This window comes from Phyllobates terribilis, unplaced genomic scaffold, assembly GCF_046119375.1.
Source record: "Phyllobates terribilis strain yellow unplaced genomic scaffold, ASM4611937v1 Scaffold_2__4_contigs__length_985480577, whole genome shotgun sequence".
NCBI lineage: Eukaryota > Metazoa > Chordata > Amphibia > Anura > Dendrobatidae > Phyllobates > Phyllobates terribilis.
The window spans coordinates 211,244,639-211,308,870 of NW_027362762.1; the positions used below are offsets into that span (position 1 = coordinate 211,244,639).

Genomic DNA, 64,232 nt, shown 5'->3' on the forward strand with positions numbered 1-64,232 from the left:
GGAGTAGCACCTGGTCCCTCTGCTCGGTTCCTCCCTGGTTCACGGAGTCGACTGAGCCGCCGTGTGACCTTGTTCGGACCGAGTTGATACTTAGTTACGCCCCTCCAGGCACTCCTCGGTTCATGGTACAGTGGGATCACTAATCATGCTCACGCCAGTCAGTCCGGGCGTGTGCGTAACAGTTTGCTCAGGCCATGGTTCCCATTGAGCCTCACGGCCCTTCACTCTCAGAGACATTTGAATCCTTGTCTGGCGAATACGTGCACCAAGGAAAAATTTCTTCTCAAGCTGAGGTCAAGGCGATTTACGCACCTGCCCAAATGGAGCTATCAGCACTCGTTCCTGCGGATCCACCACGGTATTATGGGGACCCAAAACAAAGCCATGCATTTGTGGAGGAATGCATGCTACATTTCAAATTTTATGCTCACTATTTTCCCACTGATCTGGTTAAAGTAGCATTTCTGATTTCCTACCTAGCGGGTAATGCCTTGAAATGGATCACCCCCCTATGGGAAGCATGGGAGCCTATTGTCTTGGACCTGCAGGCCTTCCTGGTGGCCTTTCTAATGGTCTTTGATGACCCTAATCCTGAAGCTTCTGCTAATATCTTGGAACAGCCCCGATGGGTACTGTGTGTAGGTAGCCTACCAGTTCTCCAGCCTGAAGAGACTGCTGCCCACACAGAATGCACACAGGATGACAATGTTCCACAGAATACTTCTCTTCCCAACCTCAAGAGGCAGTCCAGACGTGCAAGGCGTAGAGGTAAACCGTCACGCCAGGTTCTGTCCTCCCAAAGACCTACTGTTCCCCAGCCTGTAGAGGCAGCTATCCGCACAGAATCCATGAAGGATGACTATGTTCGTCAGGCAAAGCAGAGGCCAGAACTCAGTCACAAAATCGGATTGCGGTCCCGCTGTGGTTGTTTGGGACCCCCTGACGGTCTTTGTCTAGCGAAGGTTGGAGAATCTCAAGACATTAGGCCTGTAGGAGAGGCTGCCCTTGGCGTTAGTGTTTCCTCTCCACAGATGACCATGACTGTCTCCGTGGTAAGTGAAGGCCTCGGATTAACCGGAAGTTTCTGGCTTAAAGCCTTGAAGACTCAGTGTCTGATTCCCGCCCGACAACTCCAGAAGCCGGTTTGGGCATTGTCAGCGGAAGGATGAGCCCTACTCAGAAACAGTCAAAATATATCTGTACAAATTAAGCTCCAGATTGGAGCATTACACCTGAAGAAGTTCACATTTCAGGTGCTGTCTGGTTTACCCACAGGTCGTCCAGAGCCGAGAGATCTAGTGCCTGCTCAGGTCTGGAGATCCTGCATGGTGTTTCCTGGGGGACTGCTGAGGTGCAAGGGGTGTTCAGTCCCCATATCTTCAGGACAGTCAGCAGTTTCTCCTTCTTCTTCACCAGATTCGCTAGTCGCTGACTCGCTGTGTGCTGAAGTCTCCGAAGGAAGGGAAGCGGAGGCATTGTCCCCACACAGTCTCGACGATTGTACCAATGATCTGGCTTTAGGTACCGCCCCGCCTCGCAGACGTGTCATCTCAGAAACCAGACTGAAGCTGGTCCCTAAGCGAGGATCCTCCATCTCTAACAAATCTGGCAATAAGTCCATCAAGGCGGTGGCTACTTCCAATTCTCGGCACCCCTCCAACCAGGCGGAGGACCTCCAGTTGCCTCCTGAATCCTCCGGGGTGCTATCTGATAACAAATGGAGAGAGACTTTTCTGCACCCTGTACCTGGTACTTCGCCCACTTCATCCAGTAAGCTTGGCAAAGTGTACGTCAAGGCGGTGGTTACCCCCGAGTCTCTGCACCCCTCCAACCAGGCGGAGGACTTCCAGTTGTCTCCTGAATCCTCCGGGGTGCTACCTGATAACAAATGGAGAGAGACTTTTCTGCACCCTGTACCTGGTACTTCGCCCACTTCATCCAGTAAGCTTGGAAAGTGTACGTCAAAGCAGTGGATAACCCCGAGTCTCTGCACCCCTCCAACCTGGTGGAGGACCTCCAGTTGTCCCGTGAATCCTTTGGGGTACTACCCGATATTAACAAATGGAGAGAGACTTTCCTGTGTCCGGTTCCTGGTACTTCACCCACTTCATCTGTTGCTGAGGATGGCTCAATGGGAGGAAGCAGCCTAGTCACCAAGATGGTGAGACCAGTTGCGTTCCCTCTAGTGGACAGAAGAGGTAATCTTCTTGAAGAGAAGGATCGTCCTCCAAATTCTCTGTAGGAAATCCTTGCAGGCCTGAAGAAGATGGGGTGTAAAGGGGGGGTACTGTAACATCTCTGGCGGCGTGATTGCATGGCTTACCATCTCCCACCATGCAAGACCGCAATCTTACCTATCAGGCCAGGCTGCACACTTTGCTCCAGTACCTGCTGTTTGTATGTCTCTTGTCTGCTGGCTTAGGGCGGCGGCGCTGTTGCTTCCTGATTCTTAAAGCTACAGTGTGCGCAGTCCTAATGCGTCCCCAGCCTATTGCTGTGAGTCACTGGATACTTAAACCCCCTCCACCCAGTAGGAGGTGCCTGAGCAACACTTTCATTCAGTGTGTGCTGTGCAACTGAGTTGCCAGGTCCTGTCCTGTATCTAGTCTGTTTCTGCCACCCTGGGGGCTGTATACCCAGGCCTTTTACCTGTACCTGTGACTTCTAGTCAGCTTCCGCCACCCTGGGGGCTGAGTTCCCAGGCTCGTTCCTGTATCTTGTTCCTGGTTCAGATCCTGTCTGAACAGTGTCCTAGTCCGTTACCTGTTTGTCTCTATGTCTGTACCTTCCCCTTTTCCTGCAGTATCTGAACCTGCACCTAACTCCAACTCGTTGTCTCTGTACTTCTGTTTGTGAGTTTTGTGTCCACTCGCTACTTCATTGCAAGTACCTTGTGTGTATGTGGTTCTGCTCATTCTGTTTCCCTGCCTCCGTATCTAACTCCTGTGTTACAGCTATCTTCTTGTGTTTTCCAGTCTGTACCATGTGAACAGAGCCCTGTACTGTCTACCGCATCTGCGGGTTTTGCTCTGCTCTGCTTGTCTACCGTATTTGAGGGTTTTGCTCTGCTTTGCTTGTCTACCGCATCTGCGGGTTTTGCTCTGCTCTGCTTGTCTACCGCATCTACGGGTTTTGCTCTGCTCTGCTTGTCTACCGCATCTACGGGTTTTGCTCTGCTCTGCTTGTCTACTGCATCTGCGGGTTTTGCTCTGCTCTGCTTGTTTACCGCATCTGCAGGTTTTGCTCTGCTTGTCTACCGCATCTGCGAGTTTTTCTCTGCTCTGCTTGTCTACCGCATCTGCGGGTTTGGCTCTGCTTTGCTTGTCTACCGCATCTGCGGGTTTTGCTCTGCTCTGCTAGTCTACCGCATCTGCGGGTTTTGCTCTGCTCTGCTAGTCTACCGCACCTGCGGCTCTGTTCCTGTGTCCCAGTCTGTACTGGTCCCTATCCTGCCTGCGTTCCTACCTGCCAGTACCAGCCTGTCTGCATGCCAGCCGTGCCTGCCAGTGCCCACCTGTCTGCATGCCAGCCTTGCCTGTCAGCGCCCACCTGTCTGCATATTAGCCGTGCCTGCCAATACCCACATGTCTGCATACCAGCCGTGCCTGCCAGTATCCACCGGTCTGTATGCCAGCCTAACCTGCCTGATCTTGCATTCCCCGGTGTGGGTCAACAGCTGTGACCGGGGTCTGACCTGGAGAAGCCCCTGGTCCCTCGGCTCGGTTCCTCCCTGGTTCACGGAGTCGACTGAGTCGCAGTGTGACCTTGGTCGGACCGAGTTGATACTTAGTTACGCCCCTCCAGGCACTCCTCGGTTCATGGCACAGTGGGATCACTAATCATGCTCACGCCAGTCAGTCCGGGCGTGTGCGTAACAATGCTTAACAAAAAAGTGTGAAACAACTGAATATATGTCTCATATTCTAGGTTCTTCAAAGTAGCCACCTTTTGCTTTGATGACTGCTTTGCACACTCTTGGCATTCTCTTGATGAGCTTCAAGTGGTAGTCACCGGAAATGGTCTTCCAACAATCTTGAAGGAGTTCCCAGAAGGCATACTGAACCAGCATGGCTACCACAGCATCTTGCAGCGGCATGCTATTCCATCCGGTTTGCGTTTAGTTGGACCATCATTTATTTTTCAACAGGACAATGACCCCAAACACACCTCCAGGCTGTGTAAGGGCTATTTGACCAAGAGGGAGAGTGATGGGGTGCTACGCCAGATGACCTGGCCTCCACAGTCACCAGACATGAACCCAATCGAGATGGTTTGGGGTGAGCTGGACCGCAGAGTGAAGGCAAAAGGACCAACAAGTGCTAAGCATCTCTGGGAACTCCTTCAAGATTTTTGGAAGACCATTTCCGGTGGCTACGTCTTGAAGCTCATCTAGAGAATGCCAAGAGTGTGCAAAGCAGTCATCAAAGCAAAAAGTGGCTACTTTGAAGAACCTAGAATATAAGACATATTTTCAGTGGTTTCACACTTTTTTGTTAAGTATATAATTCCACGTGTTAATTCATAGTTTTGATGCCTTCAGTGTGAATGTACAATTTTCATAGTCATGAAAATACAGAAAAATCTTTAAATGAGAAGGTGTGTCCAAACTTTTGGTCTGTACTGTATCTATATATATATCTCATGTACACGCTAGAGGCAGAGCTGTGAGTATAACATGTACACGCTAGAGGCAGAGCTGTGTGTATAACATGTACACGCTAGAGGAAGAGCTGTGTGTATAACATGTACACGCTAGAGGCAGAGCTGTGAGTATAACATGTACACGCTAGAGGCAGAGCTGTGTGTATAACATGTACACGCTAGAGGCAGAGCTGTGTGTATAACATGTACACGCTAGAGGCAGAGCTGTGAGTATAACATGTACACGCTAGAGGCAGAGCTGTGTGTATAACATGTACACGCTAGAGGCAGAGCTGTGTGTATAACATGTACACGCTAGAGGCAGAACTGTGTGTATAACATGTACACGCTGTAGGCAGAGCTGTGAGTATAACATGTACACGCTAGAGGCAGAGCTGTGAGTATAACATGTACACGCTAGAGGCAGAGCTGTGTGTATAACATGTACACGCTAGAGGCAGAGCTGTGTGTATAACATGTACACGCTAGAGGCAGAGCTGTGTGCATAACATGTACACGCTAGAGGCAGAGCTGTGTGTATAACATGTACACGCTAGAGGCAGAGCTGTGTGTATAACATGTACACGCTAGAGGCAGAGCTGTGTGTATGACATGTACACGCTAGAGGCAGAGCTGTGTGTATAACATGTACACGCTAGAGGCAGAGCTGTGTGTATGACATGTACACGCTAGAGGCAGAGCTGTGTGTATAACATGTACACGCTAGAGGCAGAACTGTGTGTATGACATGTACACGCTAGAGGCAGAGCTGTGAGTATAACATGTACACGCTAGAGGCAGAGCTGTGAGTATAACATGTACACGCTAGAGGCAGAGCTGTGTGTATAACATGTACACGCTAGAGGCAGAGCTGTGAGTATAAAATGTACACGCTAGAGGCAGAGCTGTGTGTATGACATGTACACTCTAGAGGCAGAGCTGTGTGTATAACATGTACACGCTAGAGGCAGAGCTGTGTGTATGACATGTACACGCTAGAGGCAGAGCTGTGTGTATGACATGTACACGCTAGAGGCAGAGCTGTGTGTATGACATGTACACGCTAGAGGCAGAGCTGTGAGTATAACATGTACACGCTAGAGGCAGAGCTGTGAGTATAACATGTACACGCTAGAGGCAGAGCTGTGTGTATAACATGTACACGCTAGAGGCAGAGCTGTGAGTATAAAATGTACACGCTAGAGGCAGAGCTGTGTGTATGACATGTACACTCTAGAGGCAGAGCTGTGTGTATAACATGTACACGCTAGAGGCAGAGCTGTGTGTATGACATGTACACGCTAGAGGCAGAGCTGTGTGTATGACATGTACACGCTAGAGGCAGAGCTGTGTGTATAACATGTACACGCTAGAGGCAGAGCTGTGTGTATGACATGTACACGCTAGAGGCAGAGCTGTGTGTATGACATGTACACGCTAGAGGCAGAGCTGTGTGTATGACATGTACACGCTAGAGGCAGAGCTGTGTGTATGACATGTACACGCTAGAGGCAGAGCTGTGTGTATGACATGTACACGCTAGAGGCAGAGCTGTGTGTATAACATGCACACGCTAGAGGCAGAGCTGTGAGTATGACATGTACACGCTAGAGGCAGAGCTGTGTGTATGACATGTACACTCTAGAGGCAGAGCTGTGTGTATAACATGTACACGCTAGAGGCAGAGCTGTGAGTATAACATGTACACGCTAGAGGCAGAGCTGTGTGTATAACACGTACACGCTAGAGGCAGAGCTGTGTGTATAACATGTACACGCTAGAGGCAGAGCTGTGTGTATAACATGTACACGCTAGAGGCAGAGCTGTGTGTATAACATGTACACGCTAGAGGCAGAGCTGTGTGTATAACATGTACACGATAGAGGCAGAGCTGTGTGTATAACATGTACACGTTAGAGGCAGAGCTGTGTGTATAACATGTACACGCTAGAGGCAGAGCTGTGAGTATAACATGTACACGCTAGAGGCAGAGCTGTGTGTATGACATGTACACGCTAGAGGCAGAGCTGTGAGTATAACATGTACACGCTAGAGGCAGAGCTGTGTGTATAACATGTACACGCTAGAGGCAGAGCTGTGAGTATAACATGTACACGCTAGAGGCAGAGCTGTGTGTATAACATGTACACGCTAGAGGCAGAGCTGTGAGTATAACATGTACACGCTAGAGGCAGAGCTGTGAGTATAACATGTACACGCTAGAGGCAGAGCTGTGTGTATAACATGTACACGCTAGAGGCAGAGCTGTGAGTATAACATGTACACGCTAGAGGCAGGGCTGTGTGTATAACATGTACACGCTAGAGGCAGGGCTGTGAGTATAACATGTACACGCTAGAGGCAGAGCTGTGTGTATAACATGTACACGCTAGAGGCAGAGCTGTGTGTATAACATGTACACGCTAGAGGCAGAGCTGTGTGTATAACATGTACACGCTAGAGGCAGAGCTGTGAGTATAACATGTACACGCTAGAGGCAGAGCTGTGTGTATAACATGTACACGCTAGAGGCAGAGCTGTGTGTATAACATGTACACGCTAGAGGCAGAGCTGTGTGTATAACATGTACACGCTAGAGGCAGAGCTGTGTGTATAACATGTACACGCTAGAGGCAGAGCTGTGTGTATAACATGTACACGCTAGAGGCAGAGCTGTGTGTATGACATGTACACGCTAGAGGCAGAGCTGTGTGTATAACATGTACACGCTAGAGGCAGAGCTGTGAGTATAACATGTACACGCTAGAGGCAGAGCTGTGAGTATAACATGTACACGCTAGAGGCAGAGCTTTGAGTATAACATGTACACGCTAGAGGCAGAGCTGTGTGTATAACATGTACACGCTAGAGGCAGAGCTGTGAGTATAACATGTACACGCTAGAGGCAGAGCTGTGAGTATAACATGTACACGCTAGAGGCAGAGCTGTGTGTATAACATGTACACGCTAGAGGCAGAGCTGTGTGTATGACATGTACACGCTAGAGGCAGAGCTGTGTGTATAACATGTACACGCTAGAGGCAGAGCTGTGTGTATAACATGTACACGCTAGAGGCAGAGCTGTGAGTATGACATGTACACGCTAGAGGCAGAGCTGTGTGTATGACATGTACACGCTAGAGGCAGAGCTGTGTGTATGACATGTACACGCTAGAGGCAGAGCTGTGTGTATGACATGTACACGCTAGAGGCAGAGCTGTGTGTATGACATGTACACGCTAGAGGCAGAGCTGTGTGTATAACATGTACACGCTAGAGGCAGAGCTGTGTGTATAACATGTACACGCCAGAGGCAGAGCTGTGTGTATGACATGTACACGCCAGAGGCAGAGCTGTGTGTATGACATGTACACGCTAGAGGCAGAGCTGTGTGTATAACATGTACACGCTAGAGGCAGAGCTGTGTGTATGACATGTACACGCTAGAGGCAGAGCTGTGTGTATAACATGTACACGCTAGAGGCAGAGCTGTGAGTATAACATGTACACGCTAGAGGCAGAGCTGTGAGTATAACATGTACACGCTAGAGGCAGAGCTGTGTGTATAACATGTACACGCTAGAGGCAGAGCTGTGTGTATAACATGTACACGCTAGAGGCAGAGCTGTGAGTATAACATGTACACGCTAGAGGCAGAGCTGTGTGTATAACATGTACACGCTAGAGGCAGAGCTGTGAGTATAACATGTACACGCTAGAGGCAGAGCTGTGTGTATAACATGTACACGCTAGAGGCAGAGCTGTGTGTATGACATGTACACGCTAGAGGCAGAGCTGTGAGTATAACATGTACACGCTAGAGGCAGAGCTGTGTGTATAACATGTACACGCTAGAGGCAGAGCTGTGTGTATAACATGTACACGCTAGAGGCAGAGCTGTGTGTATAACATGTACACGCTAGAGGCAGAGCTGTGTGTATGACATGTACACGCTAGAGGCAGAGCTGTGTGTATGACATGTACACGCTAGAGGCAGAGCTGTGTGTATAACATGTACACGCTAGAGGCAGAGCTGTGAGTATAACATGTACACGCTAGAGGCAGAGCTGTGTGTATGACATGTACACGCTAGAGGCAGAGCTGTGTGTATAACATGTACACGCTAGAGGCAGAGCTGTGAGTATAACATGTACACGCTAGAGGCAGAGCTGTGTGTATAACATGTACACGCTAGAGGCAGAGCTGTGTGTATAACATGTACACGCTAGAGGCAGAGCTGTGTGTATAACATGTACACGCTAGAGGCAGAGCTGTGTGTATTACATGTACACGCTAGAGGCAGAGCTGTGTGTATAACATGTACACGCTAGAGGCAGAGCTGTGTGTATAACATGTACACGCTAGAGGCAGAGCTGTGTGTATGACATGTACACGCTAGAGGCAGAGCTGTGAGTATAACATGTACACGCTAGAGGCAGAGCTGTGTGTATAACATGTACACGCTAGAGGCAGAGCTGTGAGTATAACATGTACACGCTAGAGGCAGAGCTGTGTGTATAACATGTACACGCTAGAGGCAGAGCTGTGTGTATGACATGTACACGCTAGAGGCAGAGCTGTGAGTATAACATGTACACGCTAGAGGCAGAGCTGTGTGTATAACATGTACACGCTAGAGGCAGAGCTGTGAGTATAACATGTACACGCGAGAGGCAGAGCTGTGTGTATAACATGTACACGCTAGAGGCAGAGCTGTGTGTATGACATGTACACGCTAGAGGCAGAGCTGTGTGTATGACATGTACACGCTAGAGGCAGAGCTGTGAGTATAACATGTACACGCTAGAGGCAGAGCTGTGTGTATGACATGTACACGCTAGAGGCAGATCTGTGTGTATAACATGTACACGCTAGAGGCAGAGCTGTGTGTATGACATGTACACGCTAGAGGCAGAGCTGTGTGTATAACATGTACACGCTAGAGGCAGAGCTGTGAGTATAACATGTACACGCTAGAGGCAGAGCTGTGAGTATAACATGTACACGCTAGAGGCAGAGCTGTGTGTATAACATGTACACGCTAGAGGCCGAGCTGTGTGTATAACATGTACACGCTAGAGGCAGAGCTGTGAGTATAACATGTACACGCTAGTGGCAGAGCTGTGAGTATAACATGTACACGCTAGAGGCAGAGCTGTGTGTATAACATGTACACGCTAGAGGCAGAGCTGTGTGTATGACATGTACACGCTAGAGGCAGAGCTGTGAGTATAACATGTACACGCTAGAGGCAGAGCTGTGTGTATAACATGTACACGCTAGAGGCAGAGCTGTGTGTATAACATGTACACGCTAGAGGCAGAGCTGTGTGTATGACATGTACACGCTAGAGGCAGAGCTGTGTGTATGACATGTACACGCTATAGGCAGAGCTGTGTGTATGACATGTACACGCTAGAGGCAGAGCTGTGTGTATAACATGTACACGCTAGAGGCAGAGCTGTGAGTATAACATGTACACGCTAGAGGCAGAGCTGTGTGTATGACATGTACACGCTAGAGGCAGAGCTGTGTGTATAACATGTACACGCTAGAGGCAGAGCTGTGAGTATAACATGTACACGCTAGAGGCAGAGCTGTGTGTATAACATGTACACGCTAGAGGCAGAGCTGTGTGTATAACATGTACACGCTAGAGGCAGAGCTGTGTGTAAAACATGTACACGCTAGAGGCAGAGCTGTGTGTATAACATGTACACGCTAGAGGCAGAGCTGTGTGTATAACATGTACACGCTAGAGGCAGAGCTGTGTGTATGACATGTACACGCTAGAGGCAGAGCTGTGTGTATAACATGTACACGCTAGAGGCAGAGCTGTGTGTATGACATGTACACGCTAGAGGCAGAGCTGTGTGTATAACATGTACACGCTAGAGGCAGAGCTGTGTGTATGACATGTACACGCTAGAGGCAGAGCTGTGTGTATAACATGTACACGCTAGAGGCAGATCTGTGTGTATAACATGTACACGCTAGAGGCAGAGCTGTGTGTATGACATGTACACGCTAGAGGCAGAGCTGTGAGTATAACATGTACACGCTAGAGGCAGAGCTGTGTGTATGACATGTACACGCTAGAGGCAGAGCTGTGTGTATAACATGTACACGCTAGAGGCAGAGCTGTGAGTATAACATGTACACGCTAGAGGCAGAGCTGTGTGTATAACATGTACACGCTAGAGGCAGAGCTGTGTGTATAACATGTACACGCTAGAGGCAGAGCTGTGTGTATAACATGTACACGCTAGAGGCAGAGCTGTGAGTATAACATGTACACGCTAGAGGCAGATCTGTGTGTATGACATGTACACGCTAGAGGCAGAGCTGTGTGTATGACATGTACACGCTAGAGGCAGAGCTGTGAGTATAACATGTACACGCTAGAGGCAGAGCTGTGTGTATAACATGTACACGCTAGAGGCAGAGCTGTGTGTATAACATGTACACGCTAGAGGCAGAGCTGTGTGTATAACATGTACACGCTAGAGGCAGAGCTGTGTGTATAACATGTACACGCTAGAGGCAGAGCTGTGTGTATAACATGTACACGCTAGAGGCAGAGCTGTGTGTATAACATGTACACGCTAGAGGCAGAGCTGTGTGTATAACATGTACACGCTAGAGGCAGAGCTGTGTGTATAACATGTACACGCTAGAGGCAGAGCTGTGTGTATGACATGTACACGCTAGAGGCAGAGCTGTGTGTATAACATGTACACGCTAGAGGCAGAGCTGTGTGTATGACATGTACACGCTAGAGGCAGAGCTGTGTGTATAACATGTACACGCTAGAGGCAGATCTGTGTGTATAACATGTACACGCTAGAGGCAGAGCTGTGTGTATGACATGTACACGCTAGAAGCAGAGCTGTGAGTATAACATGTACACGCTAGAGGCAGAGCTGTGTGTATGACATGTACACGCTATAGGCAGAGCTGTGTGTATGACATATACACGCTAGAGGCAGAGCTGTGTGTATAACATGTACACGCTAGAGGCAGAGCTGTGAGTATAACATGTACACGCTAGAGGCAGAGCTGTGTGTATGACATGTACACGCTAGAGGCAGAGCTGTGTGTATAACATGTACACGCTAGAGGCAGAGCTGTGAGTATAACATGTACACGCTAGAGGCAGAGCTGTGTGTATAACATGTACACGCTAGAGGCAGAGCTGTGTGTATAACATGTACACGCTAGAGGCAGAGCTGTGTGTATGACATGTACACGCTAGAGGCAGAGCTGTGTGTATAACATGTACACGCTAGAGGCAGAGCTGTGTGTATGACATGTACACGCTAGAGGCAGAGCTGTGTGTATGACATGTACACGCTAGAGGCAGAGCTGTGTGTATGACATGTACACGCTAGAGGCAGAGCTGTGTGTATGACATGTACACGCTAGAGGCAGAGCTGTGTGTATGACATGTACACGCTAGAGGCAGAGCTGTGAGTATAACATGTACACGCTAGAGGCAGAGCTGTGTGTATAACATGTACACGCTAGAGGCAGAGCTGTGAGTATAACATGTACACGCTAGAGGCAGAGCTGTGTGTATAACATGTACACGCTAGAGGCAGAGCTGTGTGTATAACATGTACACGCTAGAGGCAGAGCTGTGTGTATGACATGTACACGCTAGAGGCAGAGCTGTGTGTATAACATGTACACGCTAGAGGCAGAGCTGTGTGTATGACATGTACACGCTAGAGGCAGAGCTGTGTGTATAACATGTACACGCTAGAGGCAGATCTGTGTGTATAACATGTACACGCTAGAGGCAGAGCTGTGTGTATGACATGTACACGCTAGAGGCAGAGCTGTGAGTATAACATGTACACGCTAGAGGCAGAGCTGTGTGTATGACATGTACACGCTAGAGGCAGAGCTGTGTGTATAACATGTACACGCTAGAGGCAGAGCTGTGAGTATAACATGTACACGCTAGAGGCAGAGCTGTGTGTATAACATGTACACGCTAGAGGCAGAGCTGTGTGTATAACATGTACACGCTAGAGGCAGAGCTGTGTGTATAACATGTACACGCTAGAGGCAGAGCTGTGAGTATAACATGTACACGCTAGAGGCAGAGCTGTGTGTATGACATGTACACGCTAGAGGCAGAGCTGTGTGTATGACATGTACACGCTAGAGGCAGAGCTGTGAGTATAACATGTACACGCTAGAGGCAGAGCTGTGTGTATAACATGTACACGCTAGAGGCAGAGCTGTGTGTATAACATGTACACGCTAGAGGCAGAGCTGTGTGTATAACATGTACACGCTAGAGGCAGAGCTGTGTGTATAACATGTACACGCTAGAGGCAGAGCTGTGTGTATAACATGTACACGCTAGAGGCAGAGCTGTGTGTATAACATGTACACGCTAGAGGCAGAGCTGTGTGTATAACATGTACACGCTAGAGGCAGAGCTGTGTGTATAACATGTACACGCTAGAGGCAGAGCTGTGTGTATGACATGTACACGCTAGAGGCAGAGCTGTGTGTATAACATGTACACGCTAGAGGCAGAGCTGTGTGTATGACATGTACACGCTAGAGGCAGAGCTGTGTGTATAACATGTACACGCTAGAGGCAGATCTGTGTGTATAACATGTACACGCTAGAGGCAGAGCTGTGTGTATGACATGTACACGCTAGAAGCAGAGCTGTGAGTATAACATGTACACGCTAGAGGCAGAGCTGTGTGTATGACATGTACACGCTATAGGCAGAGCTGTGTGTATGACATGTACACGCTAGAGGCAGAGCTGTGTGTATAACATGTACACGCTAGAGGCAGAGCTGTGAGTATAACATGTACACGCTAGAGGCAGAGCTGTGTGTATGACATGTACACGCTAGAGGCAGAGCTGTGAGTATAACATGTACACGCTAGAGGCAGAGCTGTGTGTATGACATGTACACGCTAGAGGCAGAGCTGTGTGTATAACATGTACACGCTAGAGGCAGAGCTGTGAGTATAACATGTACACGCTAGAGGCAGAGCTGTGTGTATAACATGTACACGCTAGAGGCAGATCTGTGTGTATAACATGTACACGCTAGAGGCAGAGCTGTGTGTATAACATGTACACGCTAGAGGCAGAGCTGTGTGTATAACATGTACACGCTAGAGGCAGAGCTGTGTGTATGACATGTACACGCTATAGGCAGAGCTGTGTGTATGACATGTACACGCTAGAGGCAGAGCTGTGTGTATAACATGTACACGCTAGAGGCAGAGCTGTGAGTATAACATGTACACGCTATAGGCAGAGCTGTGTGTATGACATGTACACGCTAGAGGCAGAGCTGTGAGTATAACATGTACACGCTAGAGGCAGAGCTGTGAGTATAACATGTACACGCTAGAGGCAGAGCTGTGTGTATGACATGTACACGCTAGAGGCAGAGCTGTGTGTATAACATGTACACGCTAGAGGCAGAGCTGTGAGTATAACATGTACACGCTAGAGGCAGAGCTGTGTGTATAACATGTACACGCTAGAGGCAGAGCTGTGTGTATAACATGTACACGCTAGAGGCAGAGCTGTGTGTATGACATGTACACGCTAGAGGCAGAGCTGTGTGTATAACATGTACACGCTAGAGGCAGAGCTGTGTGTATGACATGTACACGCTAGAGGCAGAGCTGTGTGTATGACATGTACACGCTAGAGGCAGAGCTGTGTGTATGACATGTACACGCTAGAGGCAGAGCTGTGTGTATGACATGTACACGCTAGAGGCAGAGCTGTGAGTATAACATGTACACGCTAGAGGCAGAGCTGTGTGTATAACATGTACACGCTAGAGGCAGAGCTGTGAGTATAACATGTACACGCTAGAGGCAGAGCTGTGTGTATAACATGTACACGCTAGAGGCAGAGCTGTGTGTATAACATGTACACGCTAGAGGCAGAGCTGTGAGTATAACATGTACACGCTAGAGGCAGAGCTGTGAGTATAACATGTACACGCTAGAGGCAGAGCTGTGTGTATGACATGTACACGCTAGAGGCAGAGCTGTGTGTATAACATGTACACGCTAGAGGCAGAGCTGTGTGTATAACATGTACACGCTAGAGGCAGAGCTGTGAGTATAACATGTACACGCTAGAGGCAGAGCTGTGTGTATAACATGTACACGCTAGAGGCAGAGCTGTGTGTATAACATGTACACGCTAGAGGCAGAGCTGTGTGTATGACATGTACACGCTAGAGGCAGAGCTGTGTGTATGACATGTACACGCTAGAGGCAGAGCTGTGTGTATGACATGTACACGCTAGAGGCAGAGCTGTGTGTATAACATGTACACGCTAGAGGCAGAGCTGTGAGTATAACATGTACACACTAGAGGCACCAATACATACACAGCTCTGCCTTTGCAGACCGCACACTCAGAGTCGGAGCTATTCAAGTTCTCTACAGCTAATATTTCTCAGGATGACGCCCAGCTCCTGACTCCTCCCCCACTCGTGACTGGTCACGTGGTCCTGACATCATGAAAGGTCCTTTCGCTCATTAGGATCTGCTGTGAGAAGTTCCTCTGCAGGTGGGTGGCGGGTAGAGGATGTGTGTAGTGAGGACGGCTCGGTTATAACGCTACAACGGCAGCGGTTTATGTGACTGCAGATGCCCAGTGTAGTGTGAGGGGCGCTGAGGTGGTAGCACTACAAGTCTCAGACCACACAGCTGCCATGTGCCCTCTCCAGCCCGGATCTATAGATAGCCTCTCTCCGTTCACAGGCAGCAGTGCAGGGCTGGTGGCAGGGGGCTGTCCTCCTCTCCTCACACTGTGCACAGCTGTGAGGCAGTTTGTAGCTTTGATTCTTTTTATTGATCACGTTTAGCGCTGTCAGTCCAAGAGGTTAATAATCCGGAATAGTTAAATTAAAGGAGCGGTACTCGGGAGAATATCTACTGTATATGTGCAGCGTTATGGGGTAACTAAAGGAAAAGTGTGAACTAGCCGTCCTGCCGCGGAGTCTGTCCGTGGGCTCCAGCCACAGCTTCCCCACACTGATCAGAGGTGACGGATCTCCTGTAAATCTCTGGCCCTCTCATAGTTTGTCTATTCATTGTGTATAAAATCCATGTATGTATGTTCACACAGTGGCTTGAAAAAGTATTCGCCCCCTTGGCATTTTTCGTGTTTTGCTACCTTTTGTAAAGCACATGCCTTCAACTGTGAGCATTTGATTTTTCTTTGTATTGTGAAGCAAACAACAAATAGGTCAAAATAACTGAAAACTTCAGTGTGCATAACTATTCACTCCTCTAAAGTCAGTACTTTGTAGAGCCTCCTTTTGTGGCTATTACAGCTGCAAGTCGCTTTCGATAAGTCTGAGCTTTCCACATCTTGCCACTGGGATTTTTGCCCATTCCTCAAGGGAAACTGCTCCAGCTCCTTGAAGTTAGATTGCTGTTCACCAGAGGAAACAATCTTCACGTCTGACCACAGATTCTCAATTGGATTAAGGTCTGGGCTTTGACTAGGCCACTCCAAACATCTACACATTTCCCCTTAAACCACTGGAGTGTTGCTTTAACAATATGCTTTGGGTCATTGTCTTGTTGGAAGGTGAACCTCCATCCCATTCTCAAATCACTGACAGACTGAATCAGGTTTTGCTCAAGAATATCCCTGTATTTCGCACCATCCATCTTCCCCTCAACTCGAACCATTTTCCCTGCCGCCGGGAATCATCCCCACAGCATGATGCTGCCACCACCATGTTTCACTGTGGGGATGGTGTTCTTGGAGTGATGAGCTGTGTTGGTTTGGTGCCAGACCTAGCATTTATTACCTTGGCAAAATACCTTGGCCAAAAAGTTCCATTTTGGTCTCATCTGACAACAGCACCTTCCGCCATACATTTGGGGAGTATCCCACATGTCTATTGGCAAACTCAAAATCAGCCTTACAACTTTTGTGTAAGTAAAGGCTTTTTTCTGCCCACTCTTATAAAGGCCACCTATGGAGTGTGTGGGTTATTGTGGTCATATGGACAGATACATCAGTCTCTGCATGGGAACTCTGCAGCTCCTTCAGGGTTACCTTTGGTCTCAGTGCTGCCTCTTCGCCCTGGCTGAGAGTTTTGGTCGGCGGCCCTCTCTTGCAGGTTTGTTGTGGTACCATGTTCTTTCCATTTGATAATGGATTTGATGGTGCTCTGGGGGATCATCAGAGATTGGGATTTTTTTTTTTTTTTTTTTTTTTATATAACCTAACCCTGACATGTACTTCTCAACAACTTTGTCCTTGACTTGTTTGGAGATCTCCTTGGTCTTCATGGTGTTGTTTTGGTTAGCGGTGCCTCTTGCTTAATGGTGTTGCAGCCTCTGTGGCCTTTCAGGAAAGGTGTGTGTATACTGACAGGCCATGTGACACTTAGATTGCACACAGGTGCTGCACTTCTTCTCACTAAGCATGTGACCTATGAAGGGAATTTCTTGCACCAGAATTTTTTAGGGGCTTCATAGCAAATGGGGTGAATACATATGCACATACCAATTTTTAGCTATTTGATGCCTATATTTCTCACTTCACTAACTTAAAATTATTTAGCGCTGATGCATCACACACAAATCTGACTACAAAAGTATTTAAACATCGGTTGTAATGTAACAAAGTAGGTAAAAAAAAAAAAAGAGGCCAAGGGGGTGAATACTTTCGTAAGCCACTGTATATGTAGTGTGAGTGAATTAATATACTCCCGTACCGCTGCTCTCTTTGGGATCCAGCGCTGTTCTTCTCCTTCCCCCAGTGACATCACCGTTCTGCAGACTCTCCGGCTCACTCTATTTGTGAACTGGAAGTTTCCTTTATGAGGTAAGTATATGGGGCCTGGGTCTGATGCTCCATAGACTTGCATTGTAAAAGCCACTTCTGGATCAGGCAGAGCTCAGTGTGACCTGGAGAGTCTGCAGAGCGGTGACGTCGCTGAGAAGAGGAGAAGAACGACGCTGGACACCGAAAAGAGCAGCGGTACAGGAGTATATTAATGCTCACACTACATGTGTATATATACACATATAAAATGAATAAAGAACTTAATTATTGTGCACCTTAAGAAGGGCCCACAAGTTCTCAATAGGGTTTAGGTCAGGTGAGGATGGGGCCATGTCATTATTCTTTAACCTTTTAAGGCCTTTACTGGCAGCCACGCAGTTGAGGCTTCTATGTATGTGATGGAGAATTGTCTGCATAAATATCATGGTTTTCTTGAAAGATGCAGACTTGTTCCTGTAACACTGCATGGAGAAAGTGTCTTCTAAAGACTAGCAGTAGACTTGGCAATTGATTTGAGTCCATCTTGAACTCCAAGTTCACAGTAACTCCTTTCTTTAATAATACCAGCACACAGCAGTACCCACCTCCACCCTGCAAGCATCTGAGTTGCTGTGCCGGTTACTTATCCAGCCATGGGCCCATCAGTCTGGTCCATCAAGAGTCACTCTCATCTCATCAGTCCATAAAACCTTTGAAAAATCTGTCTTCAGATATTTCTTGGCCCAATCTTGACATTTCAACTTTTGTGTCTTGACCTTACCTCGGCCATGTCTCTGAGCACTGAACACCTTATCCTTATGGGCTCTCTAGGGAAGTTGCAGCTCTGGAATATGACAGCACTGGAGGATAATGATTTTTCAGAGTCAGTTAAATGTCTTTTTTGGCCCATTTTGCCTAAGGAAAACAAGCTGTCTAATAATTGTGCACACATTGATAAAGGGAGTTGTATCCTTAAGCCGCACACTCTTTCATTACACAAATACACCTCACCTGATCTGACTCAATAATACAGCTCAGAGTTGGAAAATCTGCATACAAATTATATGGTCAAAATACTCACTTGCCTAATTTTGTACACAGTGTAGCTTCATGATGCCTAATGTCGTCGCCCCCTCCGATCTCTTACTGATGACCTATGGATAGGTCATCAATATACTGTGAGTGTACAACCCCTTTACTATCAGAGCCCTAAATATATTCAGACCCTCTATTTTGAAGGTGTTACCTACTACTGGACAACTACTTTTGAATTGCCCCCAAGGTGCATCATAAAAGAAGAGAAATATACTTTCCTCTGTGACCAGCACCAATAGTAACATAGTTTGTAAAGCCGAATAAAGACTTGCGTCCATCAAGTTCGACCTGTTAGTTCTGTAATTGCTAAAGTTGATCCAGAGGAGGGCAAAAACCCCAAATGATTTAGCCAATCTTCACCTGAGGAAAAATTCCCTCCCGACTTTGAAACCAGCAGTCAGAATAAATCCCTGTATCAACCTACTGTTTTATTTTTAAGTATATGCAGAAATCTGCCTGGTATCTAGAAATGCATCCAGTCCCCGCTTGAACTGGTGTAGTGAATCCGACATTACCGTCTCCTCACTCAGTGAATTCCATATTCTCACTGCTCTTACCGTAAAGAACCCCTTCCTATGCTGGTGCTGAAACCTTTTCTCTTCCAGTCTTTAGTGAATGCCCTCTTGTTACCGTAATATCCCTCCTTTTGAACAAATCCCGGGCAAGCTCTCTATACTGTCCCCTAACATATTTGTACACATTTATTATGTCCCCCCTCAACCTTCTCTTTTCCAGGCTGAATAGTCCTAGTTTTGCCAACCTCTCTGGGTATTGCAGTCCCTCCATTCCCTTTATTAATTTTGTTGCCCTCCTTTGTACCTTTTCAAGCTCATTTATATCCTTTCTATATATTGGGGCCCATAACTGAGCACAGTATTCCAAGTGTGGTCTGACCAGTGCTTTGTACAGTGGAAGAACAATGTTCTCATCCTTTGCAGCTATACCTCTTCTGATACATCCCATTACCCTGTTTGCCCTTACAGCAGCGGCCTGACTTTGGGCACTCCAATTTAGTTTGCTATCAATCAAGATGCCCAAGTCTTTCTCCATCTCTGAATTCCCCAATGATTTCCCATTCAGTGAGTACTGGTGATTTCCATTTTTTCCTTCCCATATGTATGACCTTACATTTCTTCTCGTTAAACCTCATTTGCCATTTAATACTCCACCTACCCAGCTTATCCAAATCCCTCTGTAGGTCTGCACTGTCCTCTTTTGTATTAATTGTTTTACATAACTTTGTGTCATCTGCAAATATTGATATTTTACTATTTATCCCGTTGACTGTCGTTAATAAAGATATTAAATGACATTGGGCCTAGTACAGACCCCTGTGGTACCCCACTAGTGACGCTTACCCATTCTGAGTATATTCCATTTATAACCACCCTCTGCCTTCTATCCCTTAGCCAGTTTGCTACCCACTTGCAAACATTTTCCCCCAGCCCCATCATTCTCATTTTGTATACCAACCTATTATGTGGCACGCTATCGAACGCTTTTGAGAAGTCGAGATACACGACATCCACTGGTTCCCCCTGATCTACTCGAGAGCTAACCTCCTCGTAGAAGTCAATCAGGTTTGTTTGGCAGGAGCGATTCCTCATGAATCCATGTTGGTTCGGGATTAAAAGATTATTAGCATCAAGATGCTCCGTAATTGCCTCTTTAATGAAGCTTTCAAAAATTTTGCCCACAACAGACGTCAGACTCACCGGCCGATAGTTTCCGGCGTCACTTTTCGCTCCCTTTTTGAATATTGGCACTACATTCGCCTGTCGCCAATCAAGTGGTACAGACCCAGTCTCAACAGAGTCCTTAAATATAAGATATAACGGTCTGTCTATCACATTACTTAGTTCCCTTAGTACCCGTGGGTGTATGCCATCAGGTCCTGGTGATTTGTTTATTTTAATGTTACTGAGGCGTTTCTGTACCCCAGCTTGGGTTAGATTAGTCATACTTAGTGAAGGATTAAGCTTGTCACTTCTCATTTCTCCTGTTAGTTCTATTTCCTTTGTGAAAGTTGTCGAAAAAAAATGATTTAATAGATTAGCTTTATCCTCATCTTTCTCTATGATTTTGCCTTCCTCACTTTTTATCGGTCCAATATTATCCGATTTAATCCTTTTACTATTTATATACGTAAAGAACAGTTTGGGATTTGATCTACTTTCCCTAGCAATACGTTTCTCTGTTTCCTCCTTTGCTATTTTTATTTGTTTTTTGCAGGTTCTCGTTTTTTCCTTGTAACACATTAGTGCCTCCTTACTGTTTTCCTGTTTTAATCTCTTGAATGCCTCTTTTTTGCTATTTAACGCCCCTTTTACGTTCTTGTTCAACCATATTGGTTTCCTCTTATTTCTGGCCCTTTTATTCCCATACGGTATATACCTCTCGCACTGAGTATTCAGAATTCTTTTGAAGGTTTCCCATTTACTATTCGTATTCCATTGATTAAGTACTTTGTCCCAGTCAATAAGTTGAAGGTTTTCTATCAGCTGATCAAACTTCGCCCTCCTAAAGTTTAATGTTTTTGTTGTTCCCTTATTGATAACCCTACTGAAGGGCATTTTGAAGTCGATTAATATTATGCTCCGATCTTGGCACCATGTCTGCTGTCAGTCATCTGATTTACACAATGTTAGGTGGCCTCTGCAACCAATCAGCGACCACTAATTGGCTGCAGCCTTCACAGTTTTGTTTGGGTAGAAGATCAGTGTTTCTTCTGCTCAGACAAAACTGTGAAGGTTGCAGCCATTGTTTTTGTTGGGTGACCTGCAGAGGACACTGCACTGAGATCGGAGTCAGCAAAAGTTTTTTATTCTACTATGCACCCTGGAGCAATTCAGAAGGGATTTTCCACTGGATATTCCCTTTAATATTATAATGCAGACCAGACCCATACATTTTTTTCAGACCCAATGTATAATCATCTCCCAATCCCCCAATGCTCCTCTCCTAGCACTGCCCTGGTTCCCGGCTGGTCTCTGTGGTTCTTTCTCCAGTGGTGACCGTCTGTGTATATGATTTATTTACAATGTGTTTCTGTTTTGTAGTTGTACATATATTCTTCATCACATCAGATCATAGGACATTTCCAATACTACAGGTTGGATGTTCTTTTCTGATAAATGAACAATCTTATCAAAATCCAAATTCAGATGTCCGTGCTTTTCAGTCTTTAGGCTGTATTCACACATCTGTGTGTCAGTCTGTGATTTATGGGTTGGTTGCAGGTCTCCTGACCTAAGCTCAACAGCTTCAGAGGCATGTCAAGTTCTGGTTCAGGACTGTGACACATGGATGTGTGAATCTGGACCTGTACAGACCGCAATGTTTATTCTCACCCAAACGAAAAGTTGAATAGGTGGCTATGAGGCTATTAGTTCAGGTCATGGAACCCGTGGTTGATCTGTGCCTTACAGTCCACATATAGACCATGAAAGTTGTCATCTGAATTCAGCCTTTAGTTTCTTAAACTTTTAATCCTTTGATTTAGAAAATTATTTTAAACCTTGGTTTTTGCATCCCACAGAATGGCTTTAAAGCAGATTTCCAGCAACAAGTGCTCAGAGGGCTTCCAAAAGGTGTTTGAGCATGACAGGTGAGTAAGACCCATAGCCGCTATACTACTGTCCCTGACCTCATCTCGAAATGCTGGTCACACTGTTTTTGTATGTGTCTACATATAACCCCAATTCATTGGGTCACTGTGTAAAATGTAAAGAAAACAAGAATGCCATGACATGGAAACCTCTGATAGCCCTATTTTATTCACAGCAGAACATAGATCACAGATCAGATGGTGGACGTTACACACATTTTTCATTTCAGTTGAAAAAAATAAGTTATTTAAAAATTGATGACTGCATTAAACACATGCATAGTTCAGTCATGCAAATCACTGTATGGGCTCAGGAATACTTCCAGAAATCACTGTGAACACAATTCACTGCACAATCCACAAATGCAAGAAGACTTCATAAAACAATGCAATCCAGAAAACCTGCCACCTTCTCTGGGGGCGAAGCTCATTTAAAACGGACAAAATGGAAAACTGTTCTGTAGTAAAGGATCAAAATGTGAAATTCTTTGTGGAAACCACAGATGCTATGTCCTGCAGACTAAAGTGGAGGACCATCCAGCTTGTTATCAGCACATGGTTCAGAAGCCCATCTCTGATGGTGTGGGGATGCATTAGTGCCTTTGGCATGAGCAGGTTACTCGTCTTGAAAGACACTATCAAAAGCATTATACAGAGGTTTTAGAACAGCATATGCTCCCATCCAGACAAGGTCTACTTCAGGTTAGGACTTGCATATTTCAGAAAGACAATGGTAAACCACATACTGCATCAATCACAACAGCATGGCTTCACAGAATAAGAGCTCAGGTGATGAACTGGCCGCTGCAGTCCTGACCAATAGAAAACATTTGGCACATTATGAAACAAAAAATCTGGCAAAGACCCCAGACTGTTGAGCAGCCAGAATCCTACATCTGACAACATTCCTCTCCCAGTACTCCAGCAGTTGTCTCCTAACTTTCCATATGTTTATAGACTATTAAAAAAAAAAAAAAGAGATGCTACACAATGGTGGACATGGCCTTGTCTCATCTTTTTCAAATGTGTTGCTGCCATCAATTTCTTATTGAGTTATTATTTTTTAAATGAAATGGAAGCATGTAACTTTTACCTTCTGATCTGTGAACTATGCTCTGCTGGGAATAAAGTATGACTAACTATTTTCCCAATCATTGCATTCTTGTTTTCTTTATATTTTAAACTGTGTCCCAACTCTTTTGGAATTTGGGTTCTGTATGTGTATACATACTGTTAGATGCCTATTAATACTGTATGTTGGTTGTGGCTTACTATCCCATTCTTTCATTAAAAATTGAGGCGATAAATAATCTGGAGTTTATTACAAATTATGAAGTTGCATTTGGTAACTGTTCATGGAAACTCACATTTTAGAGAGATAATAGTGGGCAAATCAATGATTTATGACATAGCTGGCTGCATGTTGCTCGTCTTACTATGAGCAGCCTATGTGGCCTAAATGTGCTACCATGACCTGCAGCGTCTCTGGACTTGTCTCCCATCGAGCACATATGGGACATCATTGGCTGGAAACTGCAGAGAGCTGCCAGTAGCGCATCTTGATGAATTACATGCCCAAGTGCATTCAGTGTGGCAGAAAATTCCTCTGACAACCATTAATGACCGCATTGATAGCATGACAAGGCGTGTAAGTGCAGATATTTCTGTGTGTGGTGCTCATACTCAATACTGAATAAATCGAGATATTTTGAAAATGTTTCCATTTTATTTTCATCTCTATCCATCCCGTGATTTCCATAATTCCATGACTTTTCCTTCTTGGGGTTACCATTTCAGTGTTGTCAATATATATGATATACAATAAAATACTATAATATGTATAGAAATGGACAGAGAGATTACTAATATAAAGTCCTGTCATAATGGCAGCAATGGCAGTGACTTAAAGGGGTTGTTTAGTGATGCCCACTTCTTCATGGGGGGGTGAGCAGTAATTGTGATGTCCCATCCTGACACATCTGTTTGGAACGATTGCTTGTTCGGCAGATATGGTACAAGTGCCCCGTTCACTAGAGTAGGACACAGTATCATCTGAACCACCCACCTACTGATGTGGAAGTGAGTGGAGCCCCTTATTCAGGCAATCTAGAGGTGATGGGAGATAAGCAGCCTCAGCTAGTGGACTTGTAGAGACAGCAGGTGGCGCAACCTTTAGAAAAGGAGATGGTGACTGTGCAGCAGCTGTGGATGAAGGACAGGGCTCCAGCGTTAAAGGGAAGCCTGTTCATGAGACTCTAAGAGCACTGTGCATTTTCTATTTTCCCTGGAGATGCACTTTAATGGAGGTGTGCTGTGCTTTATTTTCTGCCTGATATATTTCTGCTTCACACTGGCCGGGCAGCTGACAAGACATCCGCCTGACAGTCAACAAATATCGTCCGTGTGCCCTTTTCTAATCAATAGGACACGTGCACAATACCTGCTCAACGTTGGACGGTTGCTTAGGTAACTGTTTTGCCTGGTCTGCAGCTGCATCTCTCCATGTTGGACTGGGCAGAACAGAGGCGCTGCCAGTCCCTCTGTGATCTGCGGCTATGCCCCACCTGTACACAGTAACTGGTCACTGGCTGCTGACCCAGACATTGCTAGTGGGTCAGTCCTGAGCACAGAGCGTGGCTGCTTTTCACTGTGCTGCTGTCTTTCTGTGCAATAATACATGGTTATTTTAATAGCTTTTTAGCAATTGTCGAGATTTCTTCTGTTGCATGATAACAAAACCTCTCTTCCGTTCACATTCTGTTATTTTCACATATTCAGGGCTAATACCTGTATTTATAACTGAAAGCAGTAAAATAAATGGCCGGCTAACAACCAAGGATTGCTATTATATGTAAGTGTCGGCTGGTGCCTGTCAGGCTACTGAATATGTTTTCTTGGTTGCATTTATACTTAGCTGTGAATCCCTTTTTTTATGCTCTTTAGGTTTGAATAGATAAGTACTGGTAAAGTCGTGTATATTATTTGTAGAGCAATATGTTGTGAACATCAGCAGTGGATAATCGGGAGTCACTCCACTTCACCATTGATGGCCCACACAGGAGTGCGCAGATATGTCATTACGGCCTTTTTACCCCTCATTTGCTTTACATAAGGGTACTAACAGAAGTTCAGCGCTTGTGACATAATAGGGCACCCAAGCATTCGCATACCAGCCTTTCCTTTTAATTCAAGCCCATTTTCCCATAGAATAAATATCTATGTAGACAGAAGTGCAGAATCTTTCACTCAATACATCTCGGGACATGGGTCTGGTTCCCAAACCAGGCAAACACTTTAATTCTTGGAGATGGCATTGGTCCATAATAGTTGTATGATGACAAACTGTCAGCAGGAACAATATCAGCCTTCTTCCCAGATCTTAGTAATGTAGCCTTGGCTTTAGTCATAGCTGAGAGGCAGCTTGTGAGCAGGATATCTGCCACCATACAGGTACTAGTCTTAGCTGAGAGGAAGCTCGTGAGCAGGATATCTACCACCATACAGGTACTAGTGATAGCTGAGAGGAAGCTCGTGAGCAGGATATCTGCCACCACCATACAGGTACTAGTCATAGCTGAGAGGCAGTTCGTGAGCAGGATATCTACCACCATACAGGTACTAGTCATAGCTGAGAGGAAGCTCGTGAGCAGGATATCTACCACCATACAGGTACTAGTCATAGCTGAGAGGAAGCTCGTGAGCAGGATATCTGCCACCACCATACAGGTACTAGTCATAGCTGAGAGGCAGCTCGTGAGCAGGATATCTACCACCATACAGGTACTAGTCATAGCTGAGAGGCCGCTCGTGAGCAGGATATCTACCACCATACAGGTACTAGTCATAGCTGAGAGGAAGCTCGTGAGCAGGATATCTGCCACCACCATACAGGTACTAGTCATAGCTGAGAGGCAGCTCGTGAGCAGGATATCTACCACCATACAGATACTAGTCATAGCTGAGAGGCCGCTCGTGAGCAGGATATCTACCACCATACAGGTACTAGTCATAGCTGAGAGGAAGCTCGTGAGCAGGATATCTGCCACCACCATACAGGTACTAGTCATAGCTGAGAGGCAGCTCGTGAGCAGGATATCAGCCACCATACAGGTACTAGCTGACTAGTTGGGTTATATATCAGTAAAATTCTGATAGTTTGGAACTCCAAGATGCAAAAATCTAAGAAATTATTTCATATTCACACAATTTTGCATCAAAGGGATATTTCCATCTCAGACCTTTCATCTTCATATCAATTTCTGTAAGGTGTGGATCTCGCCTCTGGGATCCACAGCTTTGTTGTGAATAGGGGTCTGTTTTGCTGTCTAACTGGACATGTAACATGTTACACAGATTTAGGTGCATATTCTACTTATCCATGTAAATGCTCTTTCTACAACCCCATTCACAGGCATCAGTGCAGATATTTTGTGCCACCACAGAAAAATTGTGCTGCAAAGATAAATCTGTTGTTACATCCTGATAAAAATGTGAGGATTATCCCTATTAAGTGACATTGGAGCTAATCCTCATTCAGATCCATGGCAGTGCAAACTGCAAATCTGTGCACGTCCGCTGTAGAAATCTAAAAGTCAGCCTTGGATTTCTGCTAGGGAAAGTACACATTGGATACTAATCCCCCATGTGAACATTCCCTACCATGGTCACCATAACTGCTTGTCTTAAAGAGGACATGTCTAGAGTTTTATTTTTTTGTGGCTGGATTCTGATGTCAGCAATATGTTTTATACATATTTTTTTCACATAATAGATGTAGCATGGCTTGCTGAAGTAATATTTATTTATTTCTACTTTTCTTTATATATACTATGTTGCATGAGCAGAAAATACAATTGTCATTAACATATTGCTTCAAATGACGGACTGCTTTATACATTTTTACAGTGCAGAACTGAAGTGCAAGATGAAACTTGGAATCTATCTTCCTCCTAAAGCTGAGAGTGGCAAGTGCCCAGTGCTGTACTGGTTATCAGGTGTGTAGCTTTACACACTGGCGTTGCATTTTTTTTACAACCTGGTGACTACATACAGATATCAATTCAGAGAACTGATCTAGTAGAGTTGAGCAAGAAGATTCCTATCCTGATACAGCAGGCAGATTTGTAGTCCGTGGCTGCTGTTTCATACCATTGTGATCCTCCTACTACCTTCTGCATTCCCAATGCCTTTTCTGGTCAGTACGCCCGGTACGTTGTGACGCATGCATGGCGTTGCCGAGACCTGCTAATCCGAGGAGGCGCAAAGGATTCTGCAGGTAATAGGAGGTTTGCATTGCTTCTGTCCATCATGGAATACGAACGTGGCCACTAGACCAGGGTCCTGTAAGTCTTTTTGCTCTATTCTATGGTCTAGCCATAAAAAGTTAATACTAGTTGCTATTTAATAGTTATTCTAATCTCTTCCTTTCGTGGCCCGAGGCGGAAATAACTGCTTCTAGATCCTGGCCACCAAAGGCAGGTTACGAAAATGCTAGCTGTTCTATTCTCTTTGTGTAAAGGTCCATTTACATGGACTGACCGGTGACATGATACAACCGCCGATCAGTAAACTTTTACCGATCAGTGGACGTTTGCATGTCAGACCAATGTAAATGATGCGCACTGAGCGATCTTCTCTATATCACTCAGTGCGCATAGGCTTAAACTGTTCTCAGCAGTTCGAGTCCTGTTTACACAGGATGATGCAGTGATGAGAACGATTATCTTGTTGTGCTGTACTTAAGATCATTTCACCTAACGAACAAGCATTTTGCTCATCAGTGACCGGCAGCCTGCTTACACAAGATAATTGAAAAATGAGTTTTTAACAATGCTCGTTCATGATAATAATTTCCCTTACCTCTCAAAATGAGTGGGAGTTACGGAAAGTGTAGCACGGCAAGCTATGCTGTGATCAGAACTCTGCCAACAGCTTAGATCGCTTTTCAATGCTGTTTCCGCATATCCCATTTATTTTTATGGGAATTATGAAAACCGCACAGTGCAGCTGCGCTCAGCTCTTATCGTAACCCCACCCAGGTCGTAGAAACAATTATTACCATTTCAGATGAGAAAATTAGAGATGCTAATAGCCTTGGTACGAGTACAGTCAAACCTGGTGCAGTCTGTTTATTAAAAGGCACTGATTTTAATCAGTGTTTTGGATCAGATTTTCATCAGTGTTTTGTGTCAGTTTTTACCATCAGTGTTTAATGAGTGGTTTTCTTGTATGCAAAAACAAAATGGCAAAACTTCTACCCATTAGGCTCTGTGCCCACAATCAGGCTATAGCAGCACTTTGGACCTAGCGTCCGATCATGGGGAGTTACCGCATCCAACACATTCTATTTGGGAAATTTCTGCTCCGCAGCAGAAATTGACATGCTGGGCGCAATCGGTGAGTTTACGCGGTGTCAAATAGAAGCACAGTGGGCATGGGATTTCTATAGATCATGCTTCTACTGTACAACGCAGCGTTCAAAACGCTGCCATTACAGATCGTGGGCACGCAGCCTTACAAGGTTAAAAACTGACAGCACACAGATTGCACAGACCCATAGACTTGTATGGGTGATTTTCATCGGTCAAAACCTGGTCCGCAAAAAAATGTGAGCAACTCAATAAATAATCGGTTTGTGTTCTATCCATGAAAAAACGCAGAACATATATGGGAAAAATTGGCGACGGACTGAAGACTTAAAGAAGTTGTGCACTACTTTAAACTAAACACCTCCCCACCAATGTATTCCCCCGGGGCCCCTAAGACTTTTTGTAAATACCTTCCGTTGCGGATAATGCCTGTGAGCGGCGCTATCGGTGACAAGTGAGGCGTGACTCAGCGTTGGGGTCCACGCAGTGACTGCTGGGTTGTGGGCGGTGTACACCCCCCGTCACACCCAGCATCCATCGCGCGTTTTCCCAATGAATGGGGAGAGGCAGAGCGCGCGGTGGATGCTGGGTGTGATGCGGGGGTAACCCCGCCCACAACCTGGCATCCACCGTGGAACCAGGAAGAAAGACTCCCGGCTGCTGCCAGCACTTGACGTGATGTCAGAGCCTGCTGCAGGCGGGGGGTCATGTGATGCCTGTGAGCAGCCAGTGATAGCGCCGCTCACAGGCATTATCAACAGCAGAAAGTATTTACAAAAAGTCTTGGGGGCCTTGGGGGATACATTGGGGGGGGGGGGTAGTCTAAAGTAGTGCACAACTTCGTTAATTCTGGAGTTTTTAATTTTTTCTTTTTCTCATTAAGCCATTTACCGATCAAAAGAATTTATTATATTTTGCTAGATTGGACTTTTACAAACATCGTATCTACCCCAAAATGGTAAAAATATCAGTTAAGGGCACAAAAAATAAGCCATCAATCAGCCCCAGAGCTTGAAGAATGAAAACGTTATGGGTCTCGGATAATGGCAACATAAGCAAAAAATTTTTTTTTTTACAAATTTCGGAATTTTTTTTCACCACTTAAATTAAAAAATCAAAACAAAAAAAAAAATATACATGTTTAATATCTGCATACTCGCACTGACCTGGAAAATCATATTGCTAGGTCTGTTTTACAATATAGTGAACATGGGAAATAAAAAATCCAAAAAACAGCTGTGGAATTGTACTTTTTTTTGCAATTTCAACATACTTGGAGTCCCCCCCCACATACACACACCATTTTTCTAGTGCACCATATGGTAAAATTAATGGTGTCATTCAAAAGTACAAGACGTCCCACAATGAAAAAGCCCTCTTTTGGCCATTGGGACTGAAATATAAGAGTTATGGGTCTTGGAATAAGGGGTGGAAAAAAAACAAAAGCACATGGTCATGAAGGGGTTATTCATATTCAAATGGTATCAATAAAATTTACAGCTTCTAATTCAGATGTCAATGTTGCACAAACATGTTGTATCCGGTTTTTTTTCACTGATAGATTATAAAGGGTACGTGTTTTATGGTACTGTTCACATGTCTTGGTGTTTTCACGGACCTTGTGTCCAAGTAAAATACAAGGAGAGATGTCTGTTTTTTTTGGTCTGGTAACATGGAAGAAAAGTGCCAGTACAAGTCTATGGGTCCATGAAAAACACGCACAGCATATGGATGGCATCAGTGTACAGTCCGTGTGCTATCCTTGTTTAACATTGCAAAGTATAGGAGCAGCTGTCTTTTATTTCTCTTATCTATTCGTGAAAATCACTGATGGAAAATTGGATCCATGGACCGTACATTGATGACAACGGAACCATTTTCTCATGGATATGTCAATAGGGCCTTAGCGCATAGAAAGAAAAACCACACACTGATCCAGTGACTAAAAAAATAAGTTATGGGGTTCCGAAAATTATGTAACAAAAAATTAAAAATAAATTGCTTGTGTCAAGTTAAAAAAAAATGTAATCTCTAAAATACACTGCTCAAAAAAATAAAGGGTGCACTTAAACAACAGAATATAACTCCAAGTAAATCAAACTTCTGTGAAATCAAACTGTCCACTTAGGAAGCAACACTGATTGACAATCAGTTTCTCCTGCTGTTGTGCAAATGGAATAGACAATAGATGGAAATTATTGGCAATTATCAAGACACCCTCAATAAAGGAGTGGTTCTGCAGGTGGGGACCACAGACCACATCTCAGTACCAATGCTTTCTGGCTGATGTTTTGGTCACTTTTGAATGTTGGTTGTGCTTTCACACTCGTGGTAGCATGAGACGGACTCTACAACCCACAAAAGTTGCTCAGATATTGCAGCTCATCCTGGGTGGCACATCAATGCGAGCTGTGGCAAGAAAGTTTGCTGTGTCTGTCAGCGTAGTGTCCAGAGGCTGGAGGCGCTACCAGGAGACAGGCCAGTACACCAGGAGACATGGAGGGGGCCGTAGGAGGGCAACAACGTAGCAGCAGGACCGCTACCTCCACCTTTATGCAAGGAGGAATAGGAGGAGTACTGCCAGAGCCCTGCAAAATGACCTCCAGCAGGCCCAAATGTGCATGTGTCTGCACAAACTGTTAGAAACCGACTCCATGAGGGTAGTATGAGGGCCCGATGTCCACAGATGGGGGTTGTGCTCACAGCCAAACACCGTGCAGGATGCTTGGCATTTGCCACAGAACTCCTGGATTGGCAAAGTCGCCACTGGCGCCCTGTGCTCTTCACAGATGAAAGCTGGTTCACACTGAGCTCATGTGACACACGTGACAGTGTCTGCAGACGCCGTGGAGAGCGATCTGCCTGCAACATTCTTCAGCATGACCGGTTTGGCAGTGGGTCAGTAATGGTGTGGGGTGGCATTTCTTTGGAGGGCCGCACAGCCCTCCATGTGCTCGCCAGAGGTAGCCTGACTGCCATTAGGTACCGAGATGAGATCCTCAGACCCCTTGTGAGACCATATGCTGGTGCGGTTGGTCCTGGGTTCCTCCTAATGCAGGACAAGGCCAGACCTCATGTGGCTGGAGTGTGTCAGCAGTTCCTGCAAGATTAAGGCATTGAAGCTATGGACTGGCCAGCCCGTTCCCCAGACCTGAATCTGATTGAGCACGTCTGGGACATCATGTCTCGCTCCATCCACCAACGTCACGTTGCACCACAGACTGTCCAGGAGTTGGCGGATGCTTTAGTCCAGGTCTGGGAGGAGATGCCACAGGAGACCATCCGCAACCTCATCAGGAGCATGCCCAGGCGTTGTAGGGAGGTCATACAGGCACGTGGAGGCCACACACAATACTGAGACTCATTTTGACTTGTTTTAAGGACATTACATCAAAGTTGGATCCGCCTGTAGTGTGGTTTTTACACTTTAATTTTGGGGGGTGACTGCAAATCCAGGCCTCTATTGGTTAATAAATTTGATTTCCTTTGATGATTTTTGTGTGATTTTGTTGTCAGCACATTCAACTTTGTACAGAACAAAGTATTCAATGAGTATTTCATTCATTCAGATCTAGGATGTGTTATTTGAGTGTTCCCTTTATTTTTTTGAGCAGTGTATATAATGTTTATTAAAAAAAAAGTTTGGAATTGCCATAATTGATCTGACCAGGAGATTCATGGTCATTTTTATGGAATGAATTCTACAAAAATGACGGAATTGCATTTTTTTTCTTTGCCGTTTCACCCCACAATTTTTTGTTTATTTTTTTCCGTACATTATATAGTAAAATGAATGGTCTTATTCAAAGCTACAACTGGTCCAAAAAATAAGCCCTCGTATTACTAGATCAATAGAATAATTAAAAAAACAACAACATGGCTCTTGAAAGAACAGGAGGAAAAAGACAAAAGCACACAAAAAAATCTTATTAATTTTGAAAGGATAAAAGGTTCCCCTGGATTTGACATCTAATGGCCCAGCTTATTTTCATAAGTATTTTTTAAGGTTGTTTTTGAAAAGACCACTCAAGCCTATTTTTTTTTCTTTATTGTGAATGGAGAGGAGCACTGTAACCTCTGATCTGGTTACATGCTATAAAGTTGCTGTGTCGGGATGTGTGAGGAGTTTACCTCTGAGATGTATAGAAGTTTACTGGGTTGTTTGTCTGGGTAATTATTGATTTGGTTAATATAGAACAGAATAAAAGCTGACTGTAAGAATATGACTGCCTCTGGGAAGTAACTGAACGGATCTGTTTTTTTATTTTTGCAGGACTGACATGCACAGAACAAAACTTTATCACCAAGGCTGCCTACCACCAGGCTGCCTCTGAGCTGGGGATCATTGTAGTAGCGCCCGACACCAGTCCTCGTAAGTGTTCTCATTTGGTTTGCTGCATGTAAAACCTTGTACAAACAGGATTCTGGTGGTTAGGACAATTTGAGCTATAAACGTTTTATGAAGGTCTGAGCAATGTGACACTCCTTATCTTTGATTTTCTATTTAAAAGTCTCTTACTTTAAGGCTATGTTCACACTAGGCATTTATTCAGCGGGTTTTTTCTCTGCTGCAAAACCTGCTCTCTTGGCAGAAAAGTGGCATCAATTTTTTTTTTTTTTTGGTGCGTTTTTCAGGATCCCAAAGTTCACCTTTGCTTCCACCACAGAGGCATGAACACAGGTCACCAATGCAAGATATATATGAAACCATATTAACCAGAATTACAAATGTAACAGTGGGAGAGGTGAATTGTTCAGGGATAGTTTACCTAAGACACTGGCAGAAAATTGAGTTTGTAGGACACTGTTTACTTTCACACTTTAACAATGCCTGAGCAATTCAATGGCAAACCAAATTTCACACCTTGGTTGGCCACAGGTATTGTTCAATCTTACACCTTGGTCAGCCAATGTTTACTTTGTACACTTCACTAATTTAATTAAAATGTACTAATCCGAACTCCTCTCTGGTGACCAAGACACAGTGGTAAACTTGGGAAAATCACAAGGAAAAAATGGGTTTCATATACGGCTGAATTTCCTTTTTTTCACTAAAAACGCCGCAAAACCTGATACCTCCACTTTTTGCAGGGTTTTTTGCACTACCCATTGCTTTCAATGGGTAAAAAAAAACCTGAAAGTGACCTGCTCTATTGTGCAAAAAAACATGCAAAGCACAAAATACTGAGGACAAAAAAACCAAGCTATGAGCATGAGATTTCTAAAATCTCAGACTTTGCTGGTACTGTACAACACAGATGAAAATTTGCATAAAATAATGCCTAATGTGAGCATAGCCTTATAATTTTTTGCCCCAGGGTGGGGTACTTAACCCTCCGTCACATACAATATCGGTTCTAACGAGTTCACATACAATGTGACTGTCTGGCGCAGGCTAGAAAAATACCTAGAATATCTAATGTTTGCAATTTCAGTGCTCTAAAAGTGATCAGTGACCTTCATAGGGATGTAATAAAAGAGACTACACATAATCAGGTGCAAAAAAAACCCATTTACTTAACATAAAACTAATAACTCTGAAATACAAACATTTCAAAACTCCCCCAAATAGTCCCAAGTTCGACTCTGTCAAAAAACTCTACAAAGAAAATTTATGGAAACAAACTTAATTTTAAGGTACCTTAAGTACTATTAAACACATATTCAGAATTAGATCCTGAAGTTTCCCCAGAAAAATTACACTTGCAGAGCAAAGAGCAAGAATTACACATCATTTTTGCATGTGTCAGGCAGATTGCATTATGACATTTGTGACATTCATAATTAGAAAGCCTTCTGATTCCGCTTTCCGTGGTGCAGGTGGTGCATCTGCTTCTTTTGGGAGGTGGTGCAGGTGGTGAATTTTCACTATCATCTTCTGGGCGGAATCTTTTGAGCTGAACTTGAAGGCGAGAGGGGATACCGATTGTTTTCGTACTTCTCCTGCGTAGCTCTCCAAGCACTAGTTCATGGGCTAATTTTTTCAGATAGAATCGTCTACGGAGTGGTTCAAGCTTGTTTTCAAGGTAAATGACTTGTGAATTTATACCACCAAAATTCAACATAGCAAAAAATATGACCATTGGCCAGCGTTTGGTGTTTCTGCTGACGTTGAAAGTTGAGCACATCTGATCAGCTGTATGAACACCCCCTTTGGTTGCATTATAAAATGTAATTATCTCCGGGTTTTTTTGTGCCTCAGTCCCAGGATCGATGGCATCATCATCATTAAGTGTTGATAGAAGAAGTACAACTTTTTTTGCTTGTGGTACATAGGAAACCAAAACCTTTCCATTATGGAATGCAAACATACTGCTGTACTGTTGTCTCCCTTTCACACTTACAAACTGTGTAGGCAATTCTTTATTATTTTTTCTTACAGTTCCGACATATGAAAGCTTCTGCATTTTCAGATAATCAATCAGATCACAATTTGAAAACCAATTGTCAGCTGTTATATTGCGACCCGATCCAAATAAGGGCTCAGCCAGTCTTTTTACAACATCACTGGGTTTGTTGCTGACACAGTAAAGACCTTCTGGTTGTTTTCCTGCATAAATTTCCAGGTTGTAAGTGTAGGTCTTACTGGCATCAACAAGGGCATACATTTTTATTCCATATTTGTTAGGCTTTGATGGAATATATTGACGAAAGGCACATTTACCACGAAAACCAGGGAGCATTTCGTCAATAGTGAGATTCTCCCCAGGGCAATAGCTTTTTTTTACAGTTTTCATCAAATTTTTGGAATATATCACGAATTGGAGCAAGTCGGTCATGTGTTTTACGTTCGGTTCGGGTAGTTCTGTCGTCAAACCGAAGGCAACGAATTAGAGGCTTGAATCTGTTTATGGACATAACAAGGCCAAATTTTTCAACTCCATCCCCATCTTTACTCCAAAGTTCCTCCAAACTTTGTCTATTTGCCCTATAAGCTCCTGCAATGTATAATAATCCAAAAAAAGCACGCAGTTCTATTTCATCTGTGGCCTTGATGGTTCTGTTGCAGATGAACTTGTCCTTTATAATGTCTATATATTGGTTGGTATATGTGACAATAGAGTCCAGAATGTCATCTGTGAATAAACTATTCCAGCATTCAACTGCAGTTTTTGCATTACTTGCAGTTCCTATAACTGCAGGAAGGTGAGTAATAATGTTTTGAGGTTACCTACGTTTTTTCTGGAGTGGCTTCTTGTTCCATTGGTTTTTTTTTATCTTTTCCCATATAATAAGATTCTACATCTTCATCCTCATCACTGTCACCATCTTGCTCTGTTTCAGAATCCACTTCACATACTTCCACCTCATCATGAGAATCAATCTCACTTTCCTCTCCTAAATCCTCATTCAGTGTGGGGTCTGCATCATCTAACAGCATGTTTACTTCCTCAACATCAAGGTTTTTTGATAAATTGTACATTTTCCTCTCCATTTCAGCAGATAATCTGAAGCAAGAGAAGGAATATGTGTTAGGGAACTACTGTATATGCCTGAGCAGCACACTTTCTTTTTAATCTGCCTTATTTCTATGAAATATCCTCACACTTTTTGCTATACATTCATAAAACAAGCTAAATAAACAATCGTGATGAATAAAAACATAAAATACCAACCTTATTGAGTGTGACGTGTTCACATACAATGAGCCTGAGAGATTAGCGCAGTTATATCTGTCCTCCTGAAGCTCTGCAATCCAACTGTGGTATGAGGTTTCACAGAGCTGCTAGAGACAGGAGACTACCTGGAGGGAGGGGATTTCCTCACAATCTGGTGAGGAAGGACAAATGAAAGTAAAAGAGATGTGCCTGTCAGGCCTATTGTATGTGACAGAGGGTTAAAAAAAAAAAAAAAAAAAAAATTGATCCACCACACTCTGTAGTCAGTGTCCCACCAGTCTAATGGCACCAATATTTAGTAGGCTGGAGAGTCAACAGGAACGCTGCTGCCAATTAGCAGCCACTGATCAACTGCAGCCTTCACATTCCGTCCGAGCAAAAGAAAAGATTCAGTGACTCTTTTTTGTTTTCAGAGTCCTTTTTTAATACCCAGTTGGCTTTTTTGTTGTGACCTTCCAAGTATGTGCAAAGTGAGTTTCAGGTGTATTTCTCTAATAACCCCCCATGACAGCACACGGGAGGATGTAACCCCACCCTAATAGGGACAGGAAATACGAAGAGGTTTAAATAGCCCCTCCCACATCCTCCGTTCAGTGTTATTTCCTGTCCCTATCAGGAATGAAGAGGTCATCCCCGGTGTGCTGGGCCGGCGACAGGCACTGGGCTAAAGCTACTAGCCGGGCAGCGGAGGATCGAGCGGTCTTTACCTCTCCTCCTCCTCTGGGCGCTGCTCCCGTCTCCTCTGGATTCGGGACCCCCTCCTGCTGTCTGCGCTCTCAGGCAAGGCTCCCGGATGTGGAGCGCACGCCGTGGCGCCAGAAGTGACGTCAGACGCCGGGCGGTGGATCATGTCACTTCCGGCAGTTGCGTTCCACTGTGAACCGCATCAAAAAACTATGGGGGAAGAAGAGCGGAATGCTGCCGGTGATCAGAAATCTTCACCTGGACACCGGGGGAGTCGCTGGTCCGGTCGCCCATAAAAAGGAGCCCTGGACAGGAAGACATCTACAGGTAGGACAAAACCATGTCTGTTGAAGCTTCTCGCTCTGTATCTGTAGAGCCCAGCGCCGGTCTGGTCCCAGTAAGTATGGCACTGGTAGTCCATCTCCCAGATGCAGGAACTAGTGATTATAGCTCCCCTCCCCTTCTCCCCTCTCTTGTAGGGGGACAAGGAACCTGCATCTGGAGAAAAAGTTAAACCGTCACGCAGATGTCCCATCTGTACAAAAAAAACTATCGTCCTCCCATAGAAAGCCCCTATGCAAGGACTGTACGGAGAAAATTATCAAGCCGAAACAACCTTCCTTAATGGAGGAGATAAAGGGGATTGTATGCCAGGAATCATAGAATCATAGAATGGTAGAATTGGAAGGGACCTCCTGGGTCATCTGGTCCAACCCCCTGCTCAAAGCAGGTTTCACTAAATCATCTCAGACAGATGTCTGTCCAGCCTCTGTATAGAATCATAGAATGGAGATCAAATCCTCCTTAGCCTCGGTCACTATCCCTACCCCCTCACCTAGTCAGGGTTCTACATCTACTCCCTCCACAGCCAAAAAGAGGAACATTAGCTGGCCAGAAGGAGGGGAGGAAGACTCTCAAGAGGAGATGTATATCTCGGAAGATCTTCCAGAGGAAGGTGACCTAAGTCCAACCCCTGATAACTCCCAACGAGAGAGAGATTATTTTCCATCAGATAGTTTGGAGGAACTTCTCATGGGCAGTAAGGAGAACTATGGAGGTTGAGGAAGGAAAAAGTGCCCCAAACAGTACAGGATCATATGTTTGGGGGGGCTACGTTCCAGGAAAAAATGTGTTCCCTATACACCAGAGTATTAGGGACTTAGTCTTAGAGGAGTGGGAATCTCCAGAAAAGAGATTAAATACCCCTACAGAGTTAAGGGATAGATTTCCTGTGGACAATGAGACTGCAGAATGCTGGTCTGAAGTCCCAAGAATGGATATCCAAATTGCACGAGTAGCAAAGAAAACCACACTGCCCTTTGAAGATTCCTCTCAATTAAAAGACCCCTTGGAACGCAAAATGGAGGGACTACTCAGGAAATCCTGGGAGACCTCGGCCACACTATTAAGCACCAACGCAGTCTCTACGGGCATAGCTCGATCAATGGCTCATTGGCTAGATCAACTGGAGGAACACCTAGTTTCAGGCACCCCCAGAGAAGACATCTTGGCATCCCTACCACTTCTACAGAAGGCTACGGGGTTTTTAGCAGACTCCTCTGCAGAATCCGTGAGAGTGGCGGCAAAAGCATCTGGGCTATCAAACTCTGTAAGAAGGGCCCTATGGTTGAAATCCTGGAACGGCGACGTGGCATCAAAAATGAAGTTGTGTTCCATCCCCTTTAAGGGGAAATACATGTTCGGGCCAGCCCTAGATGATCTTCTCGAGAAGGCCTCAGACAAGAAGAAGGCCCGTCCGGAACCTAGGAATGTGAGGAAGCTGCCTTTTCGTCCCTCACAAGAGCAAACCCCTCAATATAGGGATAAAGGCAAAACAGGACGATGGAGCTACCCAAAAGGTAGAGGAGGCAAAAATCTTTCTCTCCCAATACCAATGTCAGAACAGACCATGACATCAGGACAGTCGGGGCCGCATCTCGAATTTTCTCCCTCAGTGGAAAGAAATCTGCTCAGACCCATGGGTCCTGAGGGTTGTCTAGTTCGGAGTAAAAATAAATTTCTCCTCCTATCCTCCAGAGAGGATAAGGTTAACACCGCTCTCCTCTGAGTCATCAGGCCACCCTGATATCCGGTCTTACAGACCTATTGTCCTCAGGGGTGATATCCCTGGTTCCTACAAGAGAGATGGGCACAGGACATTATTCCAGGCTCTTCCTAATAAAAAAAGACAAATGGCTCACACCGAGTTATAATCAATCTAAGGCCACTGAATCAGTATATCCACTACCAACGATTCAAGATGGAATCCATCAGGTCGACAGTCCCTCTGATAGGACAGGACCATGTCATGGCCACAATCGACCTCCAGGATGCATATTACCACATCCCCATACATCCACTTCACAGGAGGTTCCTAAGATTCGCAGTGGCTCAGGTGGATCAAATAGTCCACTATCAATTCAATGTTCTCCCATTTTTGGAATTTCATCAGCCCCGCAAATATTTACAAAAGTCATGGCTTATATCAGGGGTCAGAACATTTCAATAGTACCATACCTCGACAACCTGTTATTAATCGGGCCCTCAGTACCAGTACTCCGGGAACATCTACAGTTGACCACTCAGATCCTATCGTCTCTGGGCTGGTTAGTGAACCAGGAAAAATCGGAGATGATTCCCTCCATGACAAAAACATTTCTAGGAGTACTATTGGATTCCCACAGCCAGATGTCATTCCTGCCCAAACAAAAACAGGTCATGATAAAAGCAAAAATCAATGTCCTGAGAAGCAGAAGATCAGTATCATTAAGAAACGCCATGTCGGTCCTTGGGTCTGACTTCCTGTATTCAGATGGTGGCCTGGGCTCAGGCGCACACCCGAACATTACAGACCCACATCCTTACGAATTGGGACGGATCTCCACGGTCTTTGAACAGGAGAATCCCTATACCACCACGAGTAAGGACTTCTCTATTTTGGTGGCTGAACGGAAAAAATCTGAACAGAGGAGTACCGTGGATCCAGAATCCACTGGTAACCATAAAGGTGGATGCCAGCGAAAAGGGATGGGGAGCCATGGTCTCCCAAGAGCTATTCCAGGGTATATGGACCGAAGAGGTGAGCTCATCGAATTTCAGAGAACTAAAGGCTGTAGAGGAAGTCCTCAGAGCAGCAGAGCCTCTGGTCCAGAAATCTCACATTCAGATATTTTCAAACCAGACAATATCACCACGGTAGCCCACCTTCGTCATCAAGGGGGCACAAGATACGAAAAGCAATCTCAGCAAGAATATTCTCCTGGGCCGAGGAACATCTTCTATCCTTGTCGGCTCTTCGTATCAAAGGTTCAGTCAATATCCAGGCCGACTTCTTAAGCAGAACAAAGATTCATCCAGGAGAGTGGAGCCTAAACCCAGACGTCTTCCAGATGTTAGTCGAGAGATGGGGCTATCCAGAGGTAGATCTCTTTGCCGGACACTAGAACGCGAAAGTATGTCAATATTTCTCCCTGGATCCAAACTGCCCTTGCCTGGGCGTGGACGCATTTGCTTACAAATGGGAGTTCAAACTAGCATATGCCTTTCCCCCACTACCTATCCTTTCAAAAACCTTACAGAAGATAAGGACTGAAGGGACCAGAGTAATCCTAGTGGCCCCTCGCTGGCCAAAAAGGAGTTGGTTCGGAACGTTAACCAGTCTGAGTGTGGAGAGCCCTCTAATCCTTCCTCCCATCAAGGATCTCCTTCTCCAGGGACAGATTCACCATCTGGATCCCGAGAGACTACACCTAACTGCCTGGCTTCTGAATTCTTGATATTAAAGACAAGAGGCTACTCAGAGAAATTCATCAAAACTCTCCAGAAGAGCAGGAAACCTGTAACGAACACCATTTACCATAAGATCTGGAAAACCTTCTTAAGGTGGTGTGCACCCACTTGCCCAGACCCTCATAGGGATGATGTAGCTCAGATTCTATATTTTTTTACAAGAAGGCCTGGACAAAGGTCTCGGACCTAGTACTCTTAAGGTCCAGGTAGTGGCGTTAAGTTCTTACTTCGATCAAAGACTAGCGGAACATCAGTGGGTGAGAAGATTTGACAGCATCCACCCTAGAGTAACAGACCTGGTTCCCCCCTGGGACCTTAACATTGTTCTGAAAAGGTTAGCCCTTCCACCCTTTGAGCCCTTATCAACCATAAGACTGGACAGGCTGACCTAGAAAACTGCTTTCCTGGTGGCAATAACTACAGCCAGAAGAGTGTGTGAACTATGGGCCCTTTCGATCGACGAACCCTACCTGAGCATCCTGGAAGACCGTCTAATTTTCCAACTTGACCCTTCATTTCTACCTAAGGTGGTCTCAAATTTCCACAGATCTCAGGAGATAATCCTTCCATCTTTTTGTGACAACCCAAAAGACGAAAAAGAGATGGAATTCCACACTCTGGACGTTCGGAGAATAGTACTGCACTATCTTCTGGAAACAGAAGAAGGAAGGAAGGACAAGAACCTATTTGTCCATAAACAAGGTCCAAACAGAGGAAAGAAAGTGGCAAAATCCACAATAGCCAACTGGATTAAGAGGGCGATTATGGAGGCTTACCAGATCCAGGATCTACCTCCTCCAGCAAAGCTCAAGGCCCATTCTACAAGGGCGATATCTGTCTCCTGGGCTGAAAAAGCCAACGCATCCATCGAACAGATTTGCAGAGCTGCCACATGGTCCTCAATTCATACTTTCTCCAAATAGTATAGACTAGACCTAATGTCTGTTGGAGATTTAGCCTTCAGAAGGAAGGTCCTTCAGGCTATTGTCCCTCCCTAGTATATCTTTGGTATACCTCCTGTGTGCTGTCGTGGGGGGTTATTAGAGAAAATAGAATTAGACTTTACCGGTAATTCGGTTTCTAATAACCCACCACGACAGCACGGGTAATTTCCTCCCCCTCGCTTGTTTCTACTACGGCTTGATCAGTAGAAATAAAAATTAATTTGAAGCATCTATACTTTTGTGGTCCTTTGTAATAACACTGGAGGGAGGATGTGGGAGGGGCTATTTAAACATCTTCGTATTTCCTGTCCCTATTAGGGTGGGGTTACATCCTCCTGTGTGCTGTCGTGGTGGGTTATTAGTAACCGAATTACCGGTAAGTCTAATTCTATTTTTTCAAGCAAGTCTATCCATCATATATAGTATTCGTGTGTAATACTTTTAGGCTATGTTCACAAGTTGCATTTTTGTGGTTTCTTTGTTTTTTGCTGCTCTTTTTTTATGCAAATTAAAAGCTGCTTTTTACAGTACTAGCAAAAGGTATGACATTTCAGAAATCTCATGCGCGCACACACATTGGATTTTTTTTCCTGACTGAATTGGAAAACTGCTTCTTTTTTGAAAACTGCAGCATTTCAATTCTTTCAGCGTCTTTGCAGCGTTTTTCATCCATAGAAAGTACAAAAAAGCAGCAAAAAATGTTGCTATCAGTTTTTGCTGCTTTTTTTTTTTTTTTTTTTTTTTTTTTTTTTTTTGTGAAAAAAACAGATTACAGCAGGATGTGAAACCGATTTATTGTTGTGATTTTATCTCAAGTTTAAACCAAAATGTCTCGGTCTTCTCACCTGAGAATGGCAGTTAGGATTAGTACAGTTCAATTAAATTAGTGATGTGTTAAAGTAAACAATTTCCTTAGCAACTCAATGGCCGACCAAGGTGGAAAATAAAACATTGGTCAGGCAATGTGTGAAATTGAACAATGTCCAACCAACTCAATGGCCCTGTCCACCAATATGTGAAAGGAAACAGTGCCAACCTACAAAATGCACTGCCAATGTGTTAGGTAAACTATTCCAGACCAATTCAACTCTCCCTGCTGTTACATTGGCAATTGTGCATTTTTTCAAGAACTGATGAACTTTTTTTGTTCAGAATAGTCACTATTTTTTCAGACATAAATCTTTTTCCACTATTTAATTTGATCAAATTGCCCATTTTTACAAAAATGTTTTATGGTTTCACATATGTCTTGCATTGGTGCCCTAACACCTTTCATTGTTCATGCTTATATGGTGGAAGCAAAGTTGAACTTTGGGATCCTGAAAAACGCAGAAAGAAAAGCCTGCAAAACATTATTTTTGTCTGCAGATTTTTTTTTACTGCCAAGAGATCGGGTTTTCACTGCAGAAAAACAACGTGTGAACATAGCATTGCACTGACATTGACCTAGAACTTTACATCTCTCAATGCACCAAAACAGATGGAGCTTACATATCCATATCAATATGATTGGCTTAATGGGAATGTGTCATCAGAAAGTGACATATTTAACCCCCTAACGACATGTGCGTGTCTCTCCCTTTGGTGCGGGCTCCAGCGATGAGCCCGCGCCTTTCCGGGGACATGACAGCTGATCAGCTGTCATGTGCCCCTAACAGCCACAGGTGGAATCGTGATCCACTGACGGCTGCTAACATTTTAAATGCCGCTGTCAATCTATGACCGCAGCATTTAAAGGGAATCTGTCACCACTTTGGCGTTATCAGACCTCCACTATGGGCATACACGGTATAGAAAAGTAAATCTCTACATACCTGTATGGCTCATGGTAGAGGTGTGAATGCAGAGAAATGTAGTTTTAGGCTGTGTGCCCACGTAGCATTTTTCAAGCGTATATGCTGCGGAATTTCCGCAGCGTAAACGCTTGAAAAACGCATGTATATCCGCACCCCATGGTCCCCAATGGGATTCCGCAAGTTCTATGCACATGCTGCGGATTTTTCCGCAGCGTTTATGCCGCGTTCAAAAATCCGCAGCATGTCATTTAATTTTGCGTTTCCGCAAGCGGAATTGCCTTAGTCCAATGCATAAAAAACGCAAGGCAATTCCGCATGTGGAAAACGCGTGATAAACGCGCGAAAAATGCGCGATAAACGCGTGCGGAATTCCGCATGCGTTTTTCCGGGAGAGGACTTGCATTTATGCAGCAGAAATTTTCTGCTTCATAAATGCAACGTGGGCACATAGCCTTATCTTCTTGCTTTTTCACAGACCAAGCTATCCACGCCCATCTGCGTATTATTATTTTTTCCCCTCACCTCCCGGCGCATGCGCAAAGCGTGGCTCACAGGGAGCGCGCTTTGTTTCTTCCCGTGCCTGTTTGGCTGAGCATAGTGCAGCAGTGCTCTATTGCGCCGGGGAGTCACTGTGAAACTGAGCCGGGATGAAGCAAAGCATGCTCCCTGTGAATAATATATATATATATATATATATATATATATATATATATATATATATATATATATATATATATATATATATATATATATATATATATATATATATATATATATATATATATATATATATATATATAATCCTCCAGAGCTTATTTTTAATAATAAGGGGCATTACCAGTGTGAGACATGGAACTTTGTCTCCTTACAAGCACATTTGCTGCAGCTCTCACAGCTTTTCTGTATTACAACAGGTATAATCACACACAGCTCTGCAGTGAGATCAGGAGAGCAGCCATTATATATCACACTGGTAACCATTAGGCTAAGTGCCCACGATGCAGAAATGCTCCAGATTTTTCCTGAGCGTTTCTGCATCTCCCTGGCAGAAAAAAACGCATGCGGATTTTTAATGCGTTTTTTCAACCAGGGACAAGCGTTTGTCACGTGTTTTGCACATGCGAATTCGCATGCGGGTTGTCAAGCGCTTTTCCAAGCGATTTAGCATCACTTGGAAAAGTGCTTGACAACTTGGTCACACTATATAAATCCATGCAACCGGCATGGATTTATATAGTGTGACCAATTAGTTAAAAAAAAGAGTAAAATGGTAAAAAATAACAAAAATAAAAACATTATACTGCTTCCGATGGCCCCTGGTCTCCTTCTCCGGTCTCCCTGGTGGCTCGCGGTGGTGTAAAAGGACCTTACATGATGTCATTTAGTCATGTGATAAGTCACCGGACCGCCGAAGTCAGCTGTTGCGTGACCTGTCACATGATTAAATGACGTAACTGTACAGGAGACCGGGGGCCATCAGAAGGTGAGTATAATGTATATTTTTTATTTTAAATTCTTTTTTTCTTACAGGTACTATGGTACCCGGGTCTGGAGGAGAGTCTCCTCTTCTCCAGACCCGGGTACCATCCGCACAGTGAATCGCTTAATATCCGCATGTGCACATATAGTCATGCGGATATTAAGCGATTCAATGCAAGTCAATGGCGGCAATTACGCTGCGTGTCCGCAAAATTAATGGACATGCTGCTGCTTTTTCCGCAATGATAATCCGCAGCGGAAATTTCCACAGCATGTGCACAGCACATGGGGATTATCATTGAGGAACATTGCAGACCTTCTACCAAGCGGTTTTGCTTCGGAATTGCTGCGGAAACGCTTAAACGCGTAGTGGGCACACAGCCTTACACATCATACTGGTAACTCCGCCTTCATATAAAATAATCTTTGGAGTCAGATTTTCAGGGAGACCAGTGTCCGGCCCATAGTCTTGACAGCTCATTTATAAATAAGAAAAACATGGCTTTCTCTGCAATAAAACTTCGGAATACAGATAACAAGATATCATTTTATTCAGTTTCCTCTGACCTACATGCCCATATAGACTGTTTAGGAGGGTTGATCCTACTGACAGATTCCCTCTAAGGCCCTACATTGTTATACATTGCTATTGTTTCAGGAAATTCACATTTACATTAAATAGCAATGAGCAGACTCTGACCCTAGCAGTGACATTGCCCATTGTGATTGGTGGATCCCGTGTTATCTGCTGTGTATGGAGGTTTTACCTGTAGAGTTGGTGCTAATCTATTTGTGCATTCCATGCTATTGGCCACAACTGTGGTCTATGGCCACTGTACTGGCTCTTCTTTGAATAGCTGGCCTGGCACGATGTCACATGTGGGTCATACCTCTACGATGACTTTATGCTATGCCAGCTAATCAGATGAGGAGCCGTGAATGCCCGCATGTAAGAGGCGGTATAGTGGCCACAGACCACTGTTGTGGGTGGCGGATGGATGTGTGAATAGATTTGCACCAACTGTAGTTATTTGTCATTGTAATTCTGCCTCTAATGATAAAGTGCTGTAAACTATTCCTGTAAGGACAGGAAGAATGAGTCTAAAATAGCCCCAGTTGCCAGTGTGAAAATTGCAACATTTCTAATTTTTTGTTTTTTAATACAGATCGTGATATAAAAAAAAATTGACAAAAATGATTAAGAATGCATTTAACACACAAACCTGATTTAAATAATGCGTCAATATCTGGTTTCACATTCCCTTTAATTATTCATCCTCCTTCTGGTAGGTGGCTGCAGTATCGATGGGGAAGATGAGAGCTGGGACTTTGGCACTGGAGCTGGATTCTACGTCAATGCCACTGAGGATCCCTGGAAAACTAACTACAGGATGTATTCCTACATAGTGGAAGAGGTAACCTGACACCCTTACTACATTATTGGTCTATCCAGCAGGTTGACCCTAAACTTACTGCCGGAGCTGCAATGCAATAGTTTAGACTAGGGATCGCCAACCTGTAGCTCTGGAGCCACATGTGGCTCGCGGGCCCATGATCTGTGGCTCGCGGCTGTCTGCCAGCTTGGTGCATTATCACTAGGCCTAGCAAACAGGTATGAAGAGCAAGTCTTTTGAGAGTAGAACTCATAGAAGAACAGATCTGGATGCACATATAGGGCCTTGGGATTAGAGAGTTAGGCTATGTGCGCACCTTGAGTATTTGGTTGCAGAAATTCCTGCAAGGTTTCTGCATCTCCTGGCAGCAAAAAATGCTGCGGAAAAGACGCACATTTTCAATGTGTTTTGCATGCAGTTTTTGATTCGTTTTTGTACAGCAATGAATGCTTTTTGGAGTTAAAAAATAAAAGATATTTGAAAAAAGAAACGTGGGACATCGCTTTAATTTTTTTGATTACAGTCGGACCTGGGGTGAGTATATTGGTTAATTTAAATGATTAAAGAATGTGTCTGTTTTATTTCAAATAAAGTGTGTATTATTCTCGGTGTGTTTATTTAGTCTCTTTACTTACAGGTTTAGTAATGAGGGTGTCTGACACCTCTTCATCACTAAACCTAGGGCTTGGTGTCAGCGACACCTAATCCCATTACCCCTAATCACATTCAAATATGAAGTGCCATTTCTGGGGCAGCTGAGGGCTGCTATTTTAGCCTAGGAAGGGGTCATTAGGTCAATATGTTCCCTGGCTATTTATAACAGCTGATCACACAATGAGCATTCAGCAGCGCTTTGGACGCACCATATTTTCGCTGCATTCTAATGCCGCACTTGTTTTGTCAGTACATGCGGAACCATCGCATGTATTGACATTTCAATCGGTCAAAATCTGCAGCGGAGAGTAGTCTCTCCGCTACAGAAATTGACATGCTTCGGGTGAGGTTACGCAGCGTCAAAAAAAAAAAGCACAGTGGGCATGGGATTTCTTATAAAATGAAGAATTAAATTTAAAAAAAATGGCGTGGGCTCCCACATCATTTTCATAACCAGCAGAGGGAAAACTGACCAGTTGGGGCTGATATTACTAGCCAGGGAAGGGGCCATTAGCCAAAGATGTTCCCTGGCTATTAATAACAGCTCACAGCTGTTTGCTTAGCGTTTACTGGCTAGATTACAGGGGGACCCTAGAAAAAAATTAAAATGGGGTCCCCCTATAAAATCTAACCAGCAAAGGCTAAGCAGACAGCTATGAGCTGATATTAATAGCCAGGGAAGGGGCCCCCTCTGAGGCTAATGATATCATCCCTCAGCAGCCCCAGAAATGGCGCATCCATAAGATGCGCCAAATCTGATGCTTAGCCTCGCTCTTCCCACTTCCCCTGGTGTGGTGGCAAGTAGGATAATAGGATTGGGGTTCATGCCAGCTTTGTATTGGCAGCTGACATGAAGACCAGGTTAGTAATGGAGGGCATCAATAAGATGTCCCCATTACTAACCCCATAGTAAAGGTTTTAAAATAAAGGATTTTTTTTCAGGCCGTGTGTTTATTTGAAATAAGTCCATACGGTTTTAATCATTTATTTAAAAATAACAAACCGTTATGCTCACTTAATGCCTAATCCGCTAAAGCCATTGTCACCTGTAAAAAAAACAAAAAAAAACAAAAAACCATATCCCTCACCTGTCCGACGTGATGACATAATCCAGTGTGTCCCACGAAGATCTGGGTCCTTTCTAGAGAAGTCACATCAGCAATCACTGATGTGACTGTTCTAGAGGACAGCAGGCTATACACTGACAGGAGTGTAATCACTCCTGTCTCCGTGCATAGTGCTGAGCTATGAATTTTCTCACACAGCATCACTGCAGTAAGTGAGGTCACCGGAGCTCAGCAGCTGATTGAAGTTTGGTAACCTCTCTCCCGGCAGCTCAGCGCTATACGCTGCCGGGAGCGATCGCACTCCTGTCGGTGTATAGAGTGCTGCCGGGTGATCCGATCGTCGTGGGACACTCGGGATTCCGGCAGATAGGCGAGTATATGGTGGTTTTTATTTTAATATTAATTTATTTTAACTTTTTTTTCACTGTGAGCACAGCCGCTGGCTGATGACAGCTCTCACCAGTGGCGCCTGCCCTCGCGGTTAGCAGCAGCAGCAGCTGTAGGCTGATGGGAGGAGTAGTCTCTTTGTGTGTTTTTTGACGCATTGACTTCAATTGAGTCAGTCAAATCTGCAAGTGTTTTTATATCCGTGTTTTTGTTGCGGATTTGACTGACTCAATTGAAGTCAATGGGTGAAAAAAACTGCAAAAACTCATAAAGAATTGACATGCTGCAGATTTAAATGCAATGACAATCCTGTCAGGAAAATTCCAGATCATGTGCACAGCGCTTCAGGATTGCCATTGCTTTAGGTGGCACAAGGATTCCCTAGTGTGTTTGGCCCATTTCCACATGAAAAAAAAAGGTTGAAAAAAACGCACTGTGTGCACATAGCCTTAAACGGGTGATCCGCAGTCAAACTAATTTCATTGTAAAGCCCTATCTATTTATTGCCATAATCTAAGCTAATTTATAATATACTTGTATTAAAAATCCCAACCGTTCCCTAACTACACTAACAGCTATTCTATTTTTTTTTCCTATATCCTGTGTGATGACGATTCGTTTAAAAACCCAGAGCATGCTGGGATATTCAAACGAAGCGTCATCAGTGCAGCGGGCAGAGGCTGCAGTCCCTTTCGTTTCAGAGTCTGTGCTCGTCCCTGCTGTGTCCCTCCCTGTGCTCTGTGTGATCTGCACAGTGATTGCGTCTGTTCTGTTTTCGGCTCAGATCAGTAATAGTCAGCTGACAATAGAGTGGTGTCAGGATACCTGCTGTACAGAAGACTAGTGCTGCCCTCGCTCGTGACGTCACTGGCAAGGAGTCTATCTTCTCCCTGTGGTTGCACGGGTGCTCCAATTTAGTGATAATGGGCAGCATGGTGGCTCAGTGGTTAGCACTGCAGCTTTGCAGCGCTGGGGTCCTGGGTTCAAATCCCACCAAGGACAACATCTACAAGGAGTTTGTATGTTCCCCGTGTTTGCGTGGGTTTCCTCCGGGTTCTCCGGTTTCCTCCCATACTCCAAAGACATACTGATAGGGAATGTAGATTGTGAGACCCACTGGGGACAACAATGATAAAGTCTGTAAAGCGCTGCAGATTGATAGCGCTATATAAGCAAAGCATAATAATAATGGTGTCTGGAAAGTGCTGCAAAATATGATGGCGCTAGGAAAGTAAGTAAATGAGTCTCCGGGCATTATAGCATAATTCTCATTGTAATAATGCTAATTATGTCACTAATATGCAGAAGAATGCACACGTACGTATCATTGCCTATGGCGATAATATTAATTTCAGCATTATCTTGTTAGTGCCAGAACTTGCGTATAATAACTAGCCATGCTAGCAAGCCAAATTATTATTAATTACATTAACAATGATGCTACATTAGGCCTGAGCCCAGGAAAACTGCAGGGTCTGACTTTCCAAATGTCACCTAGACCAAATGCCCCACGGATAGGAAGATACTTATTTTGATAATCTGGCATGGGATCATCGCAGTCTTACTTTCAGACGTTGCATATTGAATTAAAGTAATTTATCTTATTAGAATTATTTTTAGTTTATTTCTTAGAATTACATTTCTGAATAATTTCATATTTTTTTTTTAATGTTTTCCAGCTACCTCAACTCATAAATGGAAATTTCCCAACAGACCCGGACAGGATTTCTGTTTTTGGACACTCTATGGGTGGACACGGTGCTTTAATCTGTGCACTGAAAAACCCAGGGAAGTATAAGGTAATGTTTGAAGAAAGATCGGGATTATTATATGGAGCAAGTACCTATCCGTCATCAGTCAGTCTGGATGGGAACTGGAGATAACGACTTATCACATCGTATGTTGGTCGACAGGTTGCTCTACTGCTCCATAAGGAGCCCTTTTGAGTCCAATTCTTTTAAACCACCCAGGGATAGTATGAATTAATAGGATGCTTTACTGATGTGCACACTGTCCTATAGTGAAACGGTTAAATAGTGACAGGCAGTCATTTTGTGATGAACATTGCTGGCCACATGTCTTTGTGACAAGTGTAATCTACAATGAAGCCATCTCCAGGATCAGGACGTTTGATGACTCACTCGTTGTGTTTAGATCTCCCGCTGATCAGCTAATGCCTCCTGACGTGCGCTGCGAATCTTAGTAATTAAGTGAAGGGCAGAGATGCTGGAGAAAACATATAAAGTTCAAGTGCAGTGTTAAATAGTAGGAACATCATCTGTCAAGAGGTAACCTAATAGGGGAGATTTTGTCATATTTTAGGAATGTGTTTTCTTGTTTCTCTGGTAGAAAACACTTTCTGAAGGACAACAGTGTTGAGTGGAAGTAAAAACCCCCATCATTATAAGGTCTGACTTTGTAAATAATATTCCTTCCTATATGAAGCTTGCCTTATATGTTGTATTACAACATGAGTCATGAAGAACTTTGCTTTAAAATGGATTTATGAGCCTACATAGTATTATTAATAGTTTGTATTTATGGCTGCTTCATGCTTTGCTTTACTACTGTAGGGACTACTTAGAAATGTATGGCTAATTGTAGCCTTTCATATGAGCTCTAGTTCTAATATCATTTATCGTCCTAATATACTTTTCTGCAATTAATGAATTTACAGTGCTATTTTCAGTACGTATTACAAATATGCAATGGGTACTGCCTTTTTTTTTAGTGCTACCTGCTCTGCAGAAGCTGAAAAATCCCTCCTCGGCTTTCTGTGTACAGCAGTGAAGAAAACAATAGTAGCAGAAATCCGTGTTGACTGCTGGACTTCTCTTTGACTGAATTCTTGTATTGTGCCCCCCAAAACATTGAAAACATCCCATTTAAAGGGAACCTGTCGCTATAAAAATGCAGTACAAACTGCAGGCAGTATGTTATAGAGCAGGAGGAGCGGAGTAGATTGATTATATAGTTTTGTGAGAAAAGATTCAGTATAACTTGAGTTCTAATCATTTACACCTCTGATCTTTCTGGGATTTTGGGTCCAGTGGGCGGTCCTATCAGTGATTGACAGCTATCTGTATGCACTCTTATACAAAGAAAGCTGTCAGTCACTGATAGGACCGCCCACTGGACCCAAAATCCAATTGAGAAGTGTAAATTATGAAAATACAGGTCATTTCTCATAAAACTATATATCAATCTGCTCAGCTCCTGCTGCTCTATAACATGGTGCCTGCAGATTGGACTGTATTTTCATGGTAACAGGATCCCTCTAAGAATTTTCAGTACAGTTGTGGGAAAAACCCCAAAATGTATGTCTTTCTCATCATTGCCAATAAATATCATACTGTAAAGAAACAGCTGCTTTTTATTGGGTTAGAATAGAATGTATTGTTATACTTCCTCCATGAAGTACATGTAATACCCACTGGTAAATTACAAGCTTTGTAAGATATATATAATTATAATATACACTGCTCATCAAAAAAATAAAGGAAACACTCAAATAACACATCCTAGATCAGAATGAATGAAATATTCTCATTGAATACTTTGTTCTGTACAAAGTTGAATGTGCGGGCAACAAAATCACACAAAAATCATCAATGGATATCAAATGTATTAACCAATGGAGGCCTGGATTTGGAGTCACCCCCAAAATTAAAGTGGAAAAACACACTACAGGCTGATCTAACTTTGATGTAATGTCCTTAAAACAAGTCAAAATGAGGCTCAGTATTGTGCGGGCCAGTCCATAGCTTCAATGCCTTCATCTTGCAGGAACTGCTGACACACTCCAGCCACATGAGGTCTGGCATTGTCCTGCATTAGGAGGAACCCAGGGCCAACCACACCAGCATATGGTCTCACAAGGGGTCTGAGGATCTCATCTCGGTACCTAATGGCAGTCAGGCTACCTCTGGCGAGCACATGGAGGGCTGTGCCGCCCTCCAAAGAAATGCCACCCCACACCATTACTGACCCACTGCCAAACCGGTCATGCTGAAGGATGTTGCAGGCAGCAGATCGCTCTCCACGGCGTCTCCAGACTCTGTCTTTTCTGTCACATGTGCTCAGTGTGAACCTGCTTTCATCTGTGAAGAGCACAGGGCGCCAGTGGCGACTTTGCCAATCCTGGTGTTCTGTGGCAAATGCCAAGCGTCCTGCACGGTGTTGGGCTGTGAGCACAACCCCCATCTGTGGACGTCGGACCCTCATACCACCCTCATGGAGTCGGTTTCTAACCGTTTGTGCAGACACATGCACATTTGGGGCCTGCTGGAGGTCATTTTGCAGGGCTCTGGCAGTGCTCCTCCTGTTCCTCCTTGCACAAAGGCAGAGGTAGCTGTCCTGCTGCTGGGTTGTTGCCCTCCTACGGCCCCCTCCATGTCTCCTGGTAGTGCCTCCAGCCTCTGGACGCTACGCTGACAGACACAGCAAACCTTCTTGCCACAGCTCGCATTGATGTGCCATCCTGGATGAGCTGCACTACCTGAGCAACTTCTGTGGGTTGTAGAATCGGTCTCATGCTACCACGAGTGTGAAGGCACAACCAACATTCAAAAGTGACCAAAACATCAGCCAGAAGCATTGGTACTGAGATGTGATCTGTGGTCCCCACCTGCAGAACCACTCCTTTTATTGAGGTTATCTTGATAATTGCCAATAATTTCCATCTATTGTCTATTCCATTTGCACAACAGTATGTGAAATTGATTGTCAATCAGTGTTGCTTCCTAAGTGGACAGTTTGATTTCACAGAAGTGTTATTTACTTGGAGTTATATTGTTGTTTGTGTTCCCTTTATTTTTAATTTTTTTGAGCTGTGTATGTATGTGTGTATATGTGTATGTGTGTGTATATGTATATAAAAAAATTTATTACATAATTCTATATATATGTATGTATGAATATATTTTCCTGTCTTTTCAGAGTGTTTCAGCTTTTGCTCCTATTTGTAATCCCATTCAATGTCCCTGGGGTCAGAAAGCGTTTAGTGGATATTTGGGATCAGACAACAGCAAATGGGAGGTATGTCGGTTTATGCAGTTTTGTGTATAGTACTATATATGCACATCACACCCGTCTGTTCTTTCTCACATTAGCTGTATATTTCCAGGCTTTATTAGAGATAATGTCATTTTTCCCTTTGTATCTGAGGCCTATGATGCGACTCATCTGGTGAAGACCTACTCCGGCTCACAGCTAGACATTCTAATTGACCAGGGGAAGGATGACCAGTTCCTCTCTGCGGGGCAGCTCTTGCCTGACAATTTTATTGCTGCGTGCACTGAACGGAAAATTCCTGTCGTGTTTAGACTGCAAGAGGTGAGACTCGAATAAATGCTCCATATTGCATTTATCAATAGTTTAAAGGTTTTTGAAACACCCAATGTGGATCCAGGACTAGTAGCTACATGGCAAAATGGTGAGCGGCGCAGCATGTGGAATTCAGTGCTTCATAGAACTTTGTTTTTTACTGAGGATAACACTTGTGTTGCTGCATCACTAAAACAAATGATGTATAATACATTGCATGTGATTATTTTACATGTTTTATCTTCTTTTTTTCCAGGGATATGATCACAGCTACTTCTTCATCACCACCTTTATAAATGACCACATCAGACACCATGCAAAATATCTGAATGCTTAAGTTAATCAGTTATGAGGAGGGTCTGGTAAAAACAATAATTCCTTTATAACTGGCATTTTTTGATCAATGTGAAAGTTTGTGATTTGTATGTTAAGAGGCTTAAAGGGTTTGTCTAGTTTAAAATTTCATTTGTGACAATATGGTTGCCGGCCTATAAAATAACAATCACAAACATTACGCACCTTCCTCGGGTCCATGGTTTCCTCGCCGGCCTTTGTTAATGGGTTGCGCTGTGACGTCACATCTTCAGCGTATGTCACCTCTGCAGTCAATCACTGAGCTGAACGATGATGTCGTTGGCACAAGATACTAATCCCATTGATTGACTGCAGCAGTGATGTGCCTTGTAGAAGTGACGTCACCATTGCAGCCCATTAACGAAGACCCGTGCAATGGTAGTGAGGCAACGCTGGACCCTGGAATGACACGTAACAGCTATGATTGTTCTTTTATAGATCTGCAACCCTATAGCTACATAAAGTTTGAAACCAGGTAACACCTTTTAATAATTGAACAACGTGGCACTGCCCATGTAAAGAGTACGCTAATTTTCCGCTTTTCCACAGATATTGAGCCCCATATTCACTTACCTGATGAGAAGATCCTTCACACCTTATTTCCTGCACAGACTCCTGCAAAAGTTATTTTAAGCTTTGCTTAAAAGTCCTAGTAAGAGACCCATCGGAAGGCAGCAGATGACCTACTTTTCAATACATGCAAATAATTTTTGTTCAAAGACTTTCAAAAGGTTTCCAAAAATTGGCAAGATGCTTCCAAACCAGTGTCTAGCCATAAGTGAATCTTAGAGGTTCATGGTTAACAATTTGTGAACTCTTGAGAGGCGGTAATGCTGCCTTTGTAATTAATAAAAAAAAATCTTCAATCATTGGATGACTCGCTATTTTTTATAGATACAGGAACAGGTGACTGTTCTTATCCGTGATACATGGCGGTACCTACTTCAGTATCTTGTGTTGTGCTTTCTATTTCACATCTCAAACACATTTACATTTACTTCTAAAAATAAGATTTATCAACAATTTCTGTAATGAATTTACATGGTTTATAGTAGAAGTGTTGCTGAAGGAAAATAAATAATGCCCCAATTCATCAAAGCTTTTATGCCAGGAAAAAAGCGTAAGAGTTTAGAAATGTCGCAAAATTTTTGCCCAACTCTGAGTTGAGCCAAAAAATGATTGCAGTTTTTTGCCTTTTCACACTAATTTTGCCCAGCTGTGACAAAATGGGCAGAGATGGGGTGGGACAGGGGCACAATGGGAGCGTGACGCCACAGATCGTTTCATTCGTGACTAGCTCTGGCGTACCTTACCCTAGAAAACTTACTTCATCTCTGTGCGCCTCACCAGAAATCTTACTCCAGTCAAAGACTGAACTGCACTTGTCAGACGCTCCAGAGGCGTGCGCCTCCTAATGAAATGGGAGTGTCTGACTCCGCCACTCCCCCCTTCTGGCATGAAAATCGCCAGTCTTGATGAATTGGGGCCATTGTTTTTTTTTCTCAAATTAGAATGAACTGTTTACTGTAGGAGTTTAAGGGGCATTCTGGTTAGAACAATGTATTCACAGGATTGGTGAAAACTGCTACATAACTGTTGGTCTAGCCGCTGAGGGCCACAATGAACCCCAGACACGAGTCCTCCATTTAAATGGAACGACTGTCACAAATGAAATCTGCTGCTCCATTCAGAGTGTATAATCCCACTCCCGCAGTCCCATAAAGATTGAATGAGGAAGTGACCACAAGCGATACAAGCCCCCTATTCTGGCGTTCAGTATGGGTCTCAACCATAAGACACCCACCAATCCAGTAGTTATCACCTATCCTGTGAATAGTTGATACATTGTTATAACCAGAACACACTCTTAAATAAAGTTTGCAGAATATATGAGGGACTGATAAACTTAAAGCACCACTCCAGCGTTGTTTTTACCTGTGGAGTGGTACTTTTAAATGTAATTCTCCTGACCCCTGTCTGATACTCACCTGCCGCCACCTTCATTGTTTTCCAGTGTCGCTCCCATTAGTCTCTAGTGAAAAGTGACCTGCTGGCAGCTCCAGTGTTTCATGGAGCAGCGCGGGGGTCACTTTTCAATACTTTTTCAATTAGTTCTGGCTCTCATAGAACTTGTGATGTAGCTTCTGACTTCCAGCCAGTCAGTAGCTGCGCTCACAAGATGGTACCATGGGACCGAAAAACGGTGAAGACTCCGGAGGGTGAGTATATGACAGGGGGCAGGAGACTTGCATTTAAAGCGCCACTCCAGCGCTAAAAACAAAAACTGCTGGAGTGGTGCTTTAAAAGCATTACCAACTGTATCAAATGTTTTCATTTGTATAGTGAATGGTCATACACTTGTGCAATATTCATGATACTTTGTCAAGCTTTTTGCTTGCGGTGATTGAATAGGAGCTTAGTGGATACAAATCTGTCCTGGTTATGGGATGGACATATGCTCAGCCCATTCCAGTGTGTGTAACATATGTAATATAGCTGGGTCTTGTAAGAAGCCATTCACTTGTCCCTCACATCAGCGGCATAAATTTTTATCCACTACAGTGAGTAATGAAGAATCCTACAGTATGACAAAAGGCAGATACAGTAATCATATTGGAAAATTGTATAACTTCTCATTACACTATCTATTCATAGCTACACTTTTGATAAATCCACATAGTAGATGATGCATGGAAAAAATGGGCATTAACGTGGTTCTTGAGGATGTGTGAAAGTAAATACACGTTTATGCCTCAGGCCACATAATAAAAGTCTATACTTTAAAGTTAGGTGCAGCCTATTACACATCACTTTAGGGCATGAAACTGGAGATTTACCAGTAATCCTATAAACATATATTGGAGGTCATGGTGACATTTTAACGATACACATCCAGACAGTCTCCTCTGAGCTACACATTCTGTTCTCCGGGCTGATCTGGACAGTGTAGTGTAAATTGTGTTTTAGGATTGGTGCATGTACAGGTGATATATTTATGAAGCAGGCTTTGCAGGTTGATTTTTCTAATGCTCCTAATTTTTTTCATATCCTAAATTTTTCAATGACAAATGTTGAACCGCACACAGTGGACATACATCCGTTAAAATGCCAGATTTTTGTCATGTAAAGAAAAATCATACCAAGAGGATTAATTTCAGAAGTTTTTCCACCTTTAATGTCACCCATAATCTGTATAATTCAATTGAAAAATAAACTGACATCTTTGAGTGGAAAAACAAAACTACCGTAAGTGAAATAATGTGGTTGCATAAATATGCACATCCTTAAATGAATACTTTTTTTGAAGCACCCTTTGAATTTCTGACAGTCATTTTGGGTAGGAGTTTATCAGAATAGCACATCTACAATTGGAAATCTTTGCCCACTCTCCATTGCAATGCAGTGCAAAGTCAGCTGTTAGTCATAGTGTCGGGGCGTACTTACAGTGCAGTCAGTGGTGACTGAAGATCATTTTCTCCTAGGAGCCCAATTTCAGTGGGCAGTCAGGCACCTTTTTCTAATACTATTTTACCTGCAGGTTAATCTTACACTGTGTGCACAATTATGCCAGTGAGCATTTTGACCAAATCATCATTTTTATGTAGATTTTCCAGCTCCAAGCTGTATAAACTTGAATGCATGTTGGCAGGGCTGTGGAGTCGGAGGACTCCTAAAATATATAATAAATTGGGTACAGTAGTTCAATGCAGATTGTGGGGAATATTTTTTTCATAAGAATTTGGGAAAGTTATGAAATGTCCTATAAATGTCTGTCCTATTCCTGATCTAAGGGTCTAGACTTTTAGCTGAGATGAATCTGTGCTACAGTAAATTTATCACTTACATGAGCCATGTATGAGGGAGTCGTGGAGTCGGAGGTTTGGCTTACCGACTCCACAGCCCTGCTTGTTGGGTGAAGCAGATTAGGTGATGTATATTTGTGTAATAACAGAGGGTGCGGCCTAAGGTTACAACACCCTTTTATCAAGATGCAGAATTCTTAGGCAGCTTGTTTTCCTCAGGAAAAACAGGCCAAGAAAAAAGTGTTTAATTGACTCTGAAAAGTCAAAAAATGCTAGTCAACTAGATCGCAAAAAAAAATGTAGAAAAATATAGATGCACATTAACTTCAAAAGATTTTAGAAGCCTCAAACGTGAAGCGACCAGACACCCATTATACTCCAGTGTTGTCATATTCCAGAGCTGCAACCTCCCTGGAGGCCCAGAAGTACAAGGTGTTCAGTGCTCAGAGACATGGCCGAGGTAAGGAAGGCTGAAACCTGACCACCACTGAACAAGACAGAGGTTGAAACGTCAAAACTGGGTGAAGAAATATCTGAAGACAGATTTTTCCAATTTTTTTTTTTGGACAGATGAGATGAGTGGCTCTTGACAGACCAGATGGATGGGCTCGTGGCTGGATCAGTAACCGGCACAGACCTCTACTTTGACTCAGATGCCAGCAGGGTGGAGGTAGGCACTGCTATGTGCTGGTATTATTAAATATGAGCTACTTGGACCTCTTCAGGTTGAAGATGGACTCAAAATAAGCTCTCAAAGCTACTGCCAGTTTTTAGAAGACACTTTTTTTCTCCAATAACCCCCCACGACAGCACCAAAGAAGGAGGATGTCACCCCACCCTAATAGGGACAGGAAACACAGAGGTTAAATAGCCCCTCCTTCATCCTCCCTCCAGTGTTTTTCCTGTCCCTATTGGGATGAAGAGGTCATCTAGGGTGCTCTGTGCCCGCGGCAGACACCCAGTATACCTTTTAAGCCGGGCAGCTGGAACCGGGCAGTTTTTCTCCTCCTCCCCTTAAGCTGCTCCCGTCTCCTACGGGACTCGGGACCCCTGTCCCCACCGAGTCCGCGCCTGCGGGTAAGGTCCGGTGGGTGTCGGGCTGGAGGCCTCAAGCTCTCCAGCCCTGCTCCTCCCCCCTCTCAAGGCGGCCTCCATAGTGGAGAGATGCGCGCTGGATCCCGGAAGTGACGTGGACCGCCGATAATGTCACTTCCGGTGTGCGTTCCACCCTGGAACGCAAGTACTTGGGAAAGGCCGGAAAGTGACGTGGGACGCCGAAAAAGGGTCCCTTAGGTCACTTCCGGGTCTCTCAGCAGAAGAAGAGAGGAAAAAAAAAAAAACCCGCTGGTGATCGCAGGTGTTCCTGCTTCACCAATTTGACCAAGGGGGAGGAGCCTTGCCACCCCCCTCCCCAGGGAAAGAGGGAGAGCGCCGAGTCCAGTCGCCTATATAAGAGCCCTGGACTGAAGACATCTAAGGTAGGACCTAATCCGTTTTGTATTTTTACACTGGATGGTCAGGAATTTACCTTCTCCATGTCTGCGGAGCCCAGCGCAATTCCAGTCCCAGTACGTCTGGCACTGGGGGTGCTTTCCTAGGTGCAGGTTAGAATTGATACATTAATTACCCTTCTACCTCTTTTTTAGGGGGACAAGGATCCTGCACCAGGAAATCTAGCCGGAAATGTGCTATATGTTCAAAAAAATTATCTTCAAGCAAGATATTTATGCCAGAAATGCACGGAGAAGATTATTAGGGAAGAGCAGCCGTCCCTCATAGACGAAATTAAAGGGATAGTCCGTCAGGAGGTTCAGTCTTCATTGGCCTCCTTTTCCCAATCCACTTCTGATTCGCCTCCAAAGGCTAAAAAGAGGAAGATTTCCCTGGAAGAAAAAAAGAGACTCTTGACTCCCAGAACGAAGTATCCCTTGCAGAAGACCTTATAGAGGAAGGTGAACTCTGCCCAGCAGAGGAAGGTCCGGAAAATAAGAAACATTATTTTTCAATGGAATTTATGGAAGACCTCCTCTCAGCAGTAAGAAGAAAGATGGAAGTGGAAGAAGAGAAGCCCACTAGATCAGTCCAGGAAGAGATGTTCGGTGGTCTCCGCTCAAAGAAAAAGATGGTGTTCCCGATACATAAAAACATTCAGGATCTAATCCTGGACGAATGGGAAAATCCTGAAAGATGACTGAATACACCAGCAGAATTGAAAGACAGGTTTCCGGTAGATGAAGAAACCTCAAAATGTTGGACCGAGATACCTAAGGTCGATATTCAGGTGGCAAGAGTCGCTAAAAAGACAGTATTGCCATTCGAGGACTCGTCGCAACTAAAGGATCCTCTGGACCGCAAGATGGACAGCCTTCTCAGAAAATCCTGGGAATCCTCAGCAGTCCTTCTGAACACAAACGTAGTCTCCACGTGTGTTGCACGGTCCATGTCAAGATGGCTCAACCAGCTTGAAGAGCATCTGGCTATGGGCACATCCAGAGAGGAGATAAGTTTCCCTACCTTTACTGCAGAAGGCCACTGACTTTCTGGCAGATGATTCAGCGGAATCTGTGAGGGTAACCGCCAGGGCCGCAGTCCTATCAAACTCCACAAGGCGAGCACTATGGCTGAAATCGTGGAACGGTGACGTGGCCTCTAAAATAAAACTTTGTTCCATTCCCTTCAGGGGAGAATATGTTTGGCCAGGCCCTTGACGACCTCCTGGAGAAGGCGGCTGACAAAAAGAAATCCCTGCCTGAACCCAGACACTACAAGAAGACCCCCTTTCGCCCCGCTCGGGAACAGAATCCCCAGTACAAGGGGAAAGGCAAGTCCGGTCGATGGAGATACCCCAAAGGGGGGAAAGATAGGAATATTTTTTTCCCAAAAGGACAGCGACAACAGAAGCGGTGACGCCAGAGTAGTGGGGGGATGAATCATGAAATTCCTTCCCCAATGGCAAAAGATCTGCTCCAGTCAATGGGTCTTGAAGGTAATTCAAGAAGGGGTAAAAATCGAATTCTCCTCATACCCTCCAAGAAAAGTAAGGATAACTCGTCTAACCTCCCCGAGATTAAAGACCGCACTGATGTCCGGCCTAAAAAACCTACTATCCTTGGGGGCTATTTTACCGGTCCCAAAAACAGAAAGACACACAGGCCACTATTCACCCCTGTTTATGATAAGGAAACCAAACGGCACCTACAGAATAATAATAAATCTGAAACCCCTAAACCAATACATCATCTACAGAAGATTCAAAATGGAGTCCATCAGATCAGCAGTTCCCTTGATAGGACAAGGATATGTGATGGCAACCATCGACTTACAGGACGCATACTATCACGTCCCTATACATCCAACATACCGGAAATTTTTCTGTCACCCATGACTGCACAACGAGAGAGGGGATCCACCCATCAAGGACAGGAAACCTTCAAGATAAAAAGGGTGGCGCCTCTCCCCGCTTCAGTGGTTTCCTGTCCTTGATGGGGGACCTTCCTTCTCGTCGGGCGCAAGGATGACAGAATCAGGATCGTCTTACCTGGGCCGGGGCCGGTCGGGTTTGGCAGGGCACAGTCTCTGCTGCGGCCGATACCGTGTATCCTGGAAGCGCCACGGGGGGCGCCAACATGTGGTCTCCCCGCGTGCGGGCGGTGGTTTTGCGGCACCTGCACAGCATGGTGGCCGGCAACCCCGAGTCCCGGATGTGACGTCACGGGGCGCGACGGGAGATGACAAAACCGGAAGTCGCGCCCCGATGACGCGCGCCGGGACCTCCTGACCCCCGGCGGGGGCGGTACCGGAAGCTGCGGGGACGCTGGCGGTGATCTCCCTGGCACAATGAGGTACTTAAGGGTAGATCACCGGCCAGGCAGCGGCGCAGTGCAGCGTAATGGCCTCACAGCAGCCCTCCCCACCACATCAGCAGCAAGAGCAGACCATGCTGCAGCTGCAGCAGCACGAGGAGACAGAGCAGCCGCAGCAGCCTCGGCCCCAGAGGCGTACCCAGGACCAGCGTCCAGCGCAGAGTAGGAGCAGTGGACGTTCTGGGACACGCAGCGTCAAGGATTCCAGATCCAGCCGGCATAGCTCTAGCAGGGTTGATGATTCCGCGGTCTCCAGAGGAGAAGTATCGGATACCGTCCTGCCTCCCGTTCCGGTACCTTGTCTTTATCTACTGGGTGGTGAGTGAGCTACGTGAAAGTCGACGTATTAATGTAGACTTTTTCTGTTTTGTCGCTCTCTCTCCCTCTCCTTCCTCCGGTAATGGGCAGGATGTCCCTAAGAAGTGTAAAGAGAAGTCCAAACATAGAGTATGTGCCCTGTGTGAACGGGGCCTAACAAGTGATTGGCCCAAGAGGTTATGCCAGTCCTGTATTGAAGAGACAATTTCGCAGGAAGCCCCAACTTTTTCTTCAAATTTAAGGACTTTGATTAGGTCTGAGGTAGAGAGATCGTTAAAATCCCTTTCCCAACCATCCCAGGCCCATAGAACAAAAACTCCACCCCCACTTTCAGAATCTGAGTCCGACAAGGGAATGTTGGATGACTCCACTGACTCTTCCTCCTCGGATAGCGGAGCAGGGCCCGGTCATTGTTTTCCCCTGGAAAGTGTGGATGGCTTAGTTAAAGCCGTCAGATCCACAATGGGGTTGGTTGACCAGAAAACAAAGAAGTCAGTGCAGGATATTCTGTTTGGCACCTTGGATCGCAAGAAACAATGAGTTTTTCCTGTTAATGATAAGGTGCAGGGTCTTATCAGGAAAGAGTGAGATAGGCCGGATAAAAAGGGCCCCCTTCCATCCTTCTTCAAAAGAAAATATCCGTTTAGTGAGGAGGATACCGCTTCCTGGAGTAAGGCCCCGAAGCTGGATGTGGCAGTATCCAAAGCTTCTAGGAGATCTTCCCTCCCTTTTGAGGACTCGGGGATGCTGAGAGACCCGCTGGACCGGAAGGTAGATACCTTCCTTAACCCCTTTCCAACCCTTGCTGTATTAGTACGCACATTTGCGTACCCCCAGTTCAGTGAGGGCTCCGGCGCTGAGCCCTCACTGAACCGAGCACATGTCAGCTGTAAGAATCAGCTGACATGTGCCCGCAACAGCCGCGGGTGGAATCTCGATCCACCCGCGGCTGTTAACATGTTAAATGCCGCTGTCAATCTCCGACAGCGGCATTTAACGCGCGCTTCCGGGTTGCGCGTCATAAGCCCCGCCCATCGGCGACCCCGTCACGTGATTGCAGGTCACAGATGGGTGGGCATGACAACCCAGGGTCTGCAGCAGACGCCTGTGGTTGTCATGATCTGGTCGCTATGAGCGCCACCTAGTGGTCGGCGCTCATAGCACAGGACCATTTCTGCTGCATGCAGGGGATCTGCTCGTCCCCTGTATGTAGCAGAGACGATCAGACAACTGCTGCTTCTAGTCTCCTATGGAGACTATTAAAGCATGCAGTAAGTGAAAACAAAATGTTTTTAAAAATATAAAAAAATATAAAAGTTTAAATCACCCCCCTTTCGCCCCATTCAAAATAAAAAATATAAAAAAAAAACCCCACAAACACATATTTGGTATCGCCGCGTTCAGAATCGCCCCATCTATCAATATAGAAAAAGAATTAATCCGATCGGTAAACGGTGTAACGAGAAAAAAATTCTAAACGCAAGAATTAAGTTTTTTGGTCACCGCAAAATTGCAATAAAATGCAATAACGGGCGATCAAAACATCGGATCTACCCCAAAATGTTATCTATAAAAAAGTCAGCCCGGCACGCAAAAAATAAGCCCTCACCCAGCCCCAGATCACGAAAAATGGAGACGCTACAGGTCTCGGAAAATGGCGCTATTGTTTTTAGTTTTTTTTACCAAATTTTGGAATTTTTTTTCACCACTTAAATATAAAATAACCTATACATGTTTGGTGTCTACGAACTTGTAATGACCTGGAGAATAAGAATGGCAGGTCAGTTTTAGCATTCAGTGAACGTGGTAAAAAAAATAAATAAACAACTGTGGTATTGCACTTTTTTTGCAATTTTAACGCACTTGGAATTTTTTCCCCATTTTCCCGTACACGATATGGTAAAACTAGTAATGGCGTTGAAAAGAACAACTTGTCCTGCAAAAAATAAGCCCTCACACGGCCATATTGTCCAAAAAATAAAAACGCTATGGCTCTGGGAACAAGGGGAGCAAAAAACGAAAAAGCAAAAACGACAAAACCCAAGGTTGCGAAGGGGTTAAGGGTACTTGGGAGTCGGCGGCGGGGGCATTGAAGCCAGCCATAGCGGCAACTTGTACAGCGAGGTCCCTTATGGTATGGTTGGATAGGTTGGAGGACCAGATTAAAAACAATGAGTCACAGGACTCCATTCCAGCCTCTCTGCCGGTATTGAAGGGAGCGGCGGCCTTCTTATCAGACGCCTC

At 44.6% G+C, this 64,232-nt stretch overlaps 1 protein-coding gene across 3 annotated transcripts; it reads left to right on the forward strand.

Moving 5' to 3' along the window:
* Nucleotides 1-15,103: 15,103 nt before the first annotated feature.
* On the forward strand, nucleotides 15,104-54,873 carry ESD (esterase D). 3 transcript variants are annotated; one of them, XM_073670272.1, is made up of 10 exons: nucleotides 15,104-15,222; nucleotides 22,076-22,144; nucleotides 27,050-27,138; nucleotides 32,786-32,884; nucleotides 46,114-46,238; nucleotides 50,005-50,124; nucleotides 53,264-53,362; nucleotides 53,492-53,659; nucleotides 53,907-54,012; nucleotides 54,554-54,873. In XM_073670272.1, exons 2-9 carry the CDS (start codon nucleotides 22,077-22,079, stop codon nucleotides 53,985-53,987), a joined length of 849 nt encoding a protein of 282 aa, XP_073526373.1. In that variant the 5' UTR covers nucleotides 15,104-15,222; nucleotide 22,076; the 3' UTR covers nucleotides 53,988-54,012; nucleotides 54,554-54,873. The 3 variants fall into 3 exon arrangements, with proteins under 3 accessions (XP_073526373.1, XP_073526376.1, XP_073526374.1); XM_073670273.1 differs by lacking the exon at nucleotides 15,104-15,222 and adding an exon at nucleotides 15,336-15,699; XM_073670275.1 differs by lacking the exon at nucleotides 27,050-27,138 and having other exon boundaries at nucleotides 15,159-15,222.
* The last annotated feature ends 9,359 nt before the right edge of the window (nucleotides 54,874-64,232 follow it).

Excerpts from the sequence above, each read along its gene's own strand:
- ESD (XM_073670272.1), top strand. The coding sequence starts at position 22,077 with ATGGCTTTAAAGCAGATTTCCAGCAACAAGTGCTCAGAGGGCTTCCAA. Across the intron at positions 22,145-27,049 it reads AAGGTGTTTGAGCATGACAG|TGCAGAACTGAAGTGCAAGA; the intron begins GTGAGTAAGACC and ends ACATTTTTACAG. Across the intron at positions 32,885-46,113 it reads AGCGCCCGACACCAGTCCTC|GTGGCTGCAGTATCGATGGG; the intron begins GTAAGTGTTCTC and ends TCCTTCTGGTAG.